The sequence below is a fragment of the Triticum aestivum genome, chromosome 1D (assembly GCF_018294505.1).
Source record: "Triticum aestivum cultivar Chinese Spring chromosome 1D, IWGSC CS RefSeq v2.1, whole genome shotgun sequence".
Classification (NCBI taxonomy): Eukaryota; Viridiplantae; Streptophyta; class Magnoliopsida; order Poales; family Poaceae; genus Triticum; species Triticum aestivum.
This window is the reverse complement of record NC_057796.1, coordinates 347,558,125-347,630,045: the sequence shown is the minus strand read 5'-3', so window position 1 is coordinate 347,630,045 and position 71,921 is coordinate 347,558,125. Positions and strand designations below refer to the sequence as shown.

The window sequence follows — 71,921 nt, the reverse complement described above, 5'->3', positions numbered from 1 at the left end:
AGTACTCGCCTAAGTTTGAAAAATCCTACCGAGTGGTGAGCAACCCTCCCACTCGGGGGCTTAGCTGCAGTCCAGTACTCGCCTAAGTTTGAAAAATCCTACCGAGTGGTGAGCAACCCTCCCACTCGGGGGCTTAGCTGCAGGCCAGTACTCGCCTAAGTTTGTAAAATCCTACCGAGTGGTGAGCAACCCTCCCACTCGGGGGCTTAGCTGCAGTCCAGTACTCGCCTAAGTTTGTAAAACCCTACCGAGTGGTGAGCAACCCTTCCACTCGGGGGCTTAGCTGCAGTCTAGTACTCGCCTAAGTTCGAAGTCCATCCCTATCCGCAAGGACGACGAGGTGCAGGTCGACTTTAACCTTCTCCTTCGGAGCTGCGCCACAAGTACAATGTGCGCTCCATCCCTATCCGCAAGGACGATGAGGTGTAGGTCGACTGCAACCTTCTCCTTCGGAGCTGCGCCACAAGTACAACGTCTGCTCCTGCCCTATCCGCAAGGACGACGAGGTACAGGTCGGCTGTAACCTTCTCCTTCGGAGCTGCGCCACAAGTACAACGTACGCTCCATCCTCGTCCGCAAGGACGACGAGGTACAGGTCGATTGGGATCTCCTCCTCAGAGCTGCATCTCAAGTACAAAGATTATTCCGAGTGAAGAACCAAATCCACTCGAAGGAAAACACAAGCATATTCAGAGATAAACCAAGTTCAGATAAATCCTAAAGTTCCGGACGATGGATCAAAAGTATTCGAGCACCAAGCCCGAAGAAGTTTAACGATTACACAATCACTCGGCATTCCGAGGCAAATAAAAGTGGAGCATAATGTTTTTCGGTCACGCGTCAGGAGAAGGACTGGTTGGGTCACAGAAACTGTCAAGGTCTATGCTGTCTGCAATGCGAGTGGCAGCGTCAAGGAAAGTGTCCATGAAGGATTGGAAGGTGTGCCTCTTTGTGTTAGCAACCTTGAGCTCCGCCAGCTTGTCTTCTTTGATGTCTTTGTAGTGCACTCGGACCAAGGACAACGCGACATCAGCGCCACAGCGAGCAGATGACTTCTTCCACTCTTGCACTTGGTCAGGTATTTGATTCAGTCGAGCCATCAGAGACTCGAGATCTTGAGACAGTTCCGCCTGAGGCCAGAGTTCAGCATCAACCCGAGTCATCGCTGCCTTCAGGCGAGCAAGATAAGCAACCGTGCTGTCCATGCGAGATTCCAACCGCAGCACATTCATCGCAACATCATCCTTGACTGGACAATTTATGGGATCGAGACCCATCTCGACCCGCCCAGTTTCCGCTTCAAAGTCTTGGCAAAGCTCTGCACAGTCGAGTAAACGATGAGTCGACGATATAATCAAGCTGGACAGTCGACCGCAATAAGTCAGTCAATCATCAGTACCTTCAAGTTTTAGGACCAGCTTTGCAGCAAGCTGGCCCAGATAAGACTCCAACTCGCCCTTCTTGGCCTTGAGACTCCCAAGCTCGTCAGTCAGCTTGTCCTTGTCTTTCTTCAGTCGCTCGACCTCCCGATTGGCGTCAGAGACAGCAGCCTTCAGTTTGGAGTTCTCCTCTTCTAACTTACCGACTGAAGCAAGCTTCTTGTCAGCAAGCGCCGTTTTCTCTCGCGCTTCCTTCTGTGCAGCAGCAAGATCCAGATCCTTCTTCTCCAAAGCCTGCTTCATTTTCTCTAAAGAAATAACATTCTTCAGACGGGCTTGGAATTGATGGTTTTCACTACATACATCTGCTCGAGTGGAGTCACTCGGTTCAAAAAATGGGAAGGAGAAGGGCCGGCAGTGAGAAAGACAGTTGTCGATTGGTTACCTCCCATGGCAGCTACTTCATCACGAGAAGTCTTGAGATTCTTCTGGGCCAATTCCAGATCAAGGTTGAGGCTGATTTGTTGCTTGTTCATTGCGGAAAGCTGAGCCCCAAGATCACAAGATTTCTGCAGTTTAAGCCATATCAATTGACCAGGATAAAAAGACATCGCAGTGATAGTTACTCTAAGACTACCGCCGAATCAAACATTCAACGGCAGTCTCGGGGACTACACCCAGTGGGTGCACTTGGCGTGCCCCCACTGGTTTGAATAAACACTCGACATGGTCTGCCCAGTGCGAGAGTAAAAAAACAGTTCTCAGACCATAGTCGACTGCCCGCAGTCAACCACGATCTCGGGGACTACACCCAGTGGCTGCACTTCGCGTGCCCCCACTAGTTCTGGTGTCATTCGACTTGGCCAGTCCAGACCGAGTGACAAAATTCAGGTTCTCAGACCACAGTCGACTGCCCGCAGTTAACTATGGTCTCGGGGACTACACCCAGTGGGTGCACTAAGAGTGCCCCCACTAGTTCAAAAATTCAATCCAAGACGACTCAAATTGACTCGTGCAACTTCAAAACTGTCACACCCCAGTGGGTGATCGGACGAGAAATATGATCAATCGGAAATCAACTAACCTGGACATTGGTCTGCAGAGCAGCTCCGGCGTTGAAGGCCACCTGACTGGCCTCATGCACCACTTTCATCTGCCCCATCACAAGGTTCAACTGAAGAAGAGCTTCCTTGGCGGCAGACGGTGGGTCGTCCGGGGTTTGATACGCAGTAAAAAGCGATGATGGCAGAGTAGTCGGAGCAACCGCTGGGTCTGATGCGTGGGGTTGTATTGGTACAGCAGAAGTTTGAGCAGCTGATCCTGATGGGCAATCAGTCGACAGCGGGATAGCGAAAGTGACGTTGGTACGTGCCGGATCTGACGATCGCTCGACGGCCGTCCCAGGCATATCAGTCGACTGAGGAACCTGGGCCTCGGGTGCTTTCCCGCTCAGTTCCTTGTCCCTCCTCCTCCTTCCCCTCAGCGGCACTTCTTCTTCATCGTCCGGGAGCACAACAACGTCCCGTGGCACTGCAACAAACAGAGAAAGTCAAAGAGATAGCTGACAAACAATCCAGTCGTCCAAATAAACTCGAGTCGGGCAAACTTACTGGCTTTGGAGGTAGCTGCGTCATCGGTTTCCTCGTTGTCTGGGGTCTTGTCGATATCCATATCAGTCGCAGCCGAGGCCGGGCTACAAAGGTTCATCATCCACTCGGTCAGTACAAGAGAATCGGCCAGAACAAGAAAATACAGAGAGAACATCTACCCAGAAGCAACAGGAACGTCCATCTTGATCCTAGGCAAGGTCTTCCGAGCCTTCGAAGGATTGATCTTGGGCTGCTTGGTGACCTTCTCAGCCAATTCTGGAGTCGAAGACCGAGCGCGCTTTTGAGATGGAGCGCTCGAGGCCACAGCCTTGCCGTGCCTGCCCGCGGGATCATGGCGCTGCTTGGATCGACGTTCAGAACGAGGTGGTGAGTCGGCTACCACCTCGTCGTCCAACTCATCGCTCTCATCTTCATCATCGTCGGCTGGTGACTCCCACTCGCCGCTCTCCTCCGCGCTGTCCTCGCCTTCATGGTGCTGCTCCAGAGCTTGTTCGCCATTGGGCATTGAGTACATCTCTGTATAAATCTACAAAACAAGTAGCCGAGTGGAAATCAGTCGGATCAACAAACAGTCAGAAAACACATCCAAATTCAATCAGTTGTAATGGCCAAACCTTGTCTGGCTGGTTGCTGTCGCTGAAAGGTTTGACTCTCCTGGCGCCCCTGGGGTTGTCCTTGTTCCCGGTGATGCCGCTCAGCCACTCAGCCACCATTTTGGCCGTCACCTCCTCCGGATGAACCCGAGCGGTATCACCAGCCCCGGAGTACATCCACATGGAGTGGTCACAAGCTTGGAGTGGTTGAATGCGCCGACTGAGAATCACCTCCAGCAGATCCATGACGGTGACACCTTGGTTGATCAGTCGAACTACCCTCTCGACCAACATGCCCGTCTCCGCCTTCTCCGCGGTGGTCACTTTCAACGAAGATGGAGTCTGAACACGATCAAAAGAGAAAGGGGGAAGTCCAGCCGAGTGGCCTGGGGTTGCGATATCCTGGCAATAGAACCAGGTCGACTGCCAGCCCCTGACCGACTCAGGGAGAGTCATCGGAGGGAAGGCACTCCTCTTCCTCTTCTGAATACCCAGGCCCCCACACATCTGGATAACATGGGTTTTCCAGTCATTCGAGTTCGCTTTCTTCACTGATTGGGAGCGGATAGTCAAAATGTGCTTGAAAAGAGCCCAGTGCAGGCGACACCCCAGGAAATTCTCCCACATGGACACGAATGCGGCAAGATATGTGAGGGTGTTGGGAGTAAAATGATGGAGTTGAGCCCCGAAGAAATTCAAGAAACCTCGAAAGAAGGGGTGTGGAGGAAGCGAGAAGCCGCGGTCGACATGGGTGGCGAGCAGAACACACTCACCCGGTCGTGGTTGTGGCTCCGTTTCCCCCTCCGGCAGCCGTGCAGATTCGTGGATGATCAGCCCTAGCTCGGCCATATCGTCCAGGTCTTCCTGCTGAAGTGAGGATCAGATCCAATCTCCCTGGATCCAACCCGACGGCAGCCCCGAGCGCGATGAAGATCCCCGATTCGTCTTCTTGCTTTTCACCGCCCCCATCGCCTTCTTCGCGTGTTCCAGCGCCGCCGTTCTCTCCTTCCCCATGGCTGCGGAGTGGCGGCGTCGAGGGTGGAGAAGCCGAACGAGGTAAAGGAGCAAGAGGAAGAAGAGGGAGAATGGGCACGCACAGTGCGGACGCCTCGGCCTCGCCGCTTTTAAGGGCCTACTTCCGAGTGGCTGACGCGTGGGTCCGGGCGATCCTGTCAAATCCCTTAACAGTCGCACACGGGATACGTGGGGAAAAAGGTGGCGCGGAAATCGAAACGCCCTGCTTATCCACTCCGCTTACCACGGCGCGCTCCGCCTGGCGCGCTTCCACCAAAATTTCGAATCCCGCAAAATCCGGGATCCTCTATAACCGATAACGCCAAAGATTCCATGTCAAAGATAACACTCGACGGATGATGTTATAAAACCAGTCGGTCATTTCTGAATTGATCAAGGCGGCTGAAACGAAGCCGAAGTTCCAGCAACTGGCATCCATTTGAAGATGAAAGCAAGAGCCAGAGCAAAGTCAACTTCAACCTTCTTTTCACTCGGACCTCAATCCATTCGGGGGCTAATGATGAGGACATAGACCTGGGGTAGGGTAATAGGCCTGACCTATACCTCCTACCTAAGGTCCTTGTCCTAGAAGCAAAGAGGTTCAAGAGTAAATAGAGGGGACCCAACAAAGGTGTCGAGTGTAATCCACTCGACCTACCATTCACTCGGAGACCCCCCTTTGTTTCTGTCACTCGACCACTAAACCACTCGACGTGCAGAAGACCTAAAGCCACTCCGCGCAGCAACGGTCGGGCATTTACTCTTAGACTTAATAGTCATTTATATTACTTTACTACAGGTGTTACCTATAACGCTCCTGCTTTATGAACATTGAACTCCTTGTAACGTGGGCTGGCCGGGGTCCTGGCGCACTCCACTAGCACAAGGGTTCGCACCCCCTGTAACACACACACACATATAATCTAGTCGACCGCCTCCGGTCTCCGAGACGTAGGGCTGTTACTTCCTCCGAGAAGGGCCTGAACTCGTAAAACTCGCGCGTACAGCTTCTCCATAGCTAGGACCTTGCCTTTACATCCCTACCCCCCATTCTACTGTCAGACTTAGAACCACGACACCCTCCCCCTAGGGTTTCCAACCCTAGGCGCCTTGGGCCCTTGGGGGGTGCACCAGCCCACTAGGGGGCTGGTTCCCTCCCATATTCAGCCCCTTAAGTCCTCCGGGGCAGGTGGACCCCGGGACACCTTTCGGTGGTCCCGGTACAATACCGATAACCCTTGAAACCATTCCGGCGACTAAAACTGGACTTCCCATATATAAATCTTCACCTCTGGACCATTTCAGAACTCCTCGTGACGTCCGAGATCTCATCCGGGACTCCGAACAACCTTCAGTAACCACATACAATTTCCCATAACAACTCTAGCGTCACCGAACCTTAAGTGTGTAGACCCTACGGGTTCGGGAACCATGCAGACATGACCGAGACATCTCTCCGGCCAATAACCAACAACAGGATCTGGATACCCATGTTGGCTCCCACATGTTCCACGATGATCTCATCAGATGAACCACAATGTCGGGGATTCAATTAATCCCATATACAATTCCCTTTGTCTATCGGTATGTTACTTGCCCGAGATTCGATCGTCGGTATCCCCATACCTCGTTCAATCTCGTTACCGGCAAGTCTCTTTACTCGTTCCATAACGCATGATCCCGTGGCTGAATCCTTAGTCACATTGAGCTCATTATGATGATGCATTACCGAGTGGGCCCAGAGAAACCTCTCCGTCATACGGAGTGACAAATCCCAGGCTCGATTCGTGCCAACCCAACCGACACTTTCGGAGATACACGTAGTGCACCTTTATATCCACCCCGTTACGTTGTGATGTTTGATACACCCAAAGCATTTCTACGGTATGCGGGAGTTGCACAATCTCATGGTCTAAGGAAATTATACTTGAAATTAGAAAAGCTCTTAGCAAACGAACTACACGATATTGTGCTATGCTTAGGACTGGGTCTTGTCCATCACATCATTCTCCTAATGATGTGATCCCGTTAACAACGACATCCAATGTCCATGGTCAGGAAACCACAACCATCAATTGATCAACGAGCTAGTCAACTAGAGGCTTGCTAGGGACATGTTATGGTCTATGTATTCACACATGTATTACGGTTTTCGGTTAATACAATTATAGCATGAACAATAAACAATTATCATGAACAAGGAAATATAATAATAACCATTTTATTATTGCCTCTAGGGCATATTTCCAATAGTCTCCCACTTGCACTAGAGTCAATAATCTAGTTACATTGGGATGAATCGAACACCCATAGAGTTCTGGTGTTGATCATGTTTTGCTCGTGGAAGAGGTTTAGTCAACGGATCTGCGATATTCAGATCCATATGCACTTTACAAATATCTATGTCTTCGTCTTGAATATATTCACGAATGGAGTTGAAGCTACGCTTGATGTGCCTGGTCTTCTTGTGAAACCTGGGCTCCTTGGCAAGGGCAATAGCTCCAGTGTTGTCACGGAAGAGTCATCGGGCCCGACGCATTGGGAATAACTCCTAGGTCGTTGATGAACTCCTTCATCCAGACTGCTTCCTGTGCTGCCTCCGAGGCAACTATGTACTCCGCTTCACATGTAGATCCCGCCACGACGCTTTGCTTGCAACTGCACCAGCTGACTGCCCCACCATTCAAAATGTACACGTATCCGGTTTGTGACTTGCAGTCATCCAGATCTGTGTTGAAGCTAGCATCGACGTAACGCTTTACGACGAGCTCTTCATCACCTCCATAAACGAGAAACATATCCTTAGTCCTTTTCAGGTACTTCAGGATATTCTTGTCCGATGTCCAGTGTTCCATACCGGGATCACTTTGGTACCTCCCCACCAAACTTATGGCAAGGTTCACATCAGGTCTGGTACACAGCATGGCATACATAATAGAGCCTATGGCTGAGGAATAGGGGATGACACTCATCTTTTCTCTATCTTCTGCCGAGGTCGGGCATTGAGCTGTGCTCAATCTCACACCATGCAATATAGGCAAAAAACCCTTCTTGGACTGATGCATATTGAACTTCTTCAATATCTTGTCAAGGTATGTGCTTCGTGAAAGACCAATGAGGCGTCTCAATCTATCTCTATAGATCTTGATGCCTAATATGTAAGCAGCTTCTCCAAGGTCTTTCATTGAAAAACACTTATTCAAGTAGGCCTTTATGCTTTCCAAAAGTTCTATATCATTTGCCATCAATAGTATGCCATCCACATATAATATGAGAAATGCTACAAAGCTCCCACTCACTTTCTTGTAAATACAGGCTTCTCTATAAGTCTGTACAAACCCAAATGCTTTGATCATTTCATTAAAGCGAATGTTCCAACTCCAAGATGCTTGCACCAGTCCATAGATGGAGTGCTAGAGCTTGCATACTTTGTCGGCTTTCTTAGGATCGACAAAACCTTCCGGCTGCATCATATACAATTCTTCCTTAAGGAAACCGTTAAGGAATGTCGTTTTGACGTCCATTTGCCATATCTCATAATCATAGAATGCGGCAATTGCTAACATGATTTGGACGGACTTCAGCTTCGCTACGTGTGAGAAAGTCTCATCGTAGTCAACCCCTTGAACTTGTCGATAACCCTTAGTGACAAGCCGAGCCTTATAGATGGTCACATTACCATCCGCGTCAGTCTTCTTCTTAGAGATCCACTTATTCTCTATGGCTTGTCGATCATCGGGCAAGTTCGTCAAAGTCCATACTTTGTTTTCATACATAGATACTATCTCGGATTTCATGGCTTCAAGCCATTTGTTGGAATCCGGGCCCGCCATCGCTTCTTCATAGTTCGAAGGTTCACCGTTGTCTAACAACATGATTTCCAGGACAGGGTTGTCGTACCACGCTGGTGCGGAACGTGTCCTCGTGGACCTACGAAGTTCAGTAGCAACTTGATCCGAAGTTTCATGATCATCATCATTAACTTCCTCTCTAGTCGGTGCAGGCACCATAGAAACATCTTCCTGAGCTGCGTTACTTTCCGGTTCAAGAGGGGTTACCTCATCAAGTTCTACTTTCCTACCACTTACTTCTTTCGAGAGAAACTCTTCTCCAGAAAGGATCCATTCTTGGCAACAAAGATCTTGCCTTTGGATCTGAGGTAGAAGGTTTACCCAATAGTTTCCTTAGGGTATCCTATGAAGACGCATTTTTTTATTTGGGTTCGAGCTTTTCAGGTTGAAGTTTCTTGACATAAGCATCGCATGCCCAAACTTTCAGAAACGGCAGCTTAGGTTTCTTCCCAAACCATAATTCATACGTTGTCGTCTCAACAGATTTAGACGGTGCCCTATTTAAAGTGAATGTGGCTGTCTCTAAAGCATAGCCCCAAAATGATAGCGGTAAATCGGTAAGAGACATCATAGATCGCACCATATCTAATAGAGTGCGATTACGACGTTCGGACACACCATTACGCTGAGGTGTTCCAGGTGGCGTGAGTTGTGAAACAATTCCACATTTCCTTAAGTGTGTGCCAAACTCGTGACTCAAGTATTCTCCTCCACGATCTGATCGTAAGAACTTTATTTTTCCTGTCGCATTGATTCTCTACCTCACTCTGAAATTCCTTGAACTTTTCAAAGGTCTCAGACTTGTGTTTCATTAAGTAGACATATCCATATCTACTTAAGTCATCGGTGAGGGTGAGAACATAACGATAGCCACCGCGAGCCTCAACGCTCATTGGACCGCACACATCAGTATGTATGATTTCCAACAAGTTGGTTGCTCGCTCCATTGTTTCGGAGAACGGAGTCTTGGTCATTTTTCCCATGAGGCATGGTTCGCACGTGTCAAATGATTCATAATCAAGAGACTCCAAAAGTCCATTTGCTTGGAGTTTCTTCATGCGTTTGAGACCAATGTGACCAAGGCGGCAGTGCCACAAGTATGTGGGACTATCATTATCAACCTTACATCTTTTGGCATTCACACTATGAATATGTGTAACATCACGTTCGAGATTCAATAAAAATAAACCATTGACCAGCGGGGCATGACCATAAAACATATCTCTCATATAAATAGAACAACCATTATTCTCGGATTTAAATGAGTAGCCATCTCGCATTAAACGAGATCCAGATACAATGTTCATGCTCAAAGCTGTCACTAAATAGCAATTATTGAGGTTTAAAACTAATCCCGAAGGTAGATGTAGAGGTAGCATGCCGACGGCGATCACATCGACCTTGGAACCATTCCCGACGTGCATGGTCACCTCGTCCTTCGCCAGTCCCCGCTTATTCCACAGCTCCTGTTTTGAGTTACAAATATGAGCAACCGCACTGGTATCAAATACCCAGGAGCTACTACGAGTGCTGGTAAGGTACACATCAATAACATGTATATCATATATACCTTTGGCATTGCCAGCCTTCTTATCAGCTAAGTACTTGGGGCAGTTCCATTTCCATTGACCATTTCCCTTGCAATAAAAGCACTGAGTCTCAAGCTTGGGTCCATTCTTTGGCTTCTTCCCGGCAACCGACTTACCGGGCGTGGCAACTCCCTTGCCGTCCTTCTTGAGGTTCTTCTTACCCTTGCCTTTCTTGAAACTAGTGGTCTTTTCACCATCAACACTTGATGTTCCTTTTTTATCTCCACCTCCACTGATTTCAGCATTGAATATAACTCAGGAATGGACTTCTCCATCCCTTGCATATTGTAGTTCATCACAAAGCTCTTGTAGCTAGGTGGAAGCGACTGGAGGATTCGGTCAATGACCGAGTCATCTGGAAGATTAACTCCCAGCTGAGACAAGCGGTTGTGCAACCCAGACATTTTGAGTATATGCTCGCTGACAGAACTATTTTCCTCCATCTTACAACTGTAGAACTTGTCGGAGACTTCATATCTCTTGACCCGAGCATGAGCTTGGAAAACCATTTTCAGCTCTTGGAACATCTCATATGCTCCGTGTTGCTCAAAATGCTTTTGGAGGCCCGGTTCTAAGCTGTAAAGCATGCCGCACTGAACCAGGGAGTAATCATCACTTCGCGACTGCCAGGCGTTCATAACGTCTTGAGTTGCTGGGAAAATGGGTGCGTCACCTAACGGTGCTTCAAGGACATATTCTTTCTTGGCAGCTATGAGGATGATCCTCAAGTTACGGACCCAGTCCGTATAGTTGCTACCATCGTCTTTCAGCTTGGTTTTCTCTAGGAACGCGTTGAAGTTGAGGGCAACATTAGCGTCGGCCATTTGATCTACAAGACATATTGTAAAGATATTTTAGACTAAGTTCATGACAATTAAGTTCATCTAATAAAATTATTTAATGAACTCCCACTGAGATAGACATCCCTCTAGTCATTTAAGTGATACATGATCCGAATCGACTAGGCCGTGTCCGATCATCACGTGAGATGGACTAGTCATCAACGGTGAACATCTCCATGTTGATCGCATCTACTGTATGACTCATGTTCGACCTTTCGGTCTCTCGTGTTCCGAGGCCATGTCTGTACATGCTAGGCTCGTCAAGTCAACCTAAGTGTTTTGCATGTGTAAATCTGGCTTACACCCATTGTATGCGAATGTTAGAATCTATCACACCCGATCATCACGTGGTGCTTCGAAACAACGAACCTTCACAACGGTGCACAGTTAGGGGGAACACATTTCTTGAAATTTTAGTGAGGGATCATCTTATTTAAGCTACCGTCGTTCTAAGCAAATAATATGTAAACATAACAAACATCACATGCAAATCATAAAGTGACATGATATGGCCAATATCATCTTGCGCCTTTGATCTCCATCTTCAAGGTGTGGCATGATCACCTTTGTCACCGGCAAGACACCATGATCTCCATCATCGTGTCTTCATGAAGTTGTCTCGCCAACTATTACTTCTACCACTATGGCTAACGGTTAGCAATGAAGTAAAGTAATTACATGGCGTTTACATTGACTCGCAGGTCATACAATAAATTAAGACAACTCCTATGGCTCCTGCCGGGTGTCATACTCATCGACATGCAAGTCGTGATTCCTATTACAAGAACATGATCAATCTCATACATTACATATATCATTCATCACATCCTTTCGGCCATATCATATCACATAGCATACCGATGTCTACTACGCAACCTTCTTCTTGTAGACGTTGTTGGGCCTCCAAGTGGAGGTTTGTAGGACAGTAGCAAATTTCCCTCAAGTGGATGACCTAAGGTTTATCAATCCGTGGGAGGCGTAGGATGAAGATGGTCTCTCTCAAGAAACCCTGCAACCAAATAAAAAAGAGTCTCTTGTGTCCCCAACACACCCAATACAATATGGTAAATTGTATAGGTGCACTAGTTCGGCGAAGAGATGGTGATACAAGTGCAATATGGATGGTAGATATAGGTTTTTATAATCTGACAATATAAAAACAGCAAGGTAGCAAGTGGTAAAAGTGAGTGAAAACGGTATTGCAATGCTAGGAAAAAAGGTCTAGGGTTCATACTTTCACTAGTGCAAGTTCTCTCAACAATAATAACATAATTGGATCATATAACAATCCCTAAACATGCAACAAAGAGTCACTCCAAAGTCACTAATAGTGGAGAACAAACGAAGAGATTATGGTAGGGTACGAAACCACCTCAAAGTTATTATTTCTGATCGATCTATTCAAGAGTCCGTACTAAAATAACACGAAGCTATTCTTTCCGTTCGATCTATCATAGAGTTCGTACTAGAATAACACCTTAAGACACAAATCAACCAAAACCCTAATGTCACCTAGATACTTCAATGTCACCTCAAGTATCCGTGAGTATGATTATACGATATGCATCACACAATCTCAGATTCATCTATTCAACCAACACAAAGAACTTCAAAGAGTGCCTCAAAGTTTCTACCGGAGAGTCAAGACGAAAAAGTGTGTCAACCCCTATGCATAAGTTCACAAGGTCACTGAACCCGCAAGTTGATCACCAAAACATACATCAAGTAGATCGCATGAATATCCCATTGTCACCACAGATAAGCACATGCAAGACATACATCAAGTGTTCTCAAATCCTTAAAGACTCAATCCGATAAGATAACTTCAAAGGGAAAACTCAATCCATTACAAGAGAGTAGAGGGGGAGAAACATCATAAGATCCAACTATAATAGCAAAGCTTGTGATACATCAAGATCGTGCCAAATCAAGAACACAAGAGAGAGAGAGAGAGAGAGAGAGATCAAACACATAGCTACTGGTACATACCCTCAGCCCCGAGGGTGAACTACTCCCTCCTCGTCATGGAGAGCGTCGGGATGATGAAGATGGCCACCGGTGAGGGATCCCCCTCCCGCAGGGTGCCGGAACAGGGTCCCGATTGGTTTTTGGTGGCTACAGAGGCTTGCGGCGGCGAAACTCCCGATCTAGGTTATGTTCTGGGGGTTTCTGTATATATAAGAGATTTTGGCATCGGGAACAAGTCAGGGGGGTCTCCGAGGCGGCCACGAGCTAGGGGGCGCGCCCCCCACCCTCGTGGGTGCCTCGGGACTCTTCTAGCCCATCTTCGATACTCCATGGGATTCTTCTGGTCCAAAAATAATCTCCGTCAATTTTCAGGTCAATTGGACTCCGTTTGGTTTTCCTTTTCTGTGATACTCAAAAACAAGGAAAAAACAGAAACTGGCACTAGGCTCTAGGTTAATAGGTTAGTCCCAAAAATCATATAAAATAGCATATAAATGCATATAAAACATCCTAGATGGATAATATAATCGCATGGAACATCATAGATACGTTGGAGACGTATCAGCATCCCCAATCTTAATTCCTACTCGTGCTCGAGTAGGTAAATGATAAAAACAGAATTTTTGATGTGCAATGCTACGTAACATAATTATCAATGTAATCTTCTTTACTGTGGCAAAAATATTCAGATCCATAAGATTCAAAACAAAAGTTTAATATTGACATGAAAACAATAATACTTCAAGCATACTAACAAAGCAATCATGTCTTCTCAAAATAACATGGCCAAAGCAAGCTATCCCTACAAAATCATATAGTCTGGCTATGCTCTATCTTCATCACATAAAATATTAAAATCATGCACAACCCTGATGATAAGCCAAGCAATTGTTTCATACTTTTCATGTTCTCAAACTTTTTCAATCTTCACGCAATACATGAGCGTGAGCCATGGACATAGCACTATAGGTGGAATAGAATGGTGGTTGTCGAGATGACAAAAAGGGAGAAGATAGTCTCACATCAACTAGGCGTATCAATGGGCTATGAAGTTGCCCATCAATAGATATAAATGTGAGTGAGTAGGGATTGCCATGCAACGGATGCACTAGAGCTATAAGTGTATGAAAGCTCAAAAAGAAACTAAGTGGGTGTGCATCCAACTTGCTTGCTCACGAAGACCTAGGGCATTTTGAGGAAGCCCATCATTGGAATATACAAGCCAAGTTCTATAATGAAAAATTCCCACTAGTATATGAAAGTGACAACATAGGAGACTCTCTATCATGAAGATCATGGTGCTACTTTGAAGCACAAGTGGTAAAAGGATAGTAGCATTGCCCCTTCTCTCTTTTTCTCTCATTTTTTTGTTTTGTTTTTTTTTTGTTTGGGCCTTTTTCTCTTTTTTTATGGCCTCTTTTTTTCTCTTTTTTTTCTTTTCGTCCGGAGTCTCATCCCGACCTGTGGGGGAATCATAGTCTCCATCATCCTTTCCTTACTTGGGACAATGCTCTAATAATGATGATCATCACACTTTTATTTACTTACAACTCGAGAATTACAACTCAATACTTAGAACAAAATATGACTCTATGTGAATGCCTCCGGCGGTGTACTGGGATGTGCAATGAATCAAGAGTGACATGTATGAAAGAATTATGAAGGTGGCTTTGCCACCAATACGATGTCAACTACATGATCATGCAAAGCAATATGACAATGATGAGCATGGCATAATAAACGGAACGGTGGAAAGTTGCATGGCAATATATCTCGGAATGGCTATGGAAATGCCATAATAGGTAGGTATGGTGGCTGTTTTGAGGAAGGTAGTGGTGGGCGTATGGTACTGCGAAAGTTGCGCGATACTAGAGAGGCTAGCAATGGTGGAAGGGTGAGAGTGCGTATAATCCATGGACTCAACATTAGTCAAAAGAACTCACATACTTATTGCAAAAATCTATTAGTTATCGAAACAAAGTACTACGCGCATGCTCCTAGGGGGTAGATTGGTAGGAAAAGACCATCGCTCGTCCCCGACCGCCACTCATAAGGAAGACAATCAAAAAATAAATCATGCTCCGACTTCATCACATAACGGTTCACCATACGTGCATGCTACGGGAATCACAAACTTTAACACAAGTATCTCTCAAATTCACAACTACTCCACTAGAATGACTCTAATATCACCATCTTCATATCTCAAAACAATCATAAAGAATCAAACTTCTCATAGTATTCAATGCACTTTATATGATAGTTTTTATTATACCCATCTTGGATGCTCATCATATTAGGACTAATTTTATAACCAAAGCAAATTACCATGCTGTTCTAGAAGACTCTCAAAATAATATAAGTGAAGCATGAGAGATCAACAATTTCTTCAAAATAAAACTACCGCCATGCTCTAGGAAGATATAAGTGAAGCACTAGAGCAAACGACAAACTACTCCGAAAGATATAAGTGAAGATCAATGAGTAGTTGAATAATTATGCAACTATGTGAAGTCTCTCTAACATTTAAGAATTTCAGATCTTGGGATATTATTCAAACAGCAAGCAAAACAAAATAAAACGACATTTCAAGGATAGCACTCATCATGTGAAGAAGCAAAAACTTAGGCTCAACCGATACTAATCGATAATTGTTGAAGAAGAAAGGTGGATGCCTACCGGGGCATCCCCAAGCTTAGATGCTTGAGACTTCTTGAAATATTATCTTGTGCCAACCCCTATGCATAAGTTCACAAGGTCACTGAACCCGCAAGTTGATCACCAAAACATACATCAAGTAGATCACGTGAATATCCCATTGTCACCACAGATAAGCACATGCAAGACATACATCAAGTGTTCTCAAATCCTTAAAGACTCAATCCGATAAGATAACTTCAAAGGGAAAACTCAATCCATTACAAGAGAGTAGAGGGGGAGAAACATCATAAGATCCAACTATAATAGCAAAGCTCGCGATACATCAAGATCGTGCCAAATCAAGAACACGAGAGAGAGAGAGATCAAACACATAGCTACTGGTACATACCCTCAGCCCCGAGGGTGAACTACTCCCTCCTCGTCATGGAGAGTGCCGGGATGATGAAGATGGCCACCGGTGAGGGATCCCCCCTCCGGCAGGGTGCAGGAACAGGGTCCCGATTGGTTTTTGGTGGCTACAGAGGCTTGCGGCGGCGGAACTCCCGATCTAGGTTATGTTCTGGGGGTTTCTGTATATATAAGAGATTTTGGCGTCAGGAACAAGTCAGGGGGGTCTCCGAGGCGGCCATGAGGTAGGGGGGTGCGCCCAGGGGGTAGGGCGCGCCCCCCACCCTCGTGGGTGCCTCGGGACTCTTCTGGCCCATCTCCGATACTCCGTGAGCTTCTTCTGGTCCAAAAATAATCTCCGTCAGTTTTCAGGTCAATTGGACTCCGTTTGGTTTTCCTTTTCTGTGATACTCAAAAACAAGGAAAAAACAGAAACTGGCACTGGGCTCTAGGTTAATAGGTTAGTCCCAAAAATCATATAAAATAGCATATAAATGCATATAAAACATCCTAGATGGATAATATAATAGCATGGAACAATCAAAAATTATAGATACGTTGGAGACGTATCACATACCCTGCAAAAACAAGTTAGACGTCCTCTAATTGTTGTTGCATGTTTTACGTGGCTGCTATGGGTTTCTAGCAAGAACGTTTCTTACCTATGCAAAAGCTACAACGGTGATATGCCAATTGATATTTACCCTTCATAAGGACCCTCTTCATCGAATCCGATCCGACTAAAGAGGGAGAGACAGACACCCGCTAGCCACCTTATGCATCAAGTGCATGTCAGTCGGTGGAACTAGTTTCACGTAAGCGTACGTGTAAGGTCGGTCCAGGCCGCTTCATCCCACAATGCCGCTGAATCAAGATAAGACTAGTAACGGTAAGCAAATTGACCAAATCATCGCCCACAACTACTTTGTATTCTACTCGTGCATAGAATCTACGCACAGACCTAGCTCATGATGCCACTGTTGGGGAACGTAGTAATAATTCAAAAAAAATTCCTATGTGTCACCAAGATCAATCTAGGAGATACTAGCAATGAGAGAGAGAGAGGGAGTGCATCTTCATACCCTTGAAGATCGCTAAGCGGAAGCGTTACAACAACGCGGTTGATGGAGTCATACTCGCGGCGATTCAAATCGTGGAAGATCCGATCTAGCGCCGAACGGACGGCGCCTCCGCGTTCAACACAATTACAGCCCGGGGACGTCTCGTCCTTCTTGATCCAGCAAGGGGAGAGGAGAAGTTGGGGGAGAGCTCCAGCAGCATGACGGCGTGGTGGTGGAGCTTGTGGTTCTCCTGCAGGGCTTCGCCAAGCACTATGGAGGAGGAGGAGTTGGAGGGTGGAAGGGCTGCGCCAGGGGAAGGGGTGTGGCTGCCCTCCCAACCCCCCCCCCCCACCACCACTATTTATAGGGGGAAGGGAAGAGGGGCCGGCCCCCTAGATGCATCTAGAGGGGGGGCGGCCAGGAGGGGGAGACTTGCCCCCCAAGTAAGGTGGGAGGCGCCCCCTCCCCCTAGGGTTTCCAACCCTAGGCGCCTTGGGCCACTGGGGGGCGCACCAGCCCACTAGGGGGTATTCAGCCCATTAAGTCCTCCAGGGCAGGTGGACCCACCCGGTGGACCCCCGGACACCTTTCGGTGGTCCCGGTACAATACTGATAACCCCCAAAACCATTCCGGCGACTGAAACTGAACTTCCCATATATAAATATTCACCTCCGGACCATTCCAGAACTCCTCATGACGTCCGGGGTCTCATCCGGGACTCCGAACAACCTTCGGTAACCACATAAAATTTCCCATAACAACTCTAGCGTCACCGAACCTTAAGTGTGTAGACCCTACGGGTTCGGGAACCATGCAGACATGACCGAGACATCTCTTCGGCCAATAACCAATAGCGGGATCTGGATAACCATGTTGGCTCCCACATGTTCCACGATGATCTCATCGGATGAACCACGATGTCGGGGGTTCAATTAATCCCGTATACAATTCCCTTTGTCTATCGGTATGTTACTTGCCCGAGATTCGATGGTCGGTATCCTCATACCTCGTTCAATCTCGTTACCGGCAAGTCTCTTTACTTGTTCCATAACGCAAATCCCAGTCTCGATTCGTGCCAACCCAACAGACACTTTCGAAGATACCCGTAGTGCACCTTCATAGCCACCCAGTTACGTTGTGACGTTTGATACACCCAAAGCATTCCTACGGTATCCGGGAGTTGCACAATCTCATGGTCTAAGGAAATGATACTTGACATTAGAAAAGCTCTTAGCAAACGAACTACACAATCTTGTGCTATGCTTAGGATTGGGTCTTGTCCATCACATCATTCTCCTAATGATGTGATCCCATTATCAACGACATCCAATGTCCATGGTCAGGAAACCACAACCATCTATTGATCAACGAGCTAGTCAACTAGAGGCTTTCTAGGGACATGTTGTGGTCTATGTATTCACACATGTATTACGGTTTCCGGTTAATACAATTATAGCATGAATAATAGACAATTATCATGAACAAGGAAATATAATAATAACCATTTTATTATTGCCTCTACGGCATATTTCCAACACTCGTATGCTGGATCCAAAGAAGATCCTCGATTTCATTGACATATGGCACAAGGATCCCAATACCCCTCTTCCTGACCCGAATCTGATTCCTGGTCAAAGTCAAATGCTGACTGCCTTCATAGGCAAAAAAATGGAAATTTGAGAAGGCCAGGAGAGTCAAGAAGAACTAGTACAAGAAAGAGCGCTTTCTGTGGAACAATGTTTTGACTTTGTCTCCTGAAGAAGTTGTCACTATACAAAAGGAGATCAAAAAACTCAGTGATGAATTTGACTGCTATCATGCTGATTGGCTAGGTGCCAAGGTCAGATTCGTCAAGATTGCTAACAAGACCATCAAGGACCACAATGCTAGTGTTGCTGCTGAATCGCAACCACAAATTACTCAGGCTGGAACATCTGCTCAGCCTGCTGAAGAAACTGCAAGCGCAGCTAAAGAAATTCAGGCCACTGAAGAAACTGCCAGGGCAACTTCCAATATTGTGCCTGAAGATCAAACCAGGCCAGTGAAGAATCTATTGTGCCTGAAGAAACTGAGAATGCCAGGGCGACTGTATCAGTCATGCCTGAAGAAACTACACCAACCTCATCCTCTGCTCCTCCTGCAAAATCTTCAAAGGTGAAGAAAACCACACTTCCTTCTACAACAGAAATAAAGAAAACAAAGGCCGTGGAGAAGGAAGCCGCTAAGAAAAGGAAAGCATCAACATCTGCAGAATCCTCAGCTCCTAAGAAAATGAGGATTTTAATGAGTTCCTCAACTGAACTAATAGATGCAATTCCCATTTCTATTGTGCCATCAAAGGAAATAGTTCCATATGGTGAAGAATGTGTCATTCCTGATGGTGACAATGATGAAGAAGATCATTATGTTGCTTCCTTAGAGCAGATTGATGAAGAAATTGATATGGAAGCAAATGCTTCAACACCACTGGTATCCTCGCCCCTGCCGCAGTTCACTGCTGAAGAGGCTGGCGTAAAATAAATTGATGAAGATGTGGACATTGGTTCAACCGCTCCAGTACTAAATGATGGATATTGGGAAACTCTTCACCCAAATTCATCAATTGCCACACCTCTTCAATCAATTCATCAGTCCCTATGCAAGCTGAAGAAATACTGACCGGATCTGAAGGACGCCAAACTTCTCTCCTGTCCATACCTGAAGAAATTTCAACTGCATCAGCTGAAGACATGGAGACCCAGACTGCTGATGAAACTGCCGCTTCAATTCCTTAGTCTACTACACCAGAAGTTGTGCCTAGAGAGGTTGTGAGGCCTATTACTGCAAATCTTCAGCCCAAGCCTCAAAATCCTTAGTCTGGCACAAGGAGGCCAAAATTCAACAATGTTGATTTCTTCGCTGAGCATCACTTCTTCACTGATGCAAATCCTTATGACTCAGCAAGATTAAGGCGCAAGAGGTTTTGGACTGCAAGTCAGATGAATTTTTATGCCTTAGTTCTTTTTGGCAAGGACAAAGTCTTCCAACACCGTCAAATTCTTCATGTGGATATGGAGTCAATTTCATGATTTTCACCCGTGTTAAATGTTATTCACGAAGCTGGACTCCTCAATTTCTGTGCTGACATATGTGATTGGAATGAAGAGCTAATTCTTCAGTTATATGCAACTCTGCACCTCACTGGGAATGTCTCAGATGTCAACTCATGGGTTCTGGACTGGATGACTGAAAGCACTCACTACAAAGCTCCGGCAACTCAATTGCTTCATGCCATCCTAGTCAGCCCTCCAGCAAAAGGTGCAAGGCTGTATGAGGAATCTGAACTTCCAAATCATCTCATGCAAGTGTTGATGAAACCTTTGCGTTCAGGACAAGCTCCAAGAACCACCTTCCTCATGAAGGATTTGTTGTATGTGCCCGGAACAGTCTACCGCATCCTGACCAAAACCCTCAGTCCGATCAAAGGCCACAATTCTGAGGAAGAAGAAGTTGTTGGCATCATGAAGAATCTGATGTTCAACATCATTCATGGGATTCCCACAAACTATCACGATTTCTTCATGAGGAATTTGGCCAATGTTGCTCTTTTTCGCCGTTTGAATTGACGCCTTATGCTCCTTGGATTATGAGGTTCATCAGAGCAAGGTCTTCAATTCCTAAAGCCACTGCCCCGCGTGTGATGGCTGATCGTGAGCTTTCTATCGCCTATTGAAGTCCTCAAAAGGACAATTTCCTCAGTTGATAAAAATGGGAAAGCCACGGAGCAAAATCCTCAGGCCACTGCCCCGCGTGTGATGAATGATCGCGAGCTTCTTCTTAGTCTTCACAAAAAAGTCGATCGCAATCACAAGTGGGTCAAGCGTCAATTTGGCTCAATTCTTCAGAACATGACTGTCACGTAGAACACTGTGGAGAAAAATCACTACTATGTGCATGAAATCTTTGACCGCACTTGGGCCATACTTTCACATCTTTATACAGAAGAAGACCTCAAGCAGATGGACTTTCAGCAGAACTTTGACTGGTCACATCCTCCTTCGAAGAAATTCAAGAAAGTCAAAGTTCCTCAGCTGGTCGCTAGTTCATTTTCTTCATCGTGTGAGACGGATGAAGCTGAGGATCTTGACGAGACTGCGACTGGCCCTACATCGACAAACGACCCCGACAAGCTGGCGCTCCTCCACCAACCTCAAGTTGATATTCTTCAGGGGCATTAGTCCTTAATTTTCGTCCCTTTTGGTCATTTGATGACAAAGGGGGAGAAAGTTGAGTTAGTCTTTGATACATCTCCAACGTATCTCTAATTTTTTACTGTTCCATGTTGTTATATTATCATTCTTGGATGTTCTACAATCATTTTATATCAACTTTATATCATTTTTTGGGGCTAACCTATTGACATAGTTGTTGGGGAACGTAGTAATTTCAAAAAAATTCCTACGCACACGCAAGATCATGGTGATGCATAGCAACGAGAGGGGAGAGTGTTGTCCACGTACCCTCGTAGACCGAAAGCGGAAGCGTTAACACAATGCGGTTGATGTAGTCGTACGTCTTCACGATCCGACCGATCGAGTACCGAACGCACGGCACCTCCGAGTTCAGCACACGTTCAGCTCGATGACGTCCCTCGAACTCCGATCCAGCCGAGTGTTGAGGGAGAGTTTCGTCAGCACGACAGCGTGGTGACGATGATGATGTTCTACCGACGCAGGGCTTCGCCTAAGCACCGCTACGATATTATCGAGGTGTAATATGGTGGAGGGGGCACCGCACACGGCTAAGAGATCAATAGATCAAATTTTGTGTCTATGGGGTGCCCCCCTGCCCCCGTATATAAAGGAGCAAAGGGGGAGAGGTGCGGCCAGCCTTGGGGCGCGCCAGGAGGAGTCCTACTCCCACCGGGAGTAGGACTCCCCCCTTTTCCTAGTTGGATTAGGACTTGGGAGGGGGGAAAGAGGAGAGGGAGAAGAAGGAAGGGGGGCGCCGCCCCCTTCTCCTTGTCCTATTCGGACTAGGGGGGAGGGGCGCGCGGCCCAGCCCTAGCCGCCTCTCCTCTCTTCCACCTAGGCCCACTAAGGCCCATTATGTTGCCGGGGGGTTCCGGTAACCTCCCGGTACTCCGGTAAAATCCCGATTTCACCCGGAACACTTCCGATATCCAAACATAGGCTTTCAATATATCAATCTTTATGTCTCAACCATTTCGAGACTCCTCGTCATGTCCGTGATCACATCCGGGACTCCGAACAACCTTCGGTAAATCAAAACATATAAACTCATAATATAACTGTCATCGAAACGTTAAGCGTGCGGACCCTACGGGTTCGAGAACTATGTAGACATGACCGAGACACGTCTCCGGTCAATAACCAATAGCGGAACCTGGATGCTTATATTGGCTCCCACATATTCTACGAAGATCTTTATCGGTCAGACCGCATAACAACATACGTTGTTCCCTTTGTCATCGGTATGTTACTTGCCCGAGATTCGATCGTCGGCATCTTAATACCTAGTTCAATATCGTTACCGGCAAGTCTCTTTACTCGTTTCGTAATACATCATCTCACAACAAACTCATTAGTTGCAATGCTTGCAAGGTTTAAGTGATGTGCATTACCGAGAGGGCCCAGAGATACCTCTCCGACAATCGGAGTGACAAATCCTAATCTCGAAATACGCCAACCCAACAAGTACCTTCGGAGACACCTGTAGAGCACCTTTATAATCACCCAGTTACGTTGTGACGTTTGGTAGCACACAAAGTGTTCCTCCGGTAAACGGGAGTTGCATAATCTCATAGTCACAGGAACATGTATAAGTCATGAAGAAAGCAATAGCAACATACTAAACGATCGAGTGCTAAGCTAACGAAATGGGTCAAGTCAATCACATCATTCTCCTAATGATGTGATCCCGTTAGTCAAATGACAACTCATGTCAATGGCTAGGAAACATAACCATCTTTGATCAACGAGCTAGTCAAGTAGAGGCATACTAGTGACACTTTGTTTGTCTATGTATTCACACAAGTATTATGTTTCCGGTTAATACAATTCTAGCATGAATAATAAACATTTATCATGATATAAGGAAATAAATAATAACTTTATTATTGCCTCTAGGGCATATTTCCTTCAGTCTCCCACTTGCACTAGAGTCAATAATCTAGATTACACAGTAATGATTCTTACACCCATGGAGCCTTGGTGCTGATCATGTTTTGCTCGTGGAAGAGGCTTAGTCAACGGGTCTGCAACATTCAGATCCGTATGTATCTTGCAAATTTCTATGTCTCCCACCTGGACTAAATCCCGGATGGAATTGAAGCGTCTTTTGATGTGCTTGGTTCTCTTGTGAAATCTAGATTCCTTTGCTAAGGCAATTGCACCAGTATTGTCACAAAAGATTTTCATCGGACCCGATGCACTAGGTATGACACCTAGATCGGATATGAACTCCTTCATCCAGACTCCTTCATTTGCTGCTTCCGAAGCAGCTATGTACTCCGCTTCACATGTAGATCCCGCCATGACGCTTTGTTTAGAATTGCACCAACTGACAGCTCCACCGTTCAATGTAAACACGTATCCGGTTTGCGATTTAGAATCGTCTGGATCAGTGTCAAAGCTTGCATCGACGTAACCATTTACGATGAGCTCTTTGTCACCTCCATAAACGAGAAACATATCCTTAGTCCTTTTCAGGTATTTCAGGATGTTCTTGACCGCTGTCCAGTGATCCACTCCTGGATTACTTTGGTACCTTCCTGCTAGACTTATAGCAAGGTATACATCAGGTCTGGTACACAGCATTGCATACATGATAGAGCCTATGGCTGAAGCATAGGGAACATCTTTCATCTTCTCTCTATCTTCTGCAGTGGTCGGGCATTGAGTCTTACTCAACTTCACACCTTGTAACACAGCAAGAACCCTTTCTTTGCTTGATCCATTTTGAACTTCTTCAAAACTTTGTCAAGGTATGTGCTTTGTGAAAGTCCAATTAAGCGTCTTGATCTATCTCTATAGATCTTGATGCCCAATATATACGCAGCTTCACCGAGGTCTTTCATTGAAAAACTCTTATTCAAGTATCCCTTTATGCTATCCAGAAATTCTATATCATTTCCAATCAGCAATATGTCATCTACATATAATATCAGAAATGCTACAGAGCTCCCACTCACTTTCTTGTAAATACAGGCTTCTCCAAAAGTCTGTACAAAACCAAATGCTTTGATCACACTATCAAAGCGTTTATTCCAACTCCGAGAGGCTTGCACCAGTCCATAAATGGATCGCTGGAGCTTGCACACTTTGTTAGCTCCCTTTGGATCGACAAAACCTTCCGGTTGCATCATATACAACTCTTCTTCCAGAAATCCATTCAGGAATGCAATTTTGACATCCATTTGCCAAATTTCATAATCATAAAATGCAGCAATTGCTAACATGATTCGGACAGACTTAAGCATCGCTACGGGTGAGAAGGTCTCATCGTAGTCAATCCCTTGAACTTGTCGAAAACCTTTCGCAACAAGTCGAGCTTTATAGACAGTAACATTACCATCAGCGTCAGTCTTCTTCTTGAAGATCCATTTATTTTCAATGGCTTTCCGATCATCGGGCAAGTCAACCAAAGTCCATACTTTGTTCTCATACATGGATCCCATCTCGGATTTCATGGCCTCAAGCCATTTTGCGGAATCTGGGCTCACCATCGCTTCTTCATAGTTCGTAGGTTCGTCATGATCTAGTAACATAACCTCCAGAACAGGATTACCGTACCACTCTGGTGCGGATCTTACTCTAGTTGACCTACGAGGTTCAGTAATAACTTGATCTGAAGTTTCATGATCATCATCATTAATTTCCTCACTAATTGGTGTAGGTGTCGCAGAAACCGATTTCTGTGATGAACTACTTTCCAATAAGGGAGCAGGTACAGTTACCTCATCAAGTTCTACTTTCCTCCCACTCACTTCTTTCGAGAGAAACTCCTTCTCCAGAAAAATTCCGAATTTAGCAACAAAAGTTTTGCCTTCGGATCTGTGATAGAAGGTGTACCCAACAGTCTCCTTTGGGTATCCTATGAAGACACATTTTTCCGATTTGGGTTCGAGCTTATCAGGTTGAAGTTTTTTCACATAAGCATCGCAGCCCCAAACTTTAAGAAACGACAACTTTGGTTTCTTGCCAAACCACAGTTCATAAGGCGTCGTCTCAACGGATTTTGATGGTGCCCTATTTAACGTGAATGTAGCCGTCTCTAAAGCATAACCCCAAAACAATAGCGGTAAATCAATAAGAGACATCATAGATCGCACCATATCTAGTAAAGTACGATTACGACGTTCGGACACACCATTACGCTGTGGTGTTCCGGGTGGCGTGAGTTGCGAAACTATTCCGCATTGTTTCAAATGAAGACCAAACTCATAACTCAAATATTCTCCTCCACGATCAGATCGTAGAAATTTTATTTTCTTGTTACGATGATTTTCAACTTCACTCTGAAATTCTTTGAACTTTTCAAATGTTTCAGACTTATGTTTCATTAAGTAGATATACCCATATCTGCTCAAATCATCTGTGAAGGTGAGAAAATAACGATATCCGCCATGAGCCTCAATATTCATCGGACCACATACATCTGTATGTATGATTTCCAACAAATCTGTTGCTCTCTCCATAGTTCCGGAGAACGGTGTTTTAGTCATCTTGCCCATGAGGCACGGTTCGCAAGTACCAAATGATTCATAATCAAGTGGTTCCAAAAGTCCATCAGTATGGAGTTTCTTCATGCGCTTTACACCGATATGACCTAAACGGCAGTGCCACAAATAAGTTGCACTATCATTGTCAACTCTGCATCTTTTGGCTTCAATATCATGAATATGTGTATCACTACTATCGAGATTCAACAAAAATAGACCACTCTTCAAGGGTGCATGACCATAAAAGATATTACTCATATAAATAGAACAACCATTATTCTCTGATTTAAATGAATAACCGTCTCGCATCAAACAAGATCCAGATATAATGTTCATGCTTAACGCTGGCACCAAATAACTATTATTTAGGTCTAAAACTAATCCCGAAGGTAGATGTAGAGGTAGCGTGCCGACCGCGATCACACCGACTTTGGAACCATTTCCCACGCGCATCGTCACCTCGTCCTTAGCCAATCTTCGCTTAATCCGTAGCCCCTGTTTCGAGTTGCAAATATTAGCAACAGAACCAGTATCAAATACCCAGGTGCTACTGCGAGCATTAGTAAGGTACACATCAATAACATGTATATCACATATACCTTTGTTCACCTTGCCATCCTTCTTATCCACCAAATACTTGGGGCAGTTCCGCTTCCAGTGACCAGTCTGCTTGCAGTAGAAGCATTCAGTCTCAGGCTTAGGTCCAGACTTGGGTTTCTTCTCCTGAACAGCAACTTGCTTGCTGTTTTTCTTGAAGTTCCCCTTCTTCTTCCCTTTGCCCTTTTTCTTGAAACTAGTGGTCTTATTGACCATCAACACTTGATGCTCCTTTTTGATTTCTACCTCCGCAGCCTTTAGCATTGCGAAGAGTTCGGGAATCGTCTTATTCATCCCTTGCATGTTATAGTTCATCACAAAGCTCTTGTAGCTTGGTGGCAGTGATTGAAGAATTCTGTCAATGACGCTATCATCCGGAAGATTAACTCCCAGTTGAATCAAGTGATTGTTATACCCAGACATTTTGAGTATATGCTCACTGACAGAACTATTCTCTTCCATCTTGCAGCTATAGAACTTATTGGAGACTTCATATCTCTCAATCCGGGCATTTGCTTGAAATATTAACTTCAACTCCTGGAACATCTCATATGCTCCATGACGTTCAAAACGTCGTTGAAGACCCGGTTCTAAGCCGTAAAGCATGGCACACTGAACTATCGAGTAGTCATCAGCTTTGCTCTGCCAGACGTTCATAACATCTGGTGTTGATCCTGCAGCAGGCCTGGCACCCAGCGGTGCTTCCAGGACGTAATTCTTCTGTGCAGCAATGAGGATAATCCTCAAGTTACGGACCCAGTCCGTGTAATTGCTACCATCATCTTTCAACTTTGCTTTTTCAAGGAACGCATTAAAATTCAACGGAACAACAGCACGGGCCATCTATCTACAATTAACATAGACAAGCAAGATACTATCAGGTACTAAGTTCATGATAAATTCAAGTTCAATTAATCATATTACTTAAGAACTCCCACTTAGATAGACATCCCTCTAATCCTCTAAGTGATCACGTGATCCATATCAACTAAACCATGTCCGATCATCACGTGAGATGGAGTAGTTTCAACGGTGAACATCACTATGTTGATCATATCTACTATATGATTCACGCTCGACCTTTCGGTCTCCGTGTTCCGAGGCCATATCTGTTATATGCCAGGCTCGTCAAGTTTAACCTGAGTATTCCGCGTGTGCAACTGTTTTGCACCCGTTGTATTTGAACGTAGAGCCTATCACACCCGATCATCACGTAGTGTCTCAGCACGAAGAACTTTCGCAACGGTGCATACTCAGGGAGAACACTTATACTTTGATAATTTAGTGAGGGATCATCTTATAATGCTACCGTCAATCAAAGCAAGATAAGATGCATAAAAAGATAAACATCACATGCAATCAATATACGTGATATGATATGGCCATCATCATCTTGTGCTTGTGATCTCCATCTCCGAAGCACCGTCATGATCACCATCGTCACCGGCGCGACACCTTGATCTCCATCGTAGCATCGTTGTCGTCTCGCCAATCTTATGCTTCTACGACTATCGCTACCGCTTAGTGATAAAGTAAAGCATTACAGGGAGATTGCATTGCATACAATAAAGCGACAACCATATGGCTCCTGCCAGTTGCCGATAACTCGGTTACAAAACATGATCATCTCAAACAATAAAATTTAGCATCATGTCTTGACCATATCACATCACAACATGCCCTGCAAAAACAAGTTAGACGTCCTCTACTTTGTTGTTGCAAGTTTTACGTGGCTGCTACAGGCTTAGCAAAAACCGTTCTTACCTACGCATCAAAACCACAACGATAGTTTGTCAAGTTGGTGCTGTTTTAACCTTCGCAAGGACCGGGCGTAGCCACACTCGGTTCAACTAAAGTTGGAGAAACTGACACCCGCCAGCCACCTCTGTGCAAAGCACGTCGGAAGAACCAGTCTCGCGTAAGTGTACGCGTAATGTCGGTCCGGGCCGCTTCATCCAACAATACCGCCGAACCAAAGTATGACATGTTGGTAAGCAGTATGACTTATATCGCCCACAACTCACTTGTGTTCTACTCGTGCATATGACATCTACGCATAAAACCAGGCTCTGATACCACTGTTGGGGAACGTAGTAATTTCAAAAAAAATCCTACGCACACGCAAGATCATGGTGATGCATAGCAACGAGAGGGGAGAGTGTTGTCCACGTACCCTCGTAGACCGAAAGCGGAAGCGTTAACACAACGCGGTTGATGTAGTCGTACGTCTTCACGATCCGACCGATCGAGTACCGAACGCATGGCACCTCCGAGTTCAGCACACGTTCAGCTCGATGACGTCCCTCGAACTCCGATCCAGCCGAGTGTTGAGGGAGAGTTTCGTCAGCACGACGGCGTGGTGACGATGATGATGTTCTACCGACGCAGGGCTTCGCCTAAGCACCGCTACGATATTATCGAGGTGTAATATGGTGGAGGGGGGCACCACACATGGCTAAGAGATCAATAGATAAATTGTTGTGTCTATGGGGTGCCCCCCTGCCCCCGTATATAAAGGAGCAAAGGGGGAGAGGTGCGGCCAGCCTTGGGAGCGCCAGGAGGAGTCCTACTCCCACCGGGAGTAGGACTCCCCCCTTTTCCTAGTTGGATTAGGACTTGGGAGGGGGGAAAGAGGAGAGAGGGGCGCGCGACCCAGCCCTAGCTGCCTCTCCTCTCTTCCACCTAGGCCCACTAAGGCCCATTATGTTGCCGGGGGGTTTCGGTAACCTCCCGGTACTCCGGTAAAATCCCGATTTCACCCGGAACACTTCCGATATCCAAACATAGGCTTTCAATATATCAATCTTTATGTCTCGACCATTTTGAGACTCCTCGTCATGTCTGTGATCACATCCGGGACTCCGAACAACCTTCGGTACATCAAAACATATAAACTCATAATATAATTGTCATCGAAACGTTAAACATGCAGACCCTACGGGTTCGAGAACTATGGAGACATGACCGAGACACGTCTCTGGTCAATAACCAATAGCGGAACCTGGATGCTCATATTGGCTCCCACATATTCTACGAAGATCTTTATCGGTCAGACCGCATAACAACATACGTTGTTCCCTTTGTCATCGGTATGTTACTTGCCCGAGATTCGATCGTCGGTATCTTAATACCTAGTTCAATCTCGTTACCGGCAAGTCTCTTTACTCGTTTCGTAATACATCATCTCGCAACAAACTCATTAGTTGCAATGCTTGCAAGGTTTAAGTGATGTGCATTACCGAGAGGGCCCAGAGATACCTCTCCGACAATCGGAGTGACAAATCCTAATCTCGAAATACGCCAACCCAACAAGTAACTTCGGAGACACCTGTAGAGCACCTTTATAATCACCCAGTTACGTTGTGACGTTTGGTAGCACACAAAGTGTTCCTCCGGTAAACGGGAGTTGCATAATCTCATAGTCATAGGAACATGTATAAGTCATGAAGAAAGCAATAGCAACATACTAAACGATCGAGTGCTAAGCTAACGAAATGGGTCAAGTCAATCACATCATTCTCCTAATGATGTGATCCCGTTAATCAAATGACAACTCATGTCAATGGCTAGGAAACATAACCATCTTTGATCAACGAGCTAGTCAAGTAGAGGCATACTAGTGACACTTTGTTTGTCTATGTATTCACACAAGTATTATGTTTCCGGTTAATACAATTCTAGCATGAATAATAAACATTTATCATGATATAAGGAAATAAATAATAACTTTATTATTGCCTCTAGGGCATATTTCCTTCAGTAGTGCCCAGTGCCAGTTGTCGTTTTTTGCTTGTTTTTTACTTCGTAGAAAACCAATACCATACGGAGTCCAAATGCAGTGAAACTTTTTGGAGATTTTTTTTGGACCAGAAGACATCCAATGGGCTAAAGAAGTACCAGAGGGGGGCTCCGAGGGGAGCACAACCCACCAGGGCGCGCCCAGGTGGGTTGTGCCCACCTCGGTGGCCTCCCGCACTGCCTCTTCGCCCTATAAATACCCAAATATTCCAGAAACCGTAGGGGAGTCGACGAAACACAATTCCAGCCGCCGCAAGTTCTAGAACCACGAGATCCAATCTAGATACCATCACAGAGGGGTTCATCATCCTCATTGGTGCCTCCCTGATGATGCATGAGTAGTTCATGATAGACCTACGGGTCCGTAGTCAGTAGCTAGATGGCTTCCTCTCTCTCTCTCTCTCTTGATTCTCAATACAATGGTATCTTGGAGATCTATTTGATGTAACTCTTTTTGCGGTGTGTTTGTTGGGATCCGAGAACTTTGAGTTTATGATCAGATCTATATCCATGAAAATTATTTGAGTCTTCTTTAATCTCTTATATGCATGATTATTTATAGCCTCATATTTCTTCTCCGAATCTTTGGTTTAGTTGGGCCAACTAGATCGATTTTTCTTGCCATGGGAAGAGGTGCTTTGTGATGGGTTCGATCGTGCGGTGTTCTTTCCCAATGACAGAAGGGGTAGCAAGACACGCATGTATCGTTGCTATTAAGGATAACAAGATCTTGGACGTGATGCTTATATATTGATCATTGCCTTGGATATTGTCATAATTATTCGATCTTCTATCAATTTCCCAACAGTAATTTGTTTACCCACCGTGTGTTATTTATTGAGAGAAGCCACTAGTGAAATCTACGGCCCCCAGGTCTATTCTTTATCATATTTGCTTTGGGATCTATTTTTATTTGCTTTTGTTTTCATATCTATTATTCCAAAAACCCAAAAATATCTTGCTGCACTTTTATTTGCATCTTTTATTTCGCATTTTATCGAGATATATTTATCCAATCTATCACAAATTTATCCCGACAACTTGACAATTTCTGGCACCGTTACCCGTAGAGGGATTGACAAACCCTCATAAGCGTCGGGTTGCAAGTATTTGTTCTTTGTGTGCAGGTACCGTTTACATAGTGTTGCTTGGTTCTCCTACTGGATTGATAACCTTGGTTTCATAACTGAGGGAAATACCTACCATAGCTGTACTGCATCATCCCTTCCTCTCTGGGGAAATACTGACGTAGTTAAAGCGACATCAGTCTTCAAGCGGGTCTTATATCTGGGTTGTTTTTGTTTAAGTTGCAACTCTCGCTCTTCTGAAGTGTTTGTTGGTTGAGTTGTAAACTTAAGTCCAATGGTGGTCTGACACTTTTGAACTGCTTTTTGCATGCTTATTTCCTCAAGTTACTTAATGCACACATGCTGAATTTCGCCAGACACCATTTTCAGTCATGCATTTCAAATTCTTAGTACTATATATTAAATGGGTGAATGGATTACAAGATATAGGGGAGATCTCCATGATTTTATCCTACAATGTGCATTTGCAGTCCAAAGCAAATTCCTCAAATATGCACATCTTCAGGGGGAGTTCTTCTATTTCTTGCAATCAAATTCCTCAAAATCAGTACTTACACTTCATATGTTTATTCCCGTTGAAAACTTAACCTATTTGTCATCAATCACCAAAAATGGGGAGATTGTAGGTGCATCTAGTGCCCCTTAATGATTTTGGTGTATTGAAGACTTATAGGTTAAGGGCCTAATGTGTTTGTGAGTGTACATAGGTCTTATAAGTTTCTGAGGAGTTTGATATATCCGATGAAAGTCGACCCCTAAAAATGAATGTCTTCATCTGAAGACTTTGGTTTTCTTGAAGACTTTGAAAATGAGGAAATTGGTATGACCTTGAAGATATTGATGCGAGGACTATGAAGTGTGAAGACTTTTGTTTTCGTGGTTTCATTTTCTTCTTTTGAGTCATAGAAAACACCGCACTGTTAAAGGGGGTCAAGGTAATACTAAGGAAAAATTTCCAAGTGATGCTCATCTCAAAGCCTACTCATGCCCAATCCTTCAAGTGAAGACTTTGGAAATCTCTTGCAGTTCAGTCAATTTCTTTAATGACAAAGACAAAGTTCTTCTGGTCTCAGAGGAATTTGTTCTGACTGAGGAGTTAGAAATTCGCTAGTGTGAATTGCCTACAGTGAGGAACATGGTAGCACTGAGGAATTTCATGGTTCGAATTTCCGACGTTGCTGTGCTTTGTGCCAACTGTCCAAAATATCTTATCCATCCAACGGTCATATCATTACGGGCATTTATGTCTTATCATGTCGGGCTGCTCCCTAGCTATAAATAGCCGCCGCCTCAACCACTAGTTGGTTGGCTGCTCCGAGAGATAGATCGACACTTGTCATTTAGAGCATCCCATCCTCCGAGGACTTTGAGAGAAAATCATCAGTGAGGAAAAACCCAAAACCCCAACACCTAAAACCCAAAGTGATTGAGCATCACTGAAGAGATTGTTCCTGTGTGGAACCGATGCTTGTTACCGTAGAAGACTGTGCATCTTCCAGATGGTTAGGCGTCATGGTCTAGAGCATCCAAGAGGAATTGTGGATCGCCGGGTGACCAAATCTGTGAAGGTTTGGAAGTCACCTTGAAGACTTACCACGAGTGATTGGGCGAGGTCTGTGTGACCTTAGTTCAAGGAGAATACGGTAAGGACTGTGTGTCCTTTGGTTTAAATATCAAACCGCTCCAACCAGACGTACAACTGTCACAACAGTTGGAACTGGTCTACCAAATCACTGTGTTCACCGAGCTACTGGTTCTATTTCCTCAACTCTTTCATTTCCTTGCTTACTTGCTGTTGAACTTGATCGTTACTATTTGAAGACTTTGACTGAAGACTTTCTCAATTTCCTCAACCCTATTTCTTCAGTCACCATGTCTTCTACCTGCTTATCTTGTTTGCACGCTACTTGTGCTCTGTGTATGTTTCATTTCATCATGATGACTATGCTACTGCCTTATTATGCATGCACCTGAGTACTTTATCCGCTGCTTGTATTTTGTCACTTAACAAATTCCTCAAGTTGTATTTCCTCGGTGACGAATTTGTAAAAATCGCCTATTCACCCCCCTCTAGTCGATATAACGCACTTTCACTAGTTCAAAATAAAACACAACGAAAAGCATAAAAAGGTAACTATGGAGTCCCTTTAACGCCTCTTGCAAGTTAAGTGTAGACTCGCGACCCTATTGTGCACCGCTTACTCGTTGTAAGATAACTCTACCATAAAAGACGTTACAATCATATATGGCAATACTTTGAATGTATTGGCAAGTCACACACGAGGTGTCGTAACAGACCTAACATTTATATGCGTGGATACGATAGTGGAAATGGCTTGTGATTTTGTTTTGCAGAAAGCTGGTTTTCACCTACTTCGACACACTAGTCAACATCTCACTCAAAGACTGTCGGCTGGGCCAGAAATGCCACCGCCGCGGCTGCACAGTCACACCATCTGCCTCAAGTCATCGTCCATACATTGCATCTCACCGTCGAAGGCTGCGTTAGCGGAGACCTCCCCGCCACCACCTTCATCGACCAATGCCGGGGCTTAGCCCTACCACTAGTCTCTAACAGCGGCAAGGTGGCGGAAGGACAGCAGTGGCGGAGCTTGAAGCCCAACTCTGGGCGGGCCAAAATGAAAAAAATAGCCTATGGGCTGGTGTTCTAAGGCTCAATAGTAAAAAAAAAGTGTATAAATTTCAAAATGTTGGGCAGGGCATGGCCCATCCGGCCTTGTTGTAGCTCCGCCATTGGATGACAGAGAGGTAGGTGGCGGCAGCGGCGGCAACTAGGAAGTGAAATCGAGGTGGAGGCGGCGGTTGTTCAGTTGGGATGAGAGAGTGCCGTGCAAGCTAAGGATTAATCCCTCAAACCAGAAATTTTCGCTCTAAATATGATTTTTGGAGATCTGCTAGAGAAGCCCTTAGGCAGGAATTAACCCCAATCAACCATATTCTCAAAAGACGTTACATCAGCTTGTGAGAGTGGTCCTGCTACGGTCGATGCCACAAAAAAGGGGGCCGTGAGGTTGATGAACTCCGGTGTTCTCCACCACTTGCCGGAACCGGGCTTCGGGAATTCCCTGGAGCCGGGGGTCTTCGCGTCTACAGCCACTCGTGGCGACGACGCGGGGAGGCAACGGGGCCAAGGGCCGGGATAAGGTGCACCCGCCGCGACGGGCTCACATGTGACCACCCTCGCGCCACATGTCACGGACAGTATATTCCACGGCCGCCGGATTCACCCGTTCGTCTCCCCTTTCTCCGCGCGATCTCGCCTCGATCACACGCGCTGCCGCCCATACGTACTCACACACACAAACATACACAGATACATCTACCCCGGTCCTCCACTCCCGTGGTTCTCCCGCATCGTTGGAGCTCCACCGCGCTCCCGCCTAGCTCAGCTCAGCTCCGGTCAGGTACGTACGCCGGCTGGTGCTCCACCGCCCTGTTTCGATTCTGCTCCGGCGACCGATCACGCGGTGAAGTAGCTTAGCTGGCGTATGGATGAACCGGTGCAGGTGAGGTGGGAAGGATGCCGTCGGTTTCGAGGGCCGTGTGCGTGCAGAGGCCGACCACGAGCGGCGGCGGGAGGAGCAGGGAGGCGGCCCGATCGGTGGCGGCGCCGAGAGCCCGTCAAGCGAAATCAAAGGCGGTGACCCACCCGGCGCGGGGCCGGCATTGCTCGCCTCCCAACGCAGTCGCGGCGCCCATGCCCGCCACAAAGAAGGTAAACAGTTCGCGACTCGTGTGTGCCACTGGAGTGTTATCGTTTCCGGTTGACTTGTGCGGGCTTTCCTAATTCAAATGCCATCCGTACGATCGCGCAAAGCACCGCGTCAATTTAGTCAGTCTCAACTAAACAATACTCCCTCCGTTCTAAAATAAGATTCTCAACTTTATACTCACTCTAGTAATACAAAATTGTGCCAAGGTTGAAACATTTATTTTGAGACAGAGGTAATACATATATACTGGAGTACTGCAGAAGATCATTTATTTTTCTTATTTTTTAAAGCACAATACAAACGCAGACGCTTGTCTAATTACTACTCCCTCTGTAAACTAATATAAGAGTGTTTAGATCACTATTTTAATGATCTAAACGCTTTTATATTAGTTTACGGAGGGAGTTGTTTACTAAGTACTACGTGTCTGAGGTAGATCCACAATATGAGCACTCGATTTACACATGACTAAGTATCTTCAAAATTACCCGGCAAAGAAAAAGTATCTTCAAAATTACAATACGATGGAATGCATTTTCTTGTTCATGGGTTTTTGGCAACTAAAATGATCTACATTTTTCTTTTCTTTTCTTTTTGCGAGGGAAAAAAATTGCATTACTCAAGCAGGAATAAGTTCTTCCCTACATAGCGTAGGGATGTTTACAGGACCAGAACGTAGCCACACAACAGTTCTAGCTTCCGTTCTTCCAAAACTAGCTAAGGAATGACTAACCTTATTTTGAGATCTCGTAACATGAGTAAATGCAACTTCCCTTTCCTCCATGAGCTGCTTCAGCTCTTGAATCAACATAGCATGCCTTGATCTATCACGTTCCTGGGCATTCACCGATCTACATTTTTCTTAACAGAAGTGCTCAGCATTTTCTTGTCTATACTGTCTCAAATTGAATTATGAGTCGCATAGGGGCCGTATGATTCACATTCCGTGAGGTCAAAGCTATATACTCCCTCCGTCCGCGAATAATTGCACTTCTATCTTTTGTTCTAAGTCAAAGTGTTGAAATTTTGACCAACTTATAAAAAAAAAGGAACATATATGACATTAAATTGGTACATTATTAAAGTACATTTCAAGACGGATACAGTGATGCTAATTTAGTGTCATAAATGCTGCTATTTTTTCCAATAAATTTGGTCAAAGCTTTTAAAACTCTGATTTAGAACAAAAGCTAGAAGTACAGTTATTCGCGGATGGGGGAGTATGCCAGATCCACATACTTATTACACTCAAAGTTCCTTTTTTTCCAATACGTCATTATACACATAGCTAGGTTCCTTGGTGACCAGTGACAACATAACTTCACCATAGTTTGTCGATCTTTTTCTTTCTTGATTGAAACAAAGGGGGTGGGGCACTTCAATAGATATCATTTTAAAACACACAAAAAGAGGGATGATCCAATTGTAAGTCAATGTTTGCCATTGTACACATTGACAGTCAAGTTGTCTTTACATATTTTGACGTTCAGCTATGTAATCTCGGTATAGAAAACCATGTGTGGCTAACTAAAAAAATAGAAGAGATCTCCATTTGTAGTGTGTTGTTCAATTTTTTTTTTGTGATTTGATATTTGGTTAAACTAAAAAATGCGAGTACGGTTAAACTTCAACTCTGGCAAACATGACAACATAGTTTTCTTTGGTGGGTTTCCCGTATCATCTTACAACAAGTTCACTGTAGAGCGGTTGTAGAACGGTTTGGCAAGCGTAACTAAACTTATTTAAAAGGAAAAGATATTCTATCCACCACTTGTCCTTCGTCTAGCTTTACATACATTTGTCCCTACCTCTCCTTGTTTTAATTGTTTTCCCCCGATCTTTGATTTTTTTATCATTTTTCTTTGAAAACCGGCTCAACACCCCTACTTTTATTGACTTACAATTTTCTTTTGTTTTCTACCCAATAAATGCTTACCAGATAAGTGTTTACCAAATAAAATATAATAATATATTTTAGACACAATCAAATTAATACGTGCAGGCAAATCACTACTATAATGTTTATGTCCTTGTTGCAATGCACGCACAATTACCTAGTCTACTCTACTTAAAAAGAGAGGTAAGGCTCCCTATTTCGCTCTCCGAAATTTCGCCTTTCTTTCGTTGCCCAAATGTGTTTCCCCTTTCCTCTTCCTATTTTGTTTTTTCTTCATTTCTATTTTTTTCAATCGGTTCCCCTAAAAACTAGCTCAGTTAGTCCACCACTTATTGACTTACCAAATAAAATTATTTTTTCTTTGATAAGCCAATAAACATTACCAAGTACTCCCTCTGTAAAGAAATATAAGAGCGTTTCGATCACTGTTAGTGATCGAAACGCTCTTATATTTCTTTACAGAGGGAGTAAGTGCTTACCAAATAAAATCCTACTTTCTTACACAATCACATTAATATGTCCAGTAACTTATGAGCTAACGTACTAGAATATTTGTGCCCCACTGCAACACATGACCAATTATCTCTAGTAACAGAACAAAATGTAGAAAAAATTATTCAATAGCAGGGACAAAAAAAGACCATTTGAGAAAAGGGTTAAAAACTGCAGAACAATTCCATTATTTGGAGGGTCCAAAATAAGATAAACTTATGCGTAACTCAGATCTGTGAGGCTGCCATATATCAAGTACAGACATTTTCCAATTTTCTTGCGCTGCATAGATGCATGTATGGCTAGGCAGAACTCTGCTATTCGGATTGCAACTCAAGCCCCTGGTTTCACAAAACCAGTAAAACAGGCACAACTTGGCCTAGGCAAAGAGCTAATTTCCTTCCATGTTCCAGCACATCGAGAATGTGGAAGGAATCGGGCCTAGAATCCACGGTAAGTCATGGCCAAACGCATTTTGGCAATCTAGCAATTTGATTAAGTCGATAGGCATGACCATCAAGCAAGCGGCCAAGGCTGTGATCACGCAGGTTAAAACAAGATCCAGATTACTTTTGACTATCTATGGAGTACAACCGTACAAGAAACCACGGGGGGTTTGACAGCAGCAGCCATGTAGCACCTGGGGTAGATCAATGCATGTGTGCACGTATGGCATTTGTCCATGTTGCGGAGGTTCATTTCACTTGGCGGCATCACGAGAAAACCACGTCCTACCTAAGGTTGTATATAGGCGCGCATGTTTTCAGCATCGATCTGTTCAATGCGTGTTTATTTACTCGCAAATTGCAACGGGAGTAGATTGCAAAAAAATAAATAAATTGCAACTTGAGTATTTTGGTCCAAAGTTTTGAAGCTACTGTGTATTTCCTTGAAAATTCTTAAAAAGAAGAAGATCATGCTCCAAGCCTCTGCATCGATTTTTTTTTTTTACGGGTGCCTCTGCATCGATTAATGCACACAACTTTTAGCTAATTATCGCAATGTTTACAAGGTCTCATCTAGTTTAAAAACCCACTCATGGCGACTGAAGAGAATCCCCCGAGGATAATAATAGTACTAAACATTGTAATTCGCTTTAGAACAAATTTAACTTATTAACTTATATGTTATTGCCATTTTCTTGTTTTGGAGACCTCGTTATTTTCACAAACTAAGAGATGAACTTTGCATCCATACCCAGGCACACGTGCCACTCAGGTTGCACGTACACAAAACACTCGTGCAAAGTATTGTCTTTCGTACAATGCATATCTATTCAAAATATGCTAAAATATGTCGGTTCCAAGCGAGGACGCGCAACGTATACGCTTGCTTGCCTGCACTACATTGTGATTTGGTGCATCTCGCGTGTTGATTTCTTAATATGTTTGTCGAAAACCACTGTCGTGCTTAGAAAACCAGAGGCTGAATTACCCACGGGTTTGGGTTCATGCACTAAACTGCAAACCAATTCTACCGTATGACAACGACTTTGCTTAGCAACGTTAGCGAGTGATACACATGTAGATAGTGGGAGGTGTCAATAAGTATTTCAGAGCTAGTACAGGCGATTGTAACACTGTTTATTTGGAATAAAACTCACGTATTCCTGGCAATTTATTTTTATGTCAAACGAGATTGTCATGTGGGCTGGTAATTTCAATCTTTTAAAAATATTTTTACTCAAGAGATCATGGTGCATGAGATCCATAAATCTCTGTGCATCAAGTTCATCCTTAACAAGAATAAACACAAGGATTAAAATGTGAAATGCTCATAATAACGTATGAATGGCTGATCTAAGCCGTAAAATGTCTAAAACACATGAATATGAGTTCACGCGTAGGCTTGGTAGATTTTATGTTTTTTGAAGCTGCAACAGATCGTTTTGGCAGCTGCTGATTTGGCAATTTTGGTAGAGTTGATCTTTGTTCATCCTTTGTTCATTCTACCGTGATGAGTAGGTGAGTTCATTTTCAATCGCCCGGTTATCTGTAAACTTTCAACACATTTTGCACATAAATCTCTCGATGAGATTTTGGCAATATCTGATGTGCGTCATTTTCAATAAAGTTTAGACCATCTTGCTGGCACTAATTTACGAGTTCACTTTAGTTTATTGACTCGTATGATCCTTTCGTCCTTTTTTTAGTGTTAGCTATTCCGATGTATAGGGACCAAATTTAAAACTCGAAGCCCATGAGCTAAGCAATTAGCTCGTGGTTTGGCTTGGCTCGACTCGAACTCGTTGACTAACCGGTCGAGCCAAGTTTTAATCTAAGCTCATTAACAAAACAAGTCTAATGGACTGATCTAAAGATTGAACTCATTAAACTTGGCAATCATGGGGGACATGAGATTAGTGCCAATATTATTGTTGATTTTTTTAGGGGGGAATATTATGGTTTGTTATCTTCTAGGGAGTGTGCTGAGTGACATCTTAGTGTAAATGGTAGATTGTTGTGATTTTTGGAGAAAAACATGTGTCTATAAATGTATTTTTTTTAGGCGACTGATAGGCGCCGGCGCACCGGCTGAAAATTTCGGCCGGTCCCGCGTGGGCCGCACGATCTAGCTGTTGTAGACCGTATGATTCCTTCGTCAACCTTATAGAAAACGCTGCAGCAAAAAAAGCAGGGGAAAAATGGAAGGGGAAAGAGACCAGCGCCCGCTCGTCCTCGACCGCCGCCGACTCACGCTCGCCGACTCACGCTCGCCGACATCGCCCGTTTGCCTCGCCGCAGATGCTCACCGCCGATGCTTGCCGCCGTCGCTCGCAATAAATAAGCCGTTGACCAAAGCAACTTTTCTCTTGCCTCCGTGTTGCATCCATGGTAGCTTCGCGGCGCCGACCGCAACACCGTCCCTCGCCGGTGCTGCCCACCACATGTTGCAGCATCAATGGTGACGGCGGCGTCGCTTCCATACAAAGCCGATGGTAGCAAAAAAAAGGATTGCTGGTTCCAGCAAAAATCGAAGCCGGTGGAAGAAAAATTGGGGCTGGTTCCAGCAAAAATCGAAGCCGGTGAAAGCAGGCTGGTTCCAGCAAAAATCGAAGCCGGTGAAAGCAGGCTGGTTCCAGCAAAAATCGAAGCCGGTGAAAGCAGGCTAGTTCTAGCAAAAATCGAAGCCGGTGGAAGCAAAATTGGGGCTGGTTCCAGCAAAAACAAAAGACAGTGGAAGCAAAACTGGGGCTGGTTCCAGCAAAAACAAAAGACAGTGGTAGCAAAAAGATTGTTGGTTTCATCAAAAATTGAAAGCGGTGGTAGCAAAAATTGGGCTGGTCAGCAAAATCAAGATAGTAGAGTTGCATCCCTTTTGTGTCGGAGCTGCAACCGGCAAGTGGCAGAGCTGCAACCGGCTATAGGAGAGTTGCAATCGGCGAGCGGCGGAGCTGGAACGGGCTAGGTGTTCTCCTCCGCAGATGCGCGTCTTCCCGCTCCGCTACACGGCCGCCTGCTTGTTTGAAGCGTTGTGGCATCGCCGTTGTAACTCCGCGGCCTGTTGGTTGCAGCACACCGCGCACCGGCCGGCGATGGCTGGCTAACAGCAGGGCGGCTCATCGGGGCTTCAAGCAGCGCGCGGCGGCTCAGAAGAGAGAGATTGGGAAAGCAGAGATTAGTCATTGTGCGAGAGACATGGGGACTGGGAAGATAAGGAAACGTGTGGCTGAGAGGCTTCGCGAGAGAAAGAACGAGATAAGGGAGGCGTGGGCTGATTATGTGGTGGCTAGCGAGCGATGCGGGACCTCGTGTGCTGTTCGATCAGACGGCCCAGCAGCGAGTAAAGCGTTGTTGATCGGATGGCCCGCGAGCGACCGGAGCGAGCGTTAGCCGGCGGACCGGCCAGAAACGTTTCCTTTTTTTTATAGATTATTGCATACATAACACATATATCTAGCTCCTGAGCTACATGAGTTGAGCCAAGTTTAAATATGAGCTCGTTATATTAACAAGCGGAGCTGAGCTAACTCTATATCTTTTTGAGGTGAAGCTTTTTTTTAAGGGGGATTTTGAGGTGAAGCTAAATATCCCTACCGATCACGTACCGCTCGATAGCGTGACATTTTTAATTGCAGCATGGCACCCCTCGCACATCCGCGGTACACGGCTTTCTGATGTAGGGTGCGTGGGACCCGCACCCCGCGGGTTCGTTTTACCCGTACATATCGGACCCGGCTGGGCTTGGGTAGCGCGTGCTGCTGCTGCAACTGCGCGGAGCCGCGGACCGATGGTGGTTGCGTGACAGCACGACTCAACCGTGTACGGCGTACGTGCCGATACTATCCGTTCCGTTCCGTTTCGATCCGATCCGGCCACGGCGGGAGAAGCAACCCAAAACCACCACAAGTGTTTAATTTTTAATTTTTTTGAACAAAACCACCACAAGTACGTACGTGCGCAAGTGATTTGATCGGAGACACCGTTCAAATGCGAAACACTCTGCTCCAGCTCTGTCGTGTCGTTCCCAGCCTTATCTTCGTTTGACCGGCGGTAGACGATCTTCGGCTCGATCCTTTTCAGAAGAGGCCGCCACGCAGACCCATTTCTAAACAAAATGTCTTCGCCCGCTGCCACACGCCGCCGTGCACGTTGTCAATGAACACCGATCAAGCACGTTCTTCAGGTTGAACTGATCTTTTTTCTTAAAGAGAGCACGGTGAGTTTAACCTGTCACGCACGTACACCATTTCCTCCTAGTTTCTACCCGCTAGCTACACGATTCCTCTGCAGTTTTCCGGGTTCCTACCAAGTACCAACCATACATTTTATATACGCGATTGATTGCATTTTCGCATGCACATCATACGCTTCTAATCCGATGATATCCTTTCCCAAAAGGTTTAGCCTGACAAGTGATGTCGTAGTCGCGAAATGGTCATTGACGGCATGTAAACTCCTCAGAAAAAAGGGATCATACCATATCCCTGCAGAGATTAGGGGGGAGCGTGCGTACGTGTTGCCGAGCCTGAGCCGCGGCGCGAATCCGTCCGGCGCGCACCAACCACTTTACGCGGCCACAAGCCCACAACCCATCCGGCATGCCACGACGGACGCCGCTATCCTTTTCCTTTCGTTCCGTTCCGCGACCGCGTGGCGCGGGCACTGAGCTGGTGTCACTTTGGCTCGCCGGTTCGTGCAGCTTCACACCTTGAGCTGCCCAGCTGGGTGCCAACTGACGACGTGCACCTTAAACTGGGGATACGATGGCAGCCTGTGATTTTTTCCATGCATTTTCCATCTGCATCAAAGGTAAACTTACGTACGTACATCAGCGGCACAAAAGATACGTCAAGCTAACAGAACTCACGGAATAACCAACAAACAACCATACTTGGTGATGGCAAATAAAAAAAGGTAGGGTATAGCTACATATACATGGCACCCTAAGAGTTGGTTTTCACCCGTTAGGGCATCTCCAATGGCAACCCGGCAAATTTTCTCCCGCATCTGTCCGTGGACAGGGGACAAATCCGCGGACATGAATACGGAAGGCCGCATCCAACGCTGCCTGCATACATTCATACATTTTTTCAACAAATAGATGAAACTCATACGGACACAGCGGATTTCATATAGGCCAAACGAAATACATAACATTTTGAACATATTTTAACTAAAATAACTAAAACTATGTGCACGTCTGGTCGCGCAGAGCTACATTCCCGCGAAACGGATACACTATAGTAGTCTACAGCCGGCCGCGGCGGATCCCTTTGTCTTCCTCATGTCCGGCAGCCCTAGTTGCACTATCGTGAGCCCCGGAGGCATATGCTTCAGCGCAAAGGGCAGTTTGCTTCCCCATGTTTGGCAATGCCGATCATCGGGGCGGAACCGCCGCGATGTGCTTCAGCCGGAGGAAAAGAGAAAGACGATAAACTGCGACCGGGCAAGACACCGCCTGTGTACTCCGACGTCGCCTCGGCGGTGGCCTTCATGGGACCCAAGCGGTGACGGCCTCCCGTGTTCTACTTCTCCTAATGATGGCAGTGGACGCGAACATGATGTATGCCGCATCGCCGACCTCTGCCAGGGCGCGGTCACAGACACGCTGACGACGGATGGTGCAGTCACATGCACGGGAGGAGCGGTGCGACACAACGTCGTCCATGGCAGCCACGATGCTTGTATCGCCGTGGTCCACCGCGTGTCGGCATGGAGCGACACACCACTTCTCGGCGGACTGGCTTGGAGCGGCGGGTTGTTGAACGACGTGCTGGCTTGGAGCTTCTGCCTCCCTAAGCTGGCCTGCAACCGCCTAGACCATCGACAGAGGCGGAGTAGAAAGTTGTTTGGCTCGTATCCGGCGGGCTCGACAGGCCATCCAACCAGCTTTTGTGCGAGAGAACTCTGTTTTCTGCTCGCCGGATGCCATGGAGCTTGTGGAGAAAATGGTGTGCAAGGAGGAGACGAGAGCGGAGTTGGTGTGATTTTTACCCGGCGTCTGGTATCGTTTAAATATCGGGGGGATAACCGGAGCCAACCGGCGTTGTGTTTAATGACGGACGACTCGCGAACAGACATGTAGTCAGAGTAGGTTTCTTAGCACGCGCATGTGTTTTATGCTCGTTTGAATGCGGCGAGGAGGCATGTTCAGACGGGCGAGCTGGGGGCGGCGCTCTCTCGGCCGTCACGCCGTTTCAGTGCCGACAGTGAGAAGTCGCGTCCGTCTGTGCCGCACTCCCGTTCGGTCAAATCGCGTGCATAAATGCCGGCCACTGCATGCTCTAGAGCAACATGAATGCGGCGTGTGGGATGAAAAACGTGGGAGGGGCGGGTGGGGGGTCTGGATGGCCAGCGCAATCTGACGCGGGTGTGACAACGATCCAGACGCCCGTAAAACCCTCATGTTTCTCTCCGGTTTATGGGAGAAGGTGCGTCCGGACCTTCCTGCGGATAGATGCAGACTCGTGTTGGATGGCTTCCGCGGTCCAGACGTATATGGGCGTGGGCATTTTGATGATCGGCGTTGAAGATGCGCGCCACTTGGCATGGAGCTCACCGGAGGAGCACGCGCCCACCCGGCCCCTCCCCCGGGCTGGTCCGTCCCCCGTATGCGACGATCGTGCGGTGACGTCTCACGGTGGGTCTCACCGGGGTGCCACGCCATTTCTACGTGGCCAAGGCCTCCGCGCCCTCCCCTTGCTATAAATAGAACCCGGCTCCCACTCCATGAGCATCCAACAAGCTCATTCATCTGCAACCATCGAGTTGTACTACTACTGTTCGTCGTCACTAGCATTGCGTCGCACTAATGGCTCCTGCTCAATGCGCGCGCGTGCAGAGGGTGTTCCACTTCGGCAAGGGCAAGAGCGAGGGCAACAAGGCCATGAAGGACCTGGTACGTAGTCGCTAGATCCATCACTCTCAGTTGATGTATTTTCACTAATAATTCACTATATATGCTGATCATGATGACTGGATCGTGGACCATGATGTGTGCAGCTGGGCGGGAAGGGCGCCAACTTGGCGGAGATGGCGAGCATCGGGCTGTCGGTGCCGCCGGGGTTCACGGTGTCGACGGAGGCGTGCGAGCAGTACCAGGCGGCGGGGAGGGCGCTGCCGCCGGGGCTGTGGGAGGAGACCCTGGAGGGCCTGCGCTGGGTGGAGGAGTACATGGGCGCGCGCCTCGGCGACCCGGCGCGCCCCCTGCTCCTCTCCGTCCGCTCCGGCGCCGCGGTGTCCATGCCCGGGATGATGGACACGGTGCTCAACCTGGGGCTCAACGACGAGGTGGCCGCCGGGCTGGCGGCCAAGAGCGGCGACCGCTTCGCCTACGACTCCTACCGCCGTTTCCTCGACATGTTCGGCAACGTCGTGAGTATACCAACCGCACCTGGCTCTGACTAAGCTAAGCTAAGCCTAGCTCCATGCATGCATGCGCGTCGCTCCATCGCTTGCTTGTACGAGTAGTTAATTTGCGTGCGTCGAGCAGCCGTTGCTTTGGGAGGGAGCGACGTACGTGCGTCTGACGCGGGTTGCGTCGCCGAGACGTTGGCTGCTGCTGCTGCTGCTGCTGCATTATGATGAAGGTGACAAGGATTACGTTGGGGCTCTTGTATGCTTGCGAAGGTATCTCTGGGGTGCCCGCCACGCCCGGTGGTAGACTTAACCGGTGAAAATGATTGTTTATTTATTTATTTAAGTATAAGTACGTCCTTTTTGTGGGCTAAGTATAAGTACGTTTGGCTAGTAGTAATTTACAAGAGATCAAATCACACAGAAGCTTAATAAAGATATGAACAAAAATATATATGAAATTGGTTGCTTTAGAAAGAGGATTTTTTGTTAATAAAAACATATTTTTGCATGAAGAAAGCTGAGCCGCAGCACATACTACCCGTACGTGCAAACCGCAAACACTTTCAGAAGCATTCTTTTTCTGTTACTGTCAGCACAGTTAATCCGATTCCCAAGGACAGTTTGCACGGCAACACTGCCGTATTTTGACCGCAACTGTTTCTCTCGGAGAAAGGAATCACTAATGAAAGCGACCTCTGTCTTACAGTTTGACACTATTATTTCGCTCCACTCTGAAAATAAGATGAACAGAAAAGAAGGACAAACTTTGACACTGTTACTTCTGAAATAAGACAAAAAGCAACGAGACAAACTTTGATAAAACAATAAGACAAGCAGTCTTCCGTAGCACAATGTCTGATTTCATGAAAATATTTGTCTTGTTCTTAGAAAACAAAACAATTAAAACAGTCAGTTTGGGGTGACGAAAAACATGACAAAAAATTTCAGCTCCAACTTCATTGAGCCATGACATCTGCAATATTAATTCATATAGTAGGTTTCGACAAACCTGACAAGTTGGTGTTGTCTTCTAGCTCTAGAGTGAAAATGCAGTCCAATGATATTATTTTCTCCTTCCATTTATATAGGACCTAATACGTTTGTCAAGGCTAAATTTAACCACATGTAAGAGCAATAATATGTGACACGTAAATTACGCAAAATACACCGTCAAATTCGTAAATGAAAGGAGCTTCTAATGATATAATTTTAAATTATACATATCTCATATACTTTTAATCTTATCAATAGTCAAAGACAACCTTAAAAAATGTATTAGGCCCTATATACATGAAAGGAGGGAGTACCAAGTTTTATTTACTACTAGGAAAAGAAAAGAAAAAAGACTCCACTTCACCAGTCCAATGCCCACCAACGACCCCACTTCACCAGCAAATCAAAAAAAGAAAAGGAAAAAAGACTCCACTTCACCGGTTCACTTGCGACCGTGGCAGGACGGCGGCGGCGGCGGCGGAGCCCGCGCGGTTGGAGGCCGGACCGCCCGGCCGCCGCTGTGCCCCCCATGGAGGCTGGAGCTCGACCCCGGCGGCTAGGTCGGCTCCGACTGCGGCGCCCTGGTAAAAGAGGAAACATCGAGTCATTACTCGTTTGGATCGAGCAGATTTTATTTTAGCACAAGAAGAAGACTGCGGGTCTATGACAGCGAACGCCTGAGCTAATCAAATTCCTCTTACTCGTTTGCTTGGTACATTGTTCCACAAAAGGAGGAACAAAAGCTGGATGCAGCCCAGTTAATCTGGCAACTGGATTTCCAATACTGCATTTTGGGATGTGCGTTCCTCACTAAATACTAGCAGTTTCTTTTGTACCGAAAAAGTTGGGTCGACGTTTTGTTTACAGCAATTCGTACTAGCAACTAGCAGTAGTAGCAGGATCCTTGTTTCTTAGCAGGATATTTCCTCTTGCCAGGTCATGGACATTCCCCATGCGCTTTTCGAAGAGAAGCTCGAAGCCATGAAAGCAGCCAAGGGGGTGGACAACGACACCGACCTCACTGCCAATGACCTCAGGGAGCTAGTGGGTCAGTACAAGAACGTCTACGTTGAAGCCAAAGGAGAACAGTTTCCCTCAGGTTGAATTCATGAATTTCACCTTTTTATTTATATATTTTGAAACTGACATTGTGTTTTTGGCACCCAGTTGATATGTGTATATGTTTGTTGTTTCTTGCCTTGGCATAGACCCCAAGAGGCAACTGCAGTTAGCGGTGTTGGCCGTATTCGACTCGTGGGACAGCCCGAGGGCGAACAAGTATAGAAGCATTAATCAGATCACCGGACTTAGGGGCACCGCCGTGAACGTGCAGTGCATGGTGTTTGGCAACATGGGGAACACCTCCGGAACAGGTGTCCTCTTCACTAGGAACCCTAGCACCGGGGAGAAGAAGCTTTATGGCGAGTTCCTAGTCAATGCTCAGGTATGGCTCGGTTCTGATCGCTCATGGTTGCTTCTAAATTCTAGCTGCCATGCTCTACGTATGTGCGCACAGCAAAAGAGCAGTATGTTGCCCACTTTTATTAAAATAGATTATGCAATCAAGATAATACAGTCTGTGGATATTGCATATTCATTGAATGGCAGTGCATAATTTAACTGTTTCCCTGAACCTGTGATTCTTCTGTAATCTGAAAACTCAACTCTTGTATTCCCCCTGTGCTTTGGGGTTTTTCCTGCTGCTATGCAGCTAAAAAAAAAGTAAAAATTTAACTGTTTTTTTTTTTGCCTTATGCAGGGTGAGGATGTGGTTGCTGGAATCAGAACCCCGGAGGATCTTGATGCCATGAGGGATCACATGCCGGAGGCCTATGCAGAGCTTGTTGAAAACTGTGAAATACTGGAGAGCCACTATAAGGAAATGATGGTATGTTAGTTTACCAACTGTTTGCAGGAAGCTCTGCTGAGGGGCCTGTCAGTGTTGCTGTTTTATGCAACAAGGCGTTTGACCCATAGCGTGATATAAAACTTATTCTGAAACATCGTGAAGAACTTAGCTATCTAATTAGTTTATGTGATCATTTTCAAGCACCATTACAGTGCTCTTTACAATTGCCCACATGACATGAATGCTCTTTGGTCATGATCCTGCCTTAATATGTCAAAAGATTAACCTGAACCCCTACTATTTCCAATGGGGAATAACTTGCATTTTTCATGTTTAATTCAGGATATTGAATTTACAGTTCAAGAAAATAGGCTCTGGATGCTACAATGCAGATCCGGAAAGCGTACTGGCACAGGAGCTGTGAAGATTGCTGTAGACATGGTTAATGAGGCTCTTGTTGACCGCAATACAGCGATTAAGATGGTAGAACCAGGTCACTTGGACCAGCTTCTTCATCCACAGGTATAAGATAATAGAATATACCCAAATGGTGTATAAAACTGATACATGTAAATACATGCATGTAATTTGTTAGTGCCTCTGTTATCCCAATAAATTATCTGCTCTTTCAGGATATATTTGCATAACTTAATGATTTTACACAAGAACCACATCGTTTGCATGTTGAGAATGTGTTCGTAATTAATGAAGATAGTATACTCATTCAATAGGCCTATGATTCTGATATACTACTAAAATCTGATGTATATAGATAGTTGCTTGCTTTCTTACTATACAAGTTCAAATTTAATCAGATGTATTGGTGTCTGGAACTTTATTTTAACCCTTATATTGACATCCCTCATTTGAATTTTATTTGCAACTGGATTATGGCAATATATTGACACAGTTTTATTACCCTTATGTTATGACAACCAGTTTGCGAACCCCGAGGCTGCTTCATACAAAGGCAAAGTTATTACTACAGGCTTACCAGCATCACCTGGTGCTGCTGTGGGACAAATTGTATTTACTGCCGAGGATGCTGAAGCATGGCATGCCCAAGGGAAATCTGCTATTCTGGTCTGTACATGTCCTTATCATCCTCCTTTTTTAATAGCAGGATGTCTCCTTCATTTTCCTATGTCCTTTTGGGTTGGACTTGTCCTATTCTTGAGTAATCCTGATATTTTTTGAACTTTCTGAATGTAAAGGTGAGGACAGAGACCAGCCCAGAAGATGTTGGTGGCATGCATGCAGCCGCTGGAATTCTTACAGCAAGAGGTGGTATGACTTCTCATGCTGCCGTTGTAGCACGTGGTTGGGGAAAATGCTGTGTGTCAGGGTGCTCAAGCATCCGTGTAAATGAAATTGAAAAGGTGATTGAACTTATCGCTGCAGATGTCTAGGAAATACATTGTTAGGCGCAACACTTCATTCCAGCCTTAAAATTCATAATGGGAGTATGATAAATCTGTGTTCATCATTTTGTATTATAGAGGTGCTTACTTTGGTATATGGTCTATACGCATAGGTGGTAGCTATTGAAGACAAGATGCTCTATGAAGGTGACTGGATATCACTCAATGGATCAACTGGTGAAGTGATCCTTGGCAAACAGCCACTTTCCCCACCAGCCCTTAGTGCTGACTTGGAAACTTTCATGTCCTGGGTTGATGAAGTTAGGCAGCTCAAGGTAAACTTCCTAGGAATAAAAACAAGAACAGAAACTGCCTCAAGTTGACTTTAACTAAAAATTACATCAGTCTTGTTAACTGCGTTAGGCCTAAGCATTACACAAGCTTCAACAAAAAATCCTTATTATGCATATGTTGTGTGTTCTAGGTTATGGCTAATGCAGACACCCCCGGGGATGCATTGGCAGCAAGGAAAAATGGGGCAGAAGGAATTGGACTCTGTCGGACAGAACACATGGTCGGTGTTAACTTCTTCTTCACTGTTTGCTTTTTTGAGGATTTGTTTTGTTATGATAGTTATTCTTTGCAGTTCAACTTTCGAAGTGAACTTTATGGACACAAGTCTGCTCTTCTAGGCAAGTAAAAAAGGCTAATGTTCTCCTTTGTATACTTTGTAGTTCTTTGCTTCTGATGAGAGGATTAAGGCTGTGAGGCAGATGATAATGGCTCCAACTGTCGAACTGAGGCAGAAAGCACTAGATCGTCTTCTGCCTTACCAGAGGTCCGACTTTGAAGGCATTTTCCGTGCCATGGATGGTATGTGGAAAATCTCTATCTATTCATATACTCCCTCCGTCTGGAATTAGATGACGCTCAAATAGATGTATCTAGACGTATTTCAGTGCTAGATACATCTGTTTGAGCGTCAACTAATTCCGGACGGAGGAAATATATTGTTCTGTCTCACTAGATGAGGTGCACTAGAGTTCAAATACCCCGAGCTGGCTTACTTTCTTAAATAAGCGAATATTGACTATGGGTGTTAACTGTGAACACACAAAGTAGAAAAAATTGCAAGATTACAGGATCTTATAAGAATTGTGCTTCTAACCTTGAAGTATTTTTTTTGGCACTCATCATGTAGTTTAGGGTATATAATTCTACCAGGGCTTGTTCATTCTTTCGTTGAAAGTGGTATATGTAATAACATGTCCCATGGAAACTGATATCAAATAAACACTTTCCATCGATGGCATACGACATTAGTTATAGACTGCACTTTTTGCAAGGGAATCCCAACTACATTTTTGTCACACAGAACCACCTGAGCATCAATGTTTGCATTTCAGGGCTCCCGGTGACTATTCGGCTGTTGGACCCTCCACTTCATGAGTTCCTTCCAGAAGGGCATGTGGAGGATATTGTGCGTGAGCTATGTGCTGAAACTGGAGCCGCTGAGGATGATGTCCTTGCAAGAATGGAGAAACTTTCAGAAGTAAATCCAATGCTTGGTTTCCGTGGTTGCAGGTTGGTGTTGTTTATTTGTTTAGCTATGCTGGAGATTGAAATATATCCATTTGATCAACAGAATAAAGTGTAAATCTTTTTCATATTTTTAACACAACCACTGTTGAATCAAGTTTTCCTTTCCCATTCATTTACTTGCCTGTTTCATTCGCAATTCTGTTTTCTTTCCTTTACTAATGCTGGTGATGCTAATATTTCAGGCTTGGTATATCGTATCCTGAATTAACAGAAATGCAAGCCCGGGCCATCTTTGAAGCTGCTATATCCATGACCAACCAGGGTATTCAAGTATTTCCAGAGATAATGGTTCCTCTTGTTGGAACACCTCAGGTATGTCTTTCTTCACGTGTATCTTCTTTGGACTGGTATAAAGGTGTACCTTCACTTCACAGTTGGTGCAGTTGAAAAATGACATAATCCATTTGATGGGATACAACCATACACCACCTATTTGTGGAAACCTGACCATTTCATTTCTCTTCAAACTGCACTTGATTTTATTATTGCAAGTTTGATTCAGCAGTTGATTTTTCCTTCTGACAATTGACATTTGGTTTTGCCAGGAATTGGGACATCAGGTGGCTCTTATCCGCCAAATTGCTAACAATGTTTTCACCAATATGGGGAAAACCATTGATTACAAAGTTGGGACTATGATTGAAATTCCCAGGGCTGCTCTAGTGGCAGATGAGGTAAAAAGCTTGTGATAGCTCTGTTCTTTCTGTAAAACCATAAATGTTGGCCATTGACGTTCAGCATGTAAACTGAATAATACATGCATTAGTTAGCAGAACTCTTGGTCGATAGGAGTTCTCCAAATGCAAAGAATTAGTTTATCAGATATATCAAGGGAAAATACGCATGTACCTGACATCGTTGTGCTGGTTGCACATCCATTGGCAGATAGCAGAGCAGGCTGAGTTCTTCTCTTTCGGAACAAACGACCTCACGCAGATGACATTTGGTTACAGTAGGGATGATGTGGGGAAGTTCCTCCCCATCTATCTGGCTCAGGGTATCCTCCAGCATGACCCCTTTGAGGTAAATTTGTTACGACTGGGACCGTACCACTTCAAGTTTGTTTTAAGTACCACCCATATTTTCATCACTCACACACGTGAGCACCTCACATGTCTAGGCATTTTGCATGTTCCTCTCTTGATTTTTTTTTTGTACAGCCATAACCTTATCATATTGTACTTGGCAACTTACCTGTTAATGAATATGCCAGGTGCTTGATCAGAGAGGAGTGGGGGAGCTAGTAAAGATTGCTACAGAGAGGGGTCGCAAAGCGAGGCCTAACTTGAAGGTAAGTATTCCACCGAGGACACTATCTGTTGTGCAGAATTCATTCTTAGTTCATTTGACTGATCGATTTCGTGTTTCCAAACAGGTGGGCATCTGCGGTGAACATGGTGGAGAGCCATCTTCAGTTGCTTTTTTTGCAAAGGCTGGGCTGGATTATGTTTCATGCTCCCCGTTCAGGTTGGCTGAAATATTGAAATTTGGAGGATTAGCACTACCTTGACGCTATTTATAGCCGTTAACATCTTGATATGGAACCTTTTCGCAGGGTCCCGATTGCTAGGCTAGCTGCAGCCCAGGTCCTTGTCTGAGGACGCTGCCTCGTCAACCGGATAACCTGCTGTTGGTGCATCTGGTGAAGATAAATAAGACATAGCCATGGACTTGTGGAAACTCTGCTGCCTAACAAAGGCCGTTTCATATATGTAGTCTATGATGCGTATGCGCGTGTAAGCCTGAAATGGCTTGTTCTCTGCATTTCCCCTGAACTGCCATGGTAATGTACCAAACAGCGATGATGACGAAGATAAATCGAATAAAAGGTGGCGATTATCTGTGCTATCAATTTAAGTGATTCCATTTCTTCCTTTGTTCAGTGGCTGCTACGAGTTGCTTGTGAAAGTGAAGCATGTGATCCCATCCCAATTGCGTAAATCAAATATCTTTTCACTTGATTTTAGTTGGAAGTTCAGACTCTGCCATCTGTCCGAGTCCAACTTCTAGAGCAATCTAACTCAGGAAACAAAATTGATGCCTGTACACAAAAACTCAGCAAACAAATGGAGCAATTATAAAATGATGTTTCCCCTACAAACTGTGAGCACATATTGTAGTTTCCTTAGAATGCCTGCCTAATCGAACAAAAGTTAAACATGACATGTTTTCAAATGTAAAGCATGTCCAGCTAAACCACATAAATAACTACTGCTGCGAATTGTCCAAATCCTGTCAAAGGAAATTAATAGTACCAGATATGTACACTTATTGATGCCAACAAATCCTCCCAGTAACAGTTATTACTGGCACATGTTTGCAAAAACAATAAATACGACCATGTATGTATCATATTTATATGTTGTATATTCAATTCGGTGTCGAGGCTCATCTGCACCCGGTGAACAGTAGATTCAAAAAAGAAATTTACTAAAGCAATTAAAAAATATCTTAATTCTTTTTCAGGTGGAAGATGTTCCAATGCGTGATGTTCGTGCCAAATTTTAGCTTGTTCGGACATCTGAGGAGCTCATGGCAAAAAAAAAAACAGTCAAAACTGTATGTGAACAGTGCACTTTCTTACAACCCCAAATTTGTCTTTTTTTTTTGCCGAGAGCTGCTGAAATGTCCAAACTCCATGAAATTTGGCATAGACTTCAGACACATGAGTATCTAGCATCACAACAACAACAACAAAGCCTTTAGCCCCAAACAAGTTGGGGTAGGCTAGAGGTGAAACCCATAAGATCTCGTAACCAACTCATGGTTCTGTCACATGGATAGGAAGCTTCCACGCACCCCTATCCATGGCTAGTTCTATGTCGATACTCCAGCCCTCCAGATCCCTCTTTACGGACTCCTCCCATGTCAAGTTCGATTTACCCCGACCTCTCTTGACATTATCGGCACGCTTTAGCCGTCCGCTATACACTGACGCGTCTGGAGGCTTGCATTGAATATGCCCAAATCATCTCAGACGATGTTGGACAAGCTTCTCTTCAATCGACACTACCCCAACTCTATCTCGTATATCATCATTTTGGACTCGGTCCTTCCTTGTGTGGCCACACATCCATCTTGTTGGGGATAGAACCCCACGGTATGACCCGCCCATTCAGGGCCAGGTTATCCGGTGGCGGCCTGACAAATAAGACTTAACATGGGTTGTGGTGATCAAGACCTCAAGGCCCATGGGGCGACTCGTAGAGTGTGCCTGCTCATGTCCCAGCGCCAGAGGCGGCGGCTCACTGAAGGATGTTGTAATTCCCTTACTTGGGAAGCAAGACGAGTAGGAAACTAATTAGGGCATGGGTCGTAGTACGACCCGGACTCTGTTGTAAGCCCAGGGCCTAGACCTGTATATAAAGGAGAGCCCCTGAGGCAGAAAAACTTAAGTTACAAGCTCTCGAGTACTAGGATAGCCAAGTCGCACCCTTGTAATTGAGATCATCATCATCAATATCAATCAAGCAGGAAGTAGGCTATTACCTCCATATAGAGGGGCCAAACCTGGGTAAACCCTTGCCTTTGATTCCAATCAACCCCGTTCAAGCTACCACCTCACGGCGATGGCCTCACGACTAAGTCCTTTCAAGAGGACATCTGCCGTGACAAAACCACGACAGTGGGCGTTCACCGTGGGGCTATCGCTCGGTGGTGTCGAGTTCTTGGAGGGAGCTCTCCCAGTGATCGATGGATACGCGATCGGCCGCATGACCAAGAGTCGCCGCGGAATGCTCTACATCGACGATTCAGGCTGGGGCTCCGAGGCCGACTCAATCGAGTACGGGTGCCGGGTCCCCTTCGGCAAGATCCACGTCTTCATCGGCAAAATCAGTGAATCAGGACCCGAGCCGGACATCTGCACCGACATCGTCGATCCGGCTCGGCACACGCAACCAGCCTAGGCCCAAGCCGGCCGGAACCATGTCTTCATCGGCTTCAACCAGGGGATTGATCTCGCGGATAACTCCACGTCTGGTGGGGACACCCTTGTTTACTCCGACGACGAGTCGATCGGGGATACCGAGTCAATCCTCCCGCTGTATGACGACAGGCTTGGGGGCTGCTCTGATGATGAGCCGGCTCCGGTTGATGACGAGCCGCCCCACTGGACCACCATCTACATGGTAGGCACTGCGCCGGCGGCACCATGGGAGGAACCGACACTTCAGCAGTTGATCCAAGTGTGACTGGCCCAGTTAAAACACCAGCTCAAGTTCTTTCAGAGCTAGTCGCCTCATTGACGACGCTCCTTGAGTCATCACTAACAGCGGAGAACCAAGTGGAACGCAATGCAGATGTGGCTAAAATTCGCGAGCAGATGGCTAAGGCTCAGAAGGATGTCAACACCGAGAACGCTCACATGGTGCAGCTACGAGCCCAAATCCAACAGGAAACAGAGGGCCTGAGGACGGAGGCCTGACACATGGGTCTGCGGCAAAATGCTTTAGATATGGTTCATAGGAGGTGACATGAGACCCGCGTGCCTGTTGATTACGAGCCTAGGCATCTGTTCAACACACCTACACTGGGGGCTGGGACGAGTACCCCGGGGGCTCCGGTTATACCCCAATTGAACCGGGTCGTGCCCCAGGATGGAGACGGGCGACAACCGCCAGCTCAGCCCTAACAGTTGGTTCAGCAGCATCAGCTCGAGCCGGCGAACACCCGCCGCCTTTTCGTATGACTCCAGACCGTTTTGTGACACCAACGACCACTTTTCCAATCTTGTTGATAACTTGTTGGCAGTAGCTACCAACCTCGCCGCACTTCTGATCACAAGGAATACCCCAGTTGAGAGGGAACCTTTGCACGCCATCGAGATGTTGAAGACTGCGGTTGCACAGCAAGCAAACTACTCCTATAGTCAGCAGCGACTCCACTCCACCCCGCATCCAAGGCACAACAGGAGCCGCCAAACAGAGTCGCCAGTCGTCTCTAGTAGTGCCCAATGAAGACGCGAGCAGCCGCGTGACCCGCCTCAGCATGGAGCCCTAGATGCCCAGGATCGTCGACACGGACCGCGCACGGCGGGAAGTAGAAGCGGCCCACGCAGCAGCTCAACCATCAACCACTTCAACTCCTTTGGCCTCACAGGGCGTAGGATCGAGTAGCAGAACTATCAGGATTAAGTGCATGGCGCCGGCTCTACGCAATGAGCGTATGCCTAAGGATTTCAAAGGCCCTCGTAAGGTTTCTAATTACACGTCTGACCTCGAACTGACAGCTTGGATCGAGAGTTCCGAAATCGCCAGGGACATGTTGGACGTTAGCGACGTGGTTTGTGCTAAGTATTTAACCATGATGCTGGAGGGACCAGCTCGTACTTGGCTGAAGAACTTGCCCCCTAATTCCATCAACACTTGGTCAGAGTTGAAGGCGCGCTTCATCAAGCACTTCCAAGGAACATGCAAGCGCCCATTGACAATTGTCAATTTAGAGCATTATGTCGAGCGTGAGGGCGAGTCAGCTCATCATTGGTCTCGCCGGGTCGCAGATATTATCTACTCCTCTGATGGCACATTAGCTGCTCAAGCTGTCTTGATCCTGGAGAAAAACTGTCATTTTGATCCCCTCATTCAGAAGCTTGGGCGACTCAAGCGTAAGGTTCAGGACTTGGGCGAACTCATGGATGTCCTGACAAGATATGCAGAGTCGGACACCACAAAAGATCCTAGCCCAGATGATGATCAGGCTGGTAAGGGAAAGAAAAATGGTGGCGGCAAGGGTCAACAGGAGGGCAACTCAGGGTACAGTGGCAACCATGGTGGTGAAGGCAATGGCGGTAAACGCAAAAACCCAGAGGGCAGCTCAGATTTTGTTGCCAATACCAATACTAGTTTCAAGGGCCAAAGACAGAATAACTTCGGGAGGTCATTCAATGCAAATAAAGCTCGCAATTTCGAGGAAGCCCTCAAGGGTCCATGTCCCAAGCATAGTACACAGGATAAGCCTGCGAACCACTCCTAGGAGAACTATTATATTATGCAGCAATTTCGCAATCAAGCTTACAAGAATCACCAGAGTGGCGGTGGGGGAAACCCAGGCCAACCGGATGTCGGCGGCCCAAGATCCGGTTTTCCTGGAGCCGGCTCATCCGGTGGTTTTCATGATCCTGGCAGCTCTGGATCTGGGTATCAGGGGTCTGGCAATCATGGAGGTGGGAATCAGCATTCTGGCCAAGGTACTCAGCAGTAGGGTAGCCAGACAGGTTTTCAAAGCAATCCCAAGCAGTTAAATAGTGGGCAGTATCACGTCTTCACGACTAGCACCTGCAAGCAGGATAGCAAACTCCAAAAGCGTACTGTCAACCTGGTTGAGCCGGCCGTGCTTGAATATTTGAATTGGTCAGAACAACCAGTCACTTGGAGTAGGGCAGATCATCCTCCCCACCCGGGTTGCCTAGCCTTGGTGGTGGTGCCTCAGGTCGATGGCTATAAGCTCACTAAGGTACTAGTGGACGAAGGAAGCAGTATCAACATCCTGTATTATGATACTTTCAGGCGCATGAACTTGTCAACAACTCCTGCCATCCTCAACCGTTTTTCATGGGATTGTTCATGGAAAGTCTGCCTATCCCATTGGGTAGATCAAACTGGAAGTTGCGTTTGGCAACAAGTATAACTATTGTCGGCGTCCTGGGAACGGGGGTACCCAGACTTGCCTACCTGCGGCCCACGGCGTGGCTCCACCAATGGCCCGGTATGGCCCAACTTCGGCAGCAACAGCTCAAGACCCTCGCGAGGGGCCAAGCCTCGCGAGGCGGACGACACCAAGACCTCCCTGGGGGCGGCCTCGCTAGGCTGGCTCGTGAGGAGTGGAGATATCTATGCAAGGGGCACCTCGCGAGGTTCACATGACGTGAGCCATGACGACCAAGGCCAGGCGGGCGCCAGTGGGCGTAGTGTACCAGTTTCCTCTTTGGTGTTAAAGAGGCAAGCGCAGACGAGGAGTCCCGAGGCATCAGGCAAAGGTTTCCATATCAGTGCAATGAGACCAAGACCAGCAGGATGGAGGTCATCGCGGAGCCCATGACAGCGTCACCGCCAGAGCCTTTGGCAGGCGAAGACTACTTTTGTCAGGATAACTTGTACTAGTTGTCTTCCTTCAAAATTGGCCATTGTGGGATCCCTTCCCGCCTACATTTGGGAAGAGCATCGGGTGTCGGTGTCAAAACCGGCGGATCTCGGGTAGGGGGTCCCGAACTGTGCGTCTAGGATCGATGGTAACAGGAGACGGGGGACACGATGTTTACCCAGGTTTGGGCCCTCTCTATGGAGGTAATACCCTACTTCCTGCTTGATTGATCTTGATGAATATGAGTGTTACAAGAGTTGATCTACCACGAGATCGTAAAGGCTAAAATCTAGAAGTCTAGCCTATGTGAATATGGTAATGAGTATCTCTATCCGGACTACGCTCTCCGGTTTATATAGACACCGGAGAGATCTAGGGTTACACGGAGTCGGTTACATAATAAGGAATCGACATAGTCGGTTGCCAAGCTTGCCTTCCATGCCAAGTAGAGTCCAATCCGGACACGGGTATAGCCTTCGGCCTTCATGTCTTCACAGCCCATCAGTCCGGCCCAAAGGATAACAGGCCGGACACCCAAGGACCCCGTAGTCCAGGACTCCCTCAGTAGCCCCTGAACCTGGCTTCAATGACGAGGAGTCCGGCGCGCAGATTTGTCTTTGGCATTGCAAGGCGGGTTCCCTCCTTCCGAACTCCATAATAGTCTTCGGGTGTAGTAAGTATGTCCGGACCTGTGCATATAATTGCAGAAAATACAATATTCCACGAGTCCAATTTGCTGATAACTGTTTATGACATCGTATCACGCCTGCCTGGTTACTATTTCCAACCGTTGGCTAGCACGTCGCCCCATGTCTCGGGACGCGGTTTCTCTGGCACGTCTTGTCAAGGCAGAGATCGTGTTCCCTTATTCACGGGATTTTCATTAATGCAGGCGTGGGTAACCCAACCATCTCCTGGGTACAACTCTTTGGGGACAGGTAAGTTTTGAGACCTAGGTGGAGACGCTCAGTATTTGGGGTCTTTATATAGGGACCCAGACTTGTCTTCTTCCTTTGCGCTCACTCCTTCCTCAACCCCAGCCACCCCAAGTTCCAACCCTCGGATTCCAATCGCCACCAGCCCTAATCATGTCCGGATCCAGCCGTCAAGGCCGGCGGGTAGCTTCTTCTGTCACAGAGGAGGATATTGCGAAGCTCCGCGCAGCGAGGTATCTGACCCCGGAAATCCTTCATCGTCTTCCTGCACAGGGGCAGGTTATTCCTACCCCCAAATCCGGTGAGAGGGTAGTATTTGTGTCCCACTTCCTCCACGGGATAGGGTTCGCGCTTAACCCCTTCGTCCCGGGGCTCATGTTCTACTATGGGCTAGATTTTCACGATCTGGCCCCGGACTCTATTCTCCTCACCTCGACATTTATTGTCACGTGTGAGGCCTTCCTCTGGACTCCTCCGCACTTTGGTTTGTGGCTCAAGACCTTTGACGTGAGGCCGCAGGTGGCAGAGGAGGAGCAGGCAGAGTGCGGCAGCGTCATAATAGGCAAGCTTGCCAGTGCGGTTTGGTTTGAAGGATCTTTCGCCGAGTCCTCCGACCTATGGCATCAGGGGTGGTTTTGTATCAACGAGCCGCGTGGCTCCAGGTGGGCGGCTGTGCCTGCGTTCCGACCCGGCCCTCCAATTCAGCTTGCTTCATGGATCAATAAGGGATTGGACTGGGGATCCGTCAATGAAGCGCAGACTTTGCAAAGTCGCATCCGAAGCCTTACCGAGAGGGGCATCGATCTTGTGAATGTCGTTCAAGTAATGCTAGTTCACCAGACCATGCCGTGTCAGCGGCGGCCTCTCCGTATGTGGGAGTTTAATCCAGAAGGGCGGCGGACTCTTTAGCACTTCTTCAGCACTACGCACGAAGGAATGTGGAAATTATATTTCGGGGAGCGAGAGCAATGGCCGGACACCACCGAAGATGTTGGCCTCGACTGCAATCATCCGGACAATTCGGTAAGTATTCAATCTCTGCATACCCTCTATTCGAGTATCTCTTGGTAAGATATTGAACAACCCGTCCCTTCACAAGACTGGATAAAGAAAGCGGTGTTGATCTGGTGTCCGGCGCCCCTTCCCGAAGACTCTGCGAACGCCCTGCTAACGAGGATGCTGACTCCGACACTGTACCAGGTGTCTGCGGAGGAGGGTGAGAACAGGGAGGCCGGAGGTGGTCTCTGCCCCAAGGATAAATTAGACGTTGTGTTCGGGGAAACCGAAACCCTCTTGCCCGAGGGCAAAGGTGCAGAGGAAGCGCTCCATGGCAAGAAGAGGGCCGCTTCTGAAGATCAGGAGGGGAAACCTTCCAAGAAAGGGAAAACGCCATTGACGGGCGGCTTGGCCGGGCAAGCGATGTTGACGTAGAGCTTTATGATGAGGATAAACCTCTGGCCAAATCGTAAGTGCAGCAGGGTACTTTAATCATACCTCATTCCTTTCTTATTACTGAAGTACTCCTCCGACATACGTACGTCCTCGCAGGTTAACGCCTGGTGTTTCTCAATCGTCCTCCTCCTCGGGAGACCTTCTTCCAGAGATGATGGAGAGTGACACGCCTTCTCCGGTCTCCTCGCCCAACAGGGCGGATGATTCTGAGGTATCATCCCGGGGGGCTCCTCCCGGTCGACAAGTAGTGCACGGAACGAAGAAGGCATTACCCGAAGGTGGTGCCTCTGTCACTCAGGGTTCGGGAATCAAGCATGACGGCCCCGCACTATCTGGTTTACAGCCGGAGACGATTCTGGAGGTGAGTGGGCGGATTCCTTCAAAGGAATGTCGTACTCCGGCGGCGGTTTCCGGAGACCCAGAAGCGCCGGAAATGCTGACGGACATGCTGCGACAAGCGTCCGTTTCGGAGGAACACTGTGCCTTGATGGTTACGGTGGTCGAAAAGGTTCTATCCGCAAAGAGCGGGTTGAACGAGGCCTTCACGAGCCTCCTAAGGGGTTTTGAGGTTTGTGATGTAATTTTGCCAATGGAATTTTATTGACAGAATGCACCTGTTGTATATGCAGTAGCCCCTGAGACTCGGATTGCCTTCCAAAGGAAGCGATCGGAGGATCGAAAAGATATGCTCAGGTACTAACCTTGATTTTACTTGGAATGCAGGCTGCCTCCCCTGCTGCGGCTACCCGAAATACGAAAGTGGCCGAACTGCAGCGAAAGCTGGATATTGCGGAGGATGACATTGCATTGATCAACAGGTGTCTTGACGACTCGCAAGGTATATATTTCAAGCATTCCTTACACCAATGTGCTTGTAATTTAAGCCTGACTCTAAAAAGAGTTTTATATGAAATGTGCATGAATGCAGATGGTGCTGCCGCCGTGGAGGCCCTTCGGGCGGAGCTAGCCCGGGCCAAGGAGCAGGCCCGGTTTAGTAATGCGGCTGCCGGAAAGGCATCGGCTGAGTTGAAAGCCGAAGAAGCTGCGCGGCGCCAAGACAAGGAGAAGATGTCCACCATGGCGCACGAATTAGAGAATGCGGCTAGCCGCTGTAAACTTCTTGAGAAGGAAAATGAAGCCAAAACGGCTGAACTTGACAAGGCCTTACGAGGCGAGAGAAGCGTGGTCTGAATCCAGAGCGGCCCGTGAGGAGATCCGGCAAGCTGGTGAGATTGCGGCTAGCAAGCCCTTTTTGCTACAGACTAAGTTCGGCGATCCGAACTATGTCAGCTTAACCAAGTATGGAGTTCTCCGGACAAATTTTTGGACTTACCGAAGAGTTCTTTCGATGCGGCGCAGTTTTATCACGCACAAGAGGGGTATGCAACGGAGAAGCTTTTCTAGTCACAATTCGGCGCGTCGAAGTGCCCTCTGTTGCTAAATGAATAGATGTCCCAGTGGGCCGAGCTGCATAGGATATCCGGCGCTGCCATGAAGAACGTCATAGTCCGGTTGTGGCCGACTGAGCCTGTTCCGAGTAGTTATTTCGGCCTGGTGCAGCGGCTTGTTGACGCGGTGCCACATATCGACGCTGTGAAGCGGTCGACGTGTATTGAGGGTGCACGGATGGCCTTTGCCCGAGTCAAAATGTTCTGGGGAAAGATGAAGGCCATCGATGTTGCGGCAAGGAGTCCACCCAAGGGCAAGGACCGTTGTGAGCCAGAGCACTATTTTGAAGACGTCCTAGAGGCCGCCCGTTTGATAGAAGGTCAGTGCTCGAAAGACATAATGTTCGAGTGATGTGTATAAGGGTTGTAACAGACAACTTTATAGTTAATCTATGTTTATATTTTGCTCAAGAGCTTGAATTCCTCCTGTGCGGCCATTTTAGTATAATCTGAAAGTTTTCCAGTCGTCGGCTTCAGCCCCCTCGTAGGAAGTACGGGGGTGTTCGGAAAAGCATTTAATCACTCTTTATCCAACGTCTTGGTCCATAAAGGAGGTGATAATGCGGCGAACCAGGCAATCGGACTATAGGGCGTTAACACTTTCATTATCGTGGGGCTACGACATAGCCCCTGGTATGTATACGGTGTATTATAATATGGTGCCTTACATATTTTGATCTAAAAAAGATCCTTCGTGTGACATGGAGAATCGCTAAAGATTCGAATAAGTCGTCAAGTGGTTGACCAGCTCTCGCTGCATCATGATAGTCAGTTTTCAGCTTTCTCTACTAAGGTGCTCATCCGGTTTAGGCCAGGGCTGTGCCGCCGTAGTTCTCCCTTTACTACCCTAGCCGATAGAGCGGAACGTAGGGTAGCAAGCACAGGAGCCGGACAACCCAACTATTGACCAAAGACAATGATTCGGAGCTGATGCATATAAGGCCAAACTTGCGACGCCGAAGTACTCTATAGAGCTGTTCAGACTTTTACTGGTGACTCATTTGTTCCCATACCGGGCCCCTGGCAAGTTATGCCGAGGTGCATCTTGTAAGGCAGCCGTTACAGCCGGACTCATTGTAGAAAGAGCATGGAAGATTAGTTCGGATAAAGTTTACTAGGAGCGGAGCAATATGCCAATGATAAATATATTTAAAGAGTAAAAACCACAACCCCGCTATTTGACATGATCGGGGTTGGGAACGGAGGAAAAAGGCATAGGACAGGCTCAAAATAAAGAGTGCGGTCTACAAAAACTTATTTTGGACCTCCTGTCGCACGTCCGCGCCGCCTGTCCTCGGGGAGGGGGAATCCTTAATGGAAGTGGCCCCTTAGGTGAGTGTACGGATCCGAACTCCGATAGAGTCCGATGTAGATGATGTCCTGATGGTCACCTGTATTTAAGAGATAATAAAGAATAGTAAGGAAAACAGACAGAAAACGTTACGGGAATGCTTGCAGGGTTGTCCGTATTGTGCTTCCGCCGATGCCCATGGTATCTTGAGCGCGTGGTGATGTACGCGTGGTGTAAATCTTGCCAGTATAGTGGGTGGGTGGCGGAAGCCGAACTGCTATTTCCGTTCCGGGAGTGGTCGAACTTCAGAGGGAAACTGTTTCTGGCCCCTGGTGTTCGGCTGGCGAGCCGCTCCATCGTCTTTATCGCCTGGTGGCCTCCTCCCCTTGTGCTCGGCATTAAGCTTGCCTGCCTGCTTGAAGACCCAACAGTTTCTGTTGGTATGATTGGCTGGCTTATCAGGGTGACCGTGAATCTGACAAGGTTTGTCCAATATCCTGTCAAGGGTGGATGGTCCATCCTGGTTTGCCTTTAATGGCTTCTTCCGTTGAACGAGTTTCGGATTGTGAAATCCGGCGTTGACCGCTGTGTCACATAATCTTTCATTATTATTGCGACTGTTGTCTTCGGTTAGTCGTGGCTTGCCGTTGCCGTCTCGGATTTCGGAAGTGCCCGGGTCGCTGGCGTTGTTGCTTTTACGAGCGAGCCAGTTGTCTTCTCCCGCGCAAAAGCGAGTCATTAGAGCGGTAAGGGCTGTCATGGATTTAGGTCCTTCCTGGCCGAGGTGACGCGCTAGCCATTCATCCCGAACGCTATGTTTGAAGGCCGCAAGGGCTTCCGCGTTTGGACAGTCGACAATTTGGTTCTTTTTGAGTAAGAACCTAGTCTAGAGCTGCCTGGCTGACTCGCCGGGCTCCTGGACAATGTGACTCAAGTCATCGGCATCTGGTGGCCGGACATATGTTCCTTGGAAGTTGTCCCGAAAGGCGTCTTCCAAATCTTCCCAGTTGCCAATAGATTTTTCTGGCAAACTGTTTAGCCAGTACCAAGTAGGCCCTTTGAGCTTGAGAGGTAGGTATTTAATGGCATGAAGGTCGTCTCCGCGAGCCATGTGAATATGGAGGAGGTAATCCTCAATCCATACCGCGGGATCTGTTGTTCCATCGTATGATTCGATATTAATGGGTTTAAACCTGTCTGGGAATTCATGCTCCATTACCTCGTCAGTGAAGCAGAGAGGGTGTGCGGCTCCTCTATGTTGGGCCACACTGTGAAGCACCTCCGGCGGACTCTGCTTATGGTTTTCGGACCGGGCATGGCCGGGTCTGTTGTGTCTGAATAGATAACCGTCGTCACTGGTCGGGGCATGTCCCCGCGATCTGGGTGTCGATTTTGTGTTTCCTGTTCTACCCTCCAGGTCTTGTTGGATGTCGCGAGTGTTCCCCCGAGCTTCTTTATTCTTGCTTGGACGGCCGGATGGGTTGGTATGGTGCTCTGCTTGGGCTGCTGCTTTGTCCGGACCGAACTGTGGTCGGCCCACCGCATTATTCGATGGTGGTGTGGGCTCCAACGCCCTGCCATCGTATTGAGGGAGCCACCTACTCTTGGGGTGGCTTTTGTCTGGGCCGCTAAGGCCATATTCTTCGGCGGCCAAGACCTCGGTCCATCTATCATTGAGCAAATCTTGGCTTGCTTGAAGCTGTAACTTCTTCTTCCTTAGGCTCCTTGCAGTGGCTATAAGCCGGCGTTTAAACCGCTCCTGCTCGAGAGGTTCCTTAGGCACGATAAAATCCTCGTTGCCGAGGATCTCCTCTTCCTCGGAGAGTGGAGATAATTGCTGTCCTCCGAGTCTCCATATGTGGCCTGTTCATCAGGGCTGTCTTGCCCGCTTTCCTGTTCCTCCTGTTCGGATTCTACCTCAACAGGGTCTTCATTGTCCGGAGTGTTGTCTTCTCTGGTGCTAGCAGTGTTTTCTCTTGAGCGATGTGACTTAGAGTGGCGCCATGGGCGCCAGTGTTCGGACTGTGTACCAGGAGGTTTATCCTCGACTGGATCCTCCTTGTCATCGTCGAGAGCGTCGTAAGGTGTGTCTATCATACACACGTCATACCAGGAAGTGGTCATCCCGTGTCTAGCGGGTAGTAAGCTCTGGCCTTGCCCCTCATCGTCACCGTCGATGTCTTCGGAGCGGGGGTTAGGCGTGTTGGTTGGGTCTTCAACAGTGGCTATGAAGTGGGTGGCGGGTGGGAAGCAAAATTCTCCACCATCCGCCGTAAGTTCGAATCGAACATAGTTCGGCGACGGGTCATCTGCCAGGGATAGGTTTTTTAGTGAGTTTAGTAGGTCGCCCATGGGCGAGTGTTGGAAGACATCTGCGACGCTGAACTTGAAGATCGATAACTGATCGAGTTCGGTATCCGCGGGCTCGCAGGGTTCGGAACTCGACATCGGAGACGAGTCCGGGGTTCCGTTGATGCAGATACCGTATGAAGTGGAATCTGCGTGCGGCTCCAACACCGTAGAATCGGTAGCCCCCGTGATGGGGTTGAGCTTCCCATCTTCGGACGACTTGGTCTGCTCCAGATCTAAGGCCAGAGCTGCTACAGGAGCTATCTCCTGGATGCGGCCCGATGACAGGTTTAAGCCATGTTCATCGGGGCGACGGGGAGCGGTTGCCGCGGTCTCGAATCCGTCGAAGATCAAGTCTCCACGGACGTCCGCAACGTAGTTCAAGCTTCCGAATCTGACCTGATGGCCAGGGGCGTAGCTGTAGATCTGCTCCAGATGGCCAAGTGAGTTGGCCCGCAGTACGAAGCCGCCGAATACGAAGATCTGTCTGGGGAGGAAGGTTTCTCCCTGGACAACGTCATTACTGACGATCGAAGGGGCCATCGAGCCCTTTGCCGACGGCACAGTGGAACTCTCAATGAAAGCACCAATGTCGGTGTCAAAACCGGTGGATCTCGGGTAGGGGGTCCCGAACAGTGCGTCTAGGATAGATGGTAACAGGAGACAGGGGACACGATGTTTACCCAGGTTCGGGCCCTCTCTATGGAGGTAATACCCTACTTCCTGCTTGATTGATCTTGATGAATATGAGTGTTACCAGAGTTGATCTACCACGAGATTAATGGCTAAACTCTAGAAGTCTAGTCTATGTGAATATGGTAATGAGTATCTCTATCCGGACTACGCTCTCCAGTTTATATAGACACCGGAGAGATCTAGGGTTACACGGAGTCGGTTACATAAGAAGGAATCGACATAGTCGGTTGCCAAGCTTGCCTTCCACGCCAAGTAGAGTCCAATCCGGACACGGGTATAGCCTTCGGCCTTCATGTCTTCACAGCCCATCAGTCCGGCCCAAAGGATAACAGGCCGGACACCCAATGACCCCGTAGTCCAGGACTCCCTCACCGGGGCCTCTATAAATAGGACTAGCCACCACCATAGGAGAAAAACTAATCTTGGACCGGATCCATTCCACCAAGACCATCCTCACCAGCTCATAGAGCTCAAGAACACCTCTCCTCCTGAGGCGGTTCACCCATTGTACTAGTTCATCCTCAGTCCACGAGGCAATCCACCACCACACTGGAGTAGGGTATTACACCATACGGTGGCCCGAACCAGTATAAATCTCTGTGTCTCGTGTTCTTTGGGTTCGTCGAGCTAGGCTGTGGGATCGTTTGTTAGGCGAGCTGGGGAGGGAGAGTCCTTCATGCGCACCCCAGAGTTCGAACCTCTGAAGGGTCTGCGGAGCCCTGAATTCGACAACTACAGAACATAATTTCAGACATTTGAGGTGGTCAAGATCAGAAGCCCTTATCATGCTTTGTTTGGACGGCCGACTTATGCTCGTTTCATGGCCTGGCCCTGCTATGTGTATCTCAAGCTCAAAATGCCTGGGCCAAAGGGCACTATCATGGTCAATGGTGATAGAAAAATTGCTCGTGAGTGTGAAGAAGGGGACGCAACTTATGCTGAGTCAGCCTGCACAGCAGAGGAATTGAATTTTTACACATCCAATGTTGACCCAGCTGACATGACCCCCCCTGAAGAAACCCACCACAGAGTTTGATCCCCCGCTCAAATTTAAGTCGGCCGACGACACAAAACAGGTGGACTTCACCCCTGACGACTCATCTCGACAGTTCACTATTGGGAATGGCATGGATCCCAAATAGGAAATCGCGTTCCTCGAGTTCATCCGTGATAATCGGGACATCTTCGCATGGAAACCTTCTGACATGCCTGGTGTACCGAGGGAATTCGCTGAGCACCACCTCAATGTTGGTCCTAAGACGAAACCAGTCCGGGAATACCTCCATCATTTTAATGAGGAGAGATGCAAAACTATCGGGGAAGAAGTGGCCCGGCTCCTAGCTGCTGGGTTCATTGTGGAAGTATTTCATCCTTAGTGGTTGGCCAATCCAGTACTTGTTCTCAAGAAAACGGCACTTGGCGTATGTGTGTAGATTACACAGATCTTAAAAAGGCTTGCCCCAAAGATCCGTTTGCCCTCTCTCGCATTGATCAGATCATCGATTCCACTGCTGGGTGTGAGAGCTTATGTTTCCTGGATGCTTACTCCGGCTATCATTAGATAAAGATGGTTGTTGAGGATCAGGAGAAGACATCCTTCATCACGCCCTTTGGGGCTTTCTGCTATGTCTCTATGCCTTTTGGGCTTAACAGCACGGGAGACACTTATCAACGCTGCATGCAGAATTGTTTTCACAATTAGGCCGGGCGCAATGTTCATGCTTATGTTGATGATATCGTAGTCAAGTCTCAGAAGAAGGAAATACTGCCGGATGACCACAAGGAAACCTTTGATAATCTTCGGGTTTATAAGATGATGCTTAACCCGTCCAAGTGTGTTTTTGGGGTTCCTGCAGGCAAATTGCTAAGTTTTCTGGTGTCTAAGCGAGGCATTGAAGCTAATCCGAAGAAAATCAAGGCGGTAACCTCCCTTGCTAAGCCGGCCAACATCAATGATGTCCAACGTATGGCGGGTCGTATCGCTGCTTTGAGCCAATTCATCAGCCGCCTCGGTGAGAAGGCGATCCTTTATATTAGATGTTGAAAAAGACTGACCATTTCGTCTGGAGCGATGCTACAGATAAAGCTTTTGAAGCTCTCAAGAAGCAGTTAGCTGAGCCACCCGTCCTTGCTACTCCTATTGACAAAGAGCCTATGCTCGTGTACATTGTTGTTAATAATAAAGCGGTCAGTGTTGCAGTCGTCGTGGAGAGCAAGGAGGCTGGCAAAGAATATCCAGTCCAAAGGTCAGTTTATTATATCAGTGAAGTTTTGACAGAGTCCAAGCAAAGGTATCTGCATTGGCAGAAACTGGTATTTGTTGTCTTCATGGCTAGTCGCAAGTTGAAGCTTTATTTCCAGGAACACCCCATCACTGTAGTAAGCTCCGCCCCTTTGGGAGATATCATCCAGAACAGGGAAGCTATAGGTCAGGTTGCTAAGTGGGCAATTGAGCTTGGGCCGCATCATCTAAAATATGTGCCCCGGATAGCTATCAAGTCTCAAGCATTGGTGGATTTCATCAACGATTGGACTGAACTTCAAGTTCCCGAGGAGAAGCAAGACAACACTTATTGGACAATTCATTTTGATGGTTCCAGGCAATTGGAGGGCTCGGGGGCTGGAGTCATCTTATCTTCCCCTCGAGGTGACAAGTTTTGTTATGGTCTAAGGATTATGTTTACTTGTACTAACAATGCAGCTGAATATGAGGCCCTCCTTCATGGCCTCCGTATGGCTAAAGAGATGAATCTTAGCCGAGTCTGGTGCCTCAGCGACTCTGATCTGGTTGCTCGGCAAGTTTCTGGAAAGTGGGATTCCAAGGACCCCCTCATGGCGGCTTATCGACAAGCAGTGACTAATATCGCTGGACATTTTAAAGGTTATCAGGTTGATCACATTGATCGACGGCTCAACAAGGCGGATGATGCATTGTCATGATTTGGTGATGCGGCTTGAACTACGTCGGGATTTCCCCAAAGAGGAAGGGATGATGCAGCACATCTACGGTAGGTATTTCCCTCAGTGATGAGACCAAGGTTATCGAACCAGTAGGAGAACCACGCAACACTACGTGAACGGCACCTGCACACAAAGAACAAATACTTGCAACCCGACGTAAAAAGAGGGGTTGTCAATCCCTCTCGGGTAAAAGATAGGTAAAAGTTGTAGTAGATTGGATAAATAAAGCTCGCGGGAACGTGAGATAAAATAAATAACAATAAATTACAGCAAGGTATTTTTGGGTTTTCCGATTAATAGATCTGAAAATAAAAGCAAATAAAAATAGATCTCGAAGGCAAATATGATAAAGAAGAAACCCGGGGGCCGTAGATTTCACTAGTGGCTTCTGTCAAGAAAAATAGCATACGGTGAGTAAACAAATTACTATTGGGCAATTGATAGAACTTCAAATAATCATGACGATATCCAGGCAATGATCATTATATAGGCATCACGTCCAAGATTAGTAGACCGACTCTTGCCTGCATCTACTACTATTACTCCAGACATCAACCGCTATCCAACATCCATCTAGTGTATTAAGTTCATGGAGAAATGGAGTAATTAATGCAATAAGAACGATGACATGATGTAGACAAGATCTATCCATGTAGGAATAGACCCCATCTTTTTATCCTTAATAGCTACGATACATACGTGTCGTTTCCCCTTCTGTCACTGGGATCGAGCACTGTAAGATCGGACCCATCACAAAGCACCTTTCCCATGGCAAGAAAAATTGATCTAGTCGGCCTAACTAAACCAAAGATTCGAAGAAGAAATACGAGGCTATAAGTAATCATGCATATAAGAGATTAGACTCAAATAACTTTCATGGATAAAAACATAGATCTAATCATAAAGTCAAAGTTCATCGGATCCCAACAAACACACCGCAAAAAGAGTTACATCAAATAGATCTCCAAGAGACCATTATATTGAGAATCAAAAGAGAGATAGGAAGCCATCTAGCTACTAACTACGGACCCGTAGGTCTACAATGAACTACTCACGCATCATCAGAGAGGCACCAATGAGGATGATGAACCCCTCCGTGATGGTGTCTAGATTGGATTTGTGGTTTCTGGAACTTGCGGCGGCTGGAATTGTTTTTTGTCGACTCCCCTAGGGTTTCTGGAATATTGGGGTATTTATAGAGCAAAGAGGCGGTGCGGGAGGCCATCGAGGTGGGCACAACCCACCAGGGCGCGCCTGGGCCCCCAGGCACGCCCAGGTGGGTTGTGCCCCGAGGCCCAGGTGCGCCCAGGTGGGTTGTGCCCCCCTCGGGGCACCCCTCTGGTACTTCTTTGGCCCATCGTGTGTCTTCTGGCCCAGAAAAATTCTCCAAAAAGTTTCGCTGTGTTTGGACTCCGTTTGGTATTGATTTTCTGCGAAGTAAAAAACAAGCAAAAAACAACAACTGACACTGGGCAATATGTCAATAGGTTAGTCCCAAAAAATGATATAAAGTTGCTATAAAATGATTGTCAAATATCCAAGAATGATAATATAACAGCATGGAACAATAAAAAAATATAGATATGTTGGAGACGTATCACTTGGCTCTCAGCGTAAGCCGGTCCCTCCAAAAGTTTTCCTTAATGTTCTCCACAGTCCCTCTATTAAATTGCCGTAAGAGGAAGAACTTGCTATAGCTGACCCAGAGGCACAGTTGGTGGCTACTCTTCGTGCTATACCAGATTGGATGACTCCTTATTTGGCTTATTTGACTCGCGGTGAGCTTCCTGAGGATGAACTCATTTCTCGTCAGATCGTCTGATGCTCCAAGTCCATGACTATTGTTAAAGGCGAGTTGCACAGAAGAAGCATCACATGTGTTTTTCAACGTTGTGTTTCCCCTGACGAAGGACGAGAAATCCTGAATGAAATTCACTTTGGTGATTGTGGTCATCATGCCGGCTCAAGATCCCTAGTGGCGAAAGCGTTTCGACACGGTTTTTACTGGCTCACGGCTTACGCAGGTGCTTAGGATATTGTGTGTAAGTGTGATGGATGCCAGAAGTTTGCACATCAAGCTCATGTTCCAGCTCAAGAACTTCGGATGATTCCAATCACCTGGCCGTTCGCTGTCTGGAGACTTGATATGGTTGGCCCATTCAAGCGATCAAAGGACAAGAAGACCCACCTTTTGGCTGCTGTTGATAAATTTACCAAGTGGGTTGAAGCAGAGCCAATAAGCAATTGTGATGCGGCCACGATTGTCCAGTTCCTGAAAAAATTGATCTTTTGCTTTGGTTATCCGCACCGCATCATCACTGATAATGGAACTAACTTGTCCAAGGGAGCTATGAAGCAGTTTTTCCAACACGAACATATCCGGCTTGATGTAGCATCGGTAGCACATCCCCAGTCCATTGGGCAAGCAGAACGCGCCAACCAGGAGATTTTACGAGGTATCAAGCCAAGGCTCATGGTTCCCCTGGAGCGTACTCCGGGTTGTTGGGTTGAGGAGCTCCCCTATGTCCTTTGGAGTATATGGACCACCCCCAATATATCAACAGGATACACTCCCTTCTTCATGGTCTATGGCGCAGAAGTTATGTTACCTAGCAACATCCGTCATGATTCTCCAAGAGTAGCAACTTATGTCAAAGAAAATAATGAACAAGCTCTCCAGGACACTTTGAATGCCTTGGAAGAAGAACTTGACTTTGCCGCAGCACGGTCTGCAATATATCAGCAAGACTTATGTCGCTATCATAGCCGTAGAGTTCACAACCATACTTTCTAGGAGGGCGGCTTAGTGCTCCTTCTG

At 46.6% G+C, this 71,921-nt stretch overlaps 1 protein-coding gene across 1 annotated transcript; it reads left to right on the top strand.

Moving 5' to 3' along the window:
* The first annotated feature begins 34,291 nt into the window (after positions 1-34,291).
* On the top strand, positions 34,292-52,757 carry LOC123181969 (pyruvate, phosphate dikinase 2). The gene is made up of 20 exons (XM_044594395.1): positions 34,292-34,586; positions 34,689-34,897; positions 44,569-44,625; positions 44,730-45,101; positions 47,016-47,178; positions 47,288-47,523; positions 47,839-47,967; positions 48,271-48,450; positions 48,868-49,011; positions 49,143-49,307; positions 49,463-49,624; positions 49,774-49,863; positions 50,024-50,162; positions 50,696-50,873; positions 51,074-51,203; positions 51,437-51,565; positions 51,777-51,914; positions 52,105-52,182; positions 52,267-52,358; positions 52,447-52,757. Exons 2-20 carry the CDS (start codon positions 34,703-34,705, stop codon positions 52,487-52,489), a joined length of 2,820 nt encoding a protein of 939 aa, XP_044450330.1. The 5' UTR covers positions 34,292-34,586; positions 34,689-34,702; the 3' UTR covers positions 52,490-52,757.
* Positions 52,758-71,921: the final 19,164 nt, after the last annotated feature.

Bases quoted from the DNA above. Each gene is read 5' to 3' on its own strand.
- LOC123181969 (XM_044594395.1), top strand. From the start codon at position 34,703: ATGCCGTCGGTTTCGAGGGCCGTGTGCGTGCAGAGGCCGACCACGAGC. The intron at 50,874-51,073 runs GTTGGTGTTGTT...CTAATATTTCAG, and splicing joins CTTGGTTTCCGTGGTTGCAG to GCTTGGTATATCGTATCCTG. The intron at 52,183-52,266 runs GTAAGTATTCCA...GTTTCCAAACAG, and splicing joins AAGCGAGGCCTAACTTGAAG to GTGGGCATCTGCGGTGAACA.